The sequence below is a fragment of the Pelobates fuscus genome, chromosome 7 (genome assembly GCF_036172605.1).
Source record: "Pelobates fuscus isolate aPelFus1 chromosome 7, aPelFus1.pri, whole genome shotgun sequence".
NCBI lineage: Eukaryota > Metazoa > Chordata > Amphibia > Anura > Pelobatidae > Pelobates > Pelobates fuscus.
The window spans coordinates 19,226,863-19,285,398 of NC_086323.1; the positions used below are offsets into that span (position 1 = coordinate 19,226,863).

At 40.3% G+C, this 58,536-nt stretch overlaps 1 protein-coding gene across 3 annotated transcripts; it reads right to left on the minus strand.

Moving 5' to 3' along the window:
• Positions 1-15,630: 15,630 nt before the first annotated feature.
• On the minus strand, positions 15,631-51,494 carry LOC134568984 (vitamin D3 hydroxylase-associated protein-like). 3 transcript variants are annotated; one of them, XM_063427752.1, is made up of 15 exons: positions 51,195-51,494; positions 35,530-35,643; positions 34,692-34,835; positions 33,239-33,372; positions 32,074-32,280; positions 29,221-29,261; positions 28,470-28,594; positions 27,197-27,322; positions 25,629-25,726; positions 24,205-24,304; positions 23,450-23,493; positions 22,977-23,016; positions 21,791-21,899; positions 18,242-18,387; positions 15,631-16,329 (listed from the first exon to the last, which is right to left on the minus strand). In XM_063427752.1, the coding sequence occupies exons 1-15, from the start codon at positions 51,399-51,401 to the stop codon at positions 16,204-16,206; spliced, it is 1,761 nt and encodes a 586-aa protein (XP_063283822.1). In that variant the 5' UTR covers positions 51,402-51,494; the 3' UTR covers positions 15,631-16,203. The 3 variants fall into 3 exon arrangements, with proteins under 3 accessions (XP_063283822.1, XP_063283824.1, XP_063283823.1); XM_063427754.1 differs by lacking the exon at positions 51,195-51,494 and adding an exon at positions 48,638-49,179; XM_063427753.1 differs by lacking the exon at positions 51,195-51,494 and adding an exon at positions 37,579-37,814.
• Positions 51,495-58,536: the final 7,042 nt, after the last annotated feature.

A 58,536-nucleotide genomic window follows, 5' to 3' on the forward strand; every position in this document is an offset into this window, starting at 1 on the left:
GGGACATCCCACAGGGAGGGACAACATGTACAGTAAAAACATAAAACACACCCAGCACAAACATATAATTCCCTCCCCTACAACTGGAGATAATCAAGTCTGATAAAGTAATACCTTGATTAGCTCCAGGCAGAAAAATCACTATTTTCCCCACTATCTGGAACACCCCTTTATACATGGAGTACTTCTGAATGTCCGAATTGCCGAGGTCCCGAAGTTCAGAAATTACCGAATTTCCGAAGTGTCGAAGTGTCGAAGTGCCGAAGTGCCGAAGTGCCGAAGTGCCGAAGTGCTGAAATTTCGAAGTTGCCGAAGTTCTGAAGTGTCAAAGTGCCCATGTGCCGAAGTTCCGAAGCACAGTATTGCCTAAGTACTAATATAATTACCCAGTGAAAGAAGAAGAATGTTACAATCAAGTAACATACATTCATATAAAATGTAAGTTACTTGGCCAGTCAGTGTAATGACAGGAATGAATAAGTAGATAACTCCCTAATTCCCACCGGAAAAAAAAGGTCCCCCTTCCCGATCCCCTACCCGTGCTTTTAAACTAAAGGGGGGACCAATTGCCCCCTCCGGCCCCCACCCCTGAGCGGTGAGTGGGTGCCCTAATGTAAAATAATGGGGGGGACCTATTGTCCTCCCCCGGGTCCCCACCCCTGATAGGCGGGGGGGCCCTAAATCAGAATAGGGAGGTCTAATGTCCTCCCCCCTGGCTCCCACCCCTGAGCAGTGGGGGCCCTAAATTATAATAAGGGGGGGACCTAATGTCCTCCCTCCTGGCCCCCACCCCTGAGGGGTGGGTGGGGGCCCTAAATACTAAAAAGGGGGGGACCTAATGTCCTCCCCATGGCACCCACCCCTGAGCGGTGGGTGGGGGCCCTACAGTAAAATAAGGGGGGGACCTAATGTCCTCCCCCTGGCCCCCACCCCTGAGCGGTGGATGGGGGCCCTAAATACCAATAGGGGGGCGGGCCTATTGTCCTCCCCCACTGACCCCTAAAAAAATGTTAACGCCCCCTCCCAGGTGACTAGGGGTCCCCAAATCCCTAGTCACCCCCCAAAAAAAAATAATTAACCCCCTACCTACCCCCCTCACCTTAAAAATAATAAGGGGGGGGGGGTTTAACTAAGTACCTGTAAAAAAAATTAAACTTACTATTCGATGTTTTCTTTCTTCTAAAATCTTATTTTTTCAGCCCCTAAAAAGGCCAAATAAAAAGCCATAGTAACCGACGCACTTAAAAAAAAAAAAAAAAACGAGCGCAAAACAAAATAATCCTTCTTCACCCATGGATGGCTCCGCGCAGACTGAGCTCTGCAGGGTGGGGGAAGGCTTATAAAGCCTTGCTCCGCCCTGCAATTAGGCTCAGAGCACTCTGATTGGTGGGTTTAAGCCATCCAATCAGAGTGCTCTGACAGGTAAATGAAGAGACTGACCGGTAAGTCTCTACATTTACCTGTCACAGCACTCTGATTGGTTGGTTTGAAATCCACCAATCAGAGTGCTCTGTGTCATTTTACACAGCGTGGGAAAATTCTTTGGAATTTTCCCACGCTGTGTAATTGTCATACCTTGTGTCCCGTGCCGTCCCGGTCCCCCCGTCCGTCCTCTCCTGTCGGACGGTGTGGATCGCTGGCGGGCGTTGCGTGCGCACACCTCCAGGGGCGCAGCGCGTCTGGGAGAACGTGCGCGGACGTGCGCACGCGCACAAGGTAACCGGCAGGGGTAGCATTTAAAGATCTCTTAAAGAGATTGTAGCCAATTGCTACTACCTATTTTATACCTCCCTCAATTCTGTCCCTGCCTATCAGTATTTACCTTACCCTTTATATACCTCCTTCTGACATCACTTCCTTGCCCTGTCGTGGTTTATTATAGCCCGAGAGTGCGTTCTGAATAGTTGTCTTTTCTTTGGTTCCTGACTTCGGCTTGTTTATCGGTTATTCTCGTTTTTGGCTCCCTGACCTTGGCTCTGTCTATTCGCTTTCCCGTATCTCTGTGTTCCTGACCTTGGCGTGTTTGACTATTCTTCTCTCTCGTTCCTATGTTAAGCCCGGCCACCTTAAGGTCCGGTAATACGTCTATCTGTGTTCGCCTTTATTGTTCTCTGGTTTGCGTGTTGGGGAGTATTAACCTTGACATTACGACAGGGCCATGGACCCTGCAAACCTGGGACAACAAATGGCAGCATATGAAAATAGAATAGAGGGGTTAGACCATAGAATGGATCAGTTTGCCCAAGCCTTACAAACTATCCTCGCTAGAACTGCGTGTCTTCAGCCAGAGGCAGAGGACAGTAGTTCTCAAGGCGCTGTCGCTCTAACCCTTGCAACTCACTTCACTCCATCTGTTCGTCTAACTCCTCCTCCTCGTTATTCAGGGGATCCATCGTTATGCCGGGGATTTTTGAACCAGGTGGGAGTACATTGATTCATTCCCTACTGATAGGTCCAAGATTGCGTTCATTATGAACTTATTAGAAGGCAGAGCCCTGGCTTGGATAAATCCCTTGTGGGAGAATGATGATGTGATTGTCTTTAATCTTGAACTATTCCTCAGGACCTTCCATAATGTGTTCAATCCCCCAGGCAGAAAGAGACTAGCAGCCAGAGCATTGTTAAAAATCAAACAAGGATCTAGATCAGTGGCCGACTATGCTATCGAATTTCGTACCTTGGCCTCTGAGCTGACTTGGAATAACAGTGCTCTGACAGCTTTTTGAGGGTCTTAATGAGTCCTTACAGGAGGAGGTGGCAGCCAGGCATTTACCAGAACTCCTAGAAGACCTTATACAATACATGTCGGATATTGATATCAGGGCATCTGCATCTTGATAGACAAAGGAGGGCTTTAGGGAGAACCACTCCTCGTCCAATGATAACCGGATTACCCGCTTTGAAATCCCCGGAATCTGATTCCGAACCCATGCAACTAGGTAACACAAGACTCTCTGAGGCTGAGAAATCTTACAGAAGGAGGGAAGGGTTGTGCCTACACTGCAGTCGTAAGGGGCATTTGCGTAACAACTGCCCATCACGTCCGGAAAACTTTACCGCCTAAGCTCGTTCAGGGGACCGGCCTTGGGTGTAATGTCTCTGTCCCCTAAAACTAATTCTTACAGGTGTGTTTTGCATGTAACCCTATTATGGGAAAGTGTTAGTCCTCTCACTATGGCCCTCATTGACTCTGGATCTGCAGGTCTTTGGACAGGTTTTGGCCCATTCTACTAAATGATATACACCTCAAGAATGTCTTAGGCTCACATATCGATATCACGGCCAGAAGAGGGCGTAATATCCGGGACATGTTGGTACCCAGTCACTTTTCTACCATGCCACATCCACGGGCCACTTGGTTGGGCACTCCGCCCTGTGGCTCATATGGCTGTGGAAGGTGTGTAGCCTGTAGATATATATCCAGAGGGTCCAAAACTGTGAGTGACAGTGCAGGACAAGGTTCAATCGAGATAAAGAACTTCTTTAATTGCAACACCAAGGGCCTTGTGTACCTGCTGTCATGTTCCTGTGGAGTAAAATACGTGGGCAAGACTTTTAGGGCATTCAAGGAGAGAATCATGGAACATGTACGGTCTCCAAGAAATCGCCTTGAAACACCTGTCTCGAGACACCTGAAAGAACACCATCATGGTGACTCCAATAACCTTAGGTTCTGTGGCTTGGAATTAGTTAAAAGGAACCTAAGACGTGGAGATTTCGATAGGGTCCTGAGACAGAGAGAGTCGAAATGGATATATAGACTAAAGACACTTTGCCCCATTTATTTGACCTCACTACTATTTTTTGAGTGTCTTACTTTGGGCTATCTAGCTCTATTCAATTTAATTAATTTATTTTATCTATTTTTGCCCTTAGTTTGTTATGTTTTCGTTTATATGAGGGTCCTGCTTACTACTTTTTTGAGCCAGGCTTGTGTTCTACGATATGTACTATACCACTCTGTTCTTAATCTATTGATCTGCTATTTTTTCTGACTGATGAAACATTTATTTATTGTTATTCATTTTATTTAGAAACATAGAAACATAGAAACATAGAATGTGACGGCAGATAAGAACCATTCGGCCCATCTAGTCTGCCCAGTTTTCTAAATACTTTCATTAGTCCCTGGCATTATCTTATAGTTAGGATAGCCTTATGCCTATCCCACGCATGCTTAAACTCCTTTACTGTGTTAACCTCTACCACTTCAGCTGGAAGGTTATTCCATGCATCCACTACCCTCTCAGTAAAGTAATACTTCCTGATATTATTTTTAAACCTTTGTCCTTCTAATTTTAGACTATGTCCTCTGGTTGTGGTAGTTTTTCTTCTTTTAAATATAGTCTCCTCTTTTACTGTGTTGATTCCCTTTATGTATTTAAATGTTTCTATCATATCCCCCCTGTCTCGTCTTTCCACCAAGCTATACATGTTAAGATCCTTTAACCTTTCCTGGTAAGTTTTATCCTGCAATCCATGAACCAGTTTAGTAGCCCTTCTTTGAACTCTCTCTAAGGTATCAATATCCTTCTGAAGATATGGTCTCCAGTACTGTGTACAGTACTCCAAGTGAGGTCTCACCAGTGTTCTGTACAATGGCATGAGCACTTCCCTCTTTCTACTGCTAATACCTCTCCCTATACAACCAAGCATTCTGCTAGCATTTCCTGCTGCTCTATTACATTGTCTGCCTACCTTTAAGTCCTCAGAAATAATCACCCCTAAATCCCTTTCCTCAGATGTTGAGGTTAGGACTCTATCAAATATTCTGTACTCTGCCCTTGGGTTTTTACGTCCAAGATGCATTATCTTGCACTTATCCACATTAAATGTCAGTTGCCACAACTCTGACCATTTTTCTAGTTTACCTAAATCATTTGCCATTTGGCTTATCCCTCCTGGAACATCAACCCTGTTACATATCTTAGTATCATCCGCAAAAAGACACACCTTACCATCAAGACCTTCTGCAATATCACTAATAAAAATATTAAAGAGAATGGGTCCAAGTACAGATCCCTGAGGTACTCCACTGGTGACAAGCCCAAGCTTCGAATATACTCCATTGACTACAACCCTCTGTTGCCTGTCACTCAGCCACTGCCTTACCCATTCAACAATATAGGAATCCAAACTCAAAGATTGCAGTTTATTGATAAGCCTTCTATGTGCAACAGTGTCAAAAGCCTTACTGAAATCTAGGTAAGCAATGTCTACTGCACCACCCTGATCTATAATTTTAGTTACCCAATCAAAAAAATCAATAAGATTAGTTTGGCATGATCTCCCTGAAGTAAACCCATGTTGTCTCTGATCTTGAAATCCATGTGTTTTTAGATGTTTAACAATCCTATCCTTTAACATGGTTTCCATCACTTTCCCCACTACTGAAGTAAGGCTTACTGGCCTATAGTTGCCCGACTCCTCCCTATTACCTTTCTTGTGAATGGGCACAACATTTGCTAACTTCCAATCTTCTGGGACTACTCCTGTTAACAATGATTGGTTAAATAAATCTGTTAATGGTTTTGCTAGTACACCACTAAGCTCTTTTAATAGCTTTGGGTGTATTCCATCAGGTCCCATTGACTTATTTGTCTTTACTTTTGACAGTTGAAATAGAACCTCTTCCTCTGTAAACTCACGTGTAATAAATGACTCATTTATCCTTTTTTTTAACAGAGGTCCCTTTCCTTCATTATCAGCTGTAAATACCGAACAAAAATATTCATTGAGGCAGTCAGCTAGACCTTTATCCTCATCTACATACCTTCCTTCTTTTGTTTTTAATCTAACTAATCCTTGTTTTACTTTTCTTTTCTCATTTATGTATCTAAAAAAAGTTTTGTCCCCCTTTTTTACTGACTGTGCTATTTTCTCTTCTGTGTGTGATTTGGAAGCTCTTATAAATTGCTTAGCCTCTTTCTGCCTAATCTTATAGGTCATTCTGTCTTCCTCACTCTGGGTTTTTTTATAATTACTAAATGCTAACTTTTAGTTTTTTACTGTTTTGGCCACATCTGCGGAGTACCACAGTGGTTTCTTGAATTTTTTGCTTTTACTGACAAGCCTAATGCAATTTTCTGTTGCCTTCAGTAGTGCAGCTTTTAAATAATCCCATTTATTTTGGACTCCATTTAAGTTGCTCCAGTCTGATAATGACTCCTTTACACATATTCTAATTTTAGAAAAGTCTGTTTTTCTAAATTTTAAAACTTTTGTTTTTGTGTGGTGTGACTCAGTCACTGTTCTTATATTAAACCACACTGACTGATGATCACTGGATCCTAAACTTTCACCTACAGTAATATCTGATACCAAATCTCCATTTGTTAACACTAAATCTAGTATGGCCTCTTTACGAGTTGGCTCCTCAACGACTTGTTTTAGAGACAATCCCAGTAGGGAGTTTAGAATTTGTGTGCTTCTGGCACAAGTAGCTATTTTTGTTTTCCAATTCACATCAGGAAGATTAAAGTCACCCATGGTGATAACTTCCCCCTTCATTGTCATTTTAGCTATTTCTTCAACTAGTAGATTATCTAACTCTTCAATTTGTCCTGGGGGCCTATAAATCACACCTACACGAACTACTGTGTGATTACCAAATTCTAACGTAACCCAAATGGACTCTATGTTCGTCTCACTAACCTTTATTAGGCTAGATTTTATGCTATCCTTCACATACAGGGCCACCCCTCCCCCCTTATTTTTCTCTGTTGTTAATTCTCTTTACTTCTATTAACCCTCCTTTCTCCTCCCACATGTGTGGATATGCCACTAACAGAAATTTCTATGGACAGTATAAAATGGACTTTCCCCCCCCCCCCACCCCCCACACACCAATACCATTTATGGATAGTGTGGATGGGAGTATAATTATATTACATATATACAGTGGCCCCTCATATTAAAATGGATGAGGGATAATTCCCTCTAGCAATATACCTATGGATGGAGGCATCTGTGTATATAGGTTTTCGCACTGTAAAGGGGGTTTTGTATATATACATATATAACTGTCTACAAGAATTCTATTTGTAACTTGTGCTGTAACTTATTCTATCTTGTATGTAAGACTCATTTTTGAGTCAATTACAGAGTTAAGTATCCTTTTACATTTATAAATTTATGTCTCTTTAAATTTCCAGGTAGATTGAGGCCATCCTACTTAAATAGATGCAGGCTATACATATATATCTATACGTATCTGGTTAGGAAGGTCTACTATATACTGAACCTTCTTGAGAGAAATTTTTTCAAGAGGAGAATTTACGTCCCGAACTGTATTAAAGCACAAATTCTAAGTGCTTGCGCATGCGCTCGCAATCTGATGCGGTCATGCGCACTTCACTTGCGGGCGGTGATTACACTCCTCGCACATCTGTGACCAGCCGTCTGACGGATTCAATTGAACCCCTCCTCCCGTGGACAGGTAGGAGGGACGTTTATTATGTGGATATATAAGGAGCTAAGGGAGGCTGTCACACTGCCAGTTACCTGCCCTTGAGAAAGGCGGTTAGACCGCCGAAACGCGCGTTGGGCGACCTGTGCAGGACGACCTGAGTTTATCGACTGAGACTACAGCCTGCAGGATACCCCCTAAAGAGATCCTCAACTTTGTGTTATATCGTAGGGATTTATGACATATGTTAGTGTGGTGATAGAGTCCGTTTTTTCTACACTGGACCCTGCTTAGACAGCACTTTCTCTAACCAATTTGTTTCCTCTATCTCTCATCTCCCTATCCTTTCGATTTAACTTCTGCTAGATTAACTGAATATAAGGAGTGTTTTTTTTTTTTTTTTTACTGCTGGAAGCTAATATTCAATAAGGGATTTGTTGGAAGAGTGTATTTGAGTTCATTTTTTTCCCTATTTTCGATCCATACAAAGGGGTGACTTCCTGCTATATATTGCATTTAACTACTAACAGGCTGAATTCCCTTGGTATACAATCTTTGTCAGTGTGCTCAATTGTCTCATTTCAATTATACAAGAGCTGTACTGCTCTGATACATTGTGACATATTCGCACTGAGCTGCACTGTTTTGATATATTGTGACTTATCTGCTTATACAAGGAAAACGCCTGAACATCCTACCAGTCAGGTGTATAGTCTCTAGTCTTTGTTTTAATTTTTCACTATTTAAGGTGTATGAGGGTGTGTGTTGTGGTTTTTGTTCGTGAGTGTGTTGGAGATTTATATTATTATTATTGTGATTATTTTTCTGTTTCAATAAAGGTTGTCAGTTTTTAGCCAGTACGATTGGATATCTATCAGGGGGTAGTAGTGGTGAGGTGGAGCACCCCGGTTACACGAGGAGCTCTCCTCATCACTTTTTCTGTTTGATGGAGGAATATGTACAAGAATCACTAAGTAAGGGATTTATCAGACATTCTTCTTCCCCTGCAGGGGCTGGTTTCTTTTTCGTTGCCAAAAAGGAGGGGGATTTGCGTCCATGCATTGATTATAGGGGTTTAAATAAAATCACTCTAAAAAATGAGTATCCTATACCACTGATAACAGAGCTCTTTGACAGGCTTCGTGGTTCTAAAATCTTTACCAAATTAGACCTTAGAGGAGCTTACAATCTAGTTCGCATTAAAGAGGGAGACGAATGGATGACTGCATTTAATACTCGAAGCGGTCATTATGAGTATACTGTAATGCCCTTTGGTCTATGTAATGCCCCGGCAGTCTTCCAAGATTTTATCAATGATGTCTTACAAAATTATTTGCATTCTTGCGCTATTGTGTATCTTGATGACATTCTTATTCATTCTCCTAATATTCAGATACATCACCAGCAAGTTAGAAATATTTTACAAACCCTTCTTTCTGATGGCTTGTATTGCAAACTTGAGAAATGTCTGTTTGATCAGACTTCTATCCAGTTTTTAGGGTATATTATTTCTACTGACGGATTTCAAATGGACCCTAAAAAACTATTGTCTATTCTTGAATGGCCCTTATATGCTTACACGGAATGCCAGACGTCATTGTGTCTGATAGGGGTTCACAATTTGTTTTGAAGTTTTGGAGGGGCTTTTGTAAGGACATGGGCATTGAGCTTGCCTTCTTCTTGGCCTATCATCCTCAAACGAATGGTGCTGCTGAAAGGACTAATCAAAGCCTTGAACAATACCTCCGTTGTTTTACGTCTCAACTCCAGGACAACTGGGCTGACCTTCTTCCTTGGGCTGAATTCGCCAGGAATAACGCTACCCACTCTGCTTCTGGTCACAGTCCCTTCTTTGTCACGTATGGTCGTCATCCTAATTTACTTCCGGCTTCGTTTTCTCACATGGGTATGCCGGCTCTGGACGAACACTTATCCACTGTACGCGACACTTGGAGAAAGGTTCATGCCATCTTGGAGAAAAAATTTGTGTACTCAGAAAGCCTTTGCTGATAGGCACCGTAGGGCGGCACCTTCTTATGTTGCTGGTGCTAGAGTTTGGTTATCTACTCGGAACTTGCGCTTACGCATTCCCTCTATGAAGTTGGCTCCTAAGCTCATTGGTCCTTACAAGGTCTTGCGACAGATCAATCCTGTTTCCTATGCCCTGAACTTGCCCAAAAACCTCTGTGTACCCAACGTCTTTCATACGTCCCTCCTGAAACCGCTTGTTTGCAATAGTGATTCCCGTTTCCAGCCTTGTCCTCCTCCTGTTTTGGTTCAGGGTCAAGAGGAGTATGAGATTCAACATGTTGTCGACTCCCGCATCTCCCATGGTTCACTTCAGTACCTGGTTCATTGGAAAGGCTATGGTCCTGAGGAGCGCTCCTGGGTTCCTGCTTCTGAGGTCCATGCGCCCCAACTCCTTAGGGCGTTCCATGCTAGGTTTCCTTCTCGCCCTTCTGGTGTTCCTCCAGTAGGCTTTCCTTCGGGGGGGGTTCTGTCATACCTTGTGTCCTGGCCGTCCCGGTCCCGCCGTCTGTCCTCTCCTGTTGGACGGTGTGGATCGCTGACGGGCGTTGCGCGCGCACACCTCCAGGGGCGCGCGCGCATCTGGGAGAACGTGCGCGGGTGTGCGCGCGCGCACACGGTAACCGGCAGGGGTAGTATTTAAAGATCTCTTAAATAGATCGTAGCCAATTGCTACTTCCTATTTTATACCTCCCTCAATTCTGTCCCTGCCTATCAGTATTCACCTTACCCTATATATACCTCCTTCTGACATCAATTCCTTTCCCTGTCGTGGTTTATTATAGCCCGAGAGTGCGTTCTGAATAGTTGTCTTTTCTTTGGTTCCTGACTTCTGCTTGTTTATCGGTTATTCTTGTTTCTGCCTGACCTTTACTCTGTCTATTCACTTTCCCGTATCTCTGTGTTCCTGACCTTGGCGTGTTTGACTATTCTTCTCTCTCGTTCCTACGTTAAGCCCACCTTAAGGTCCGGTAATACGTCTATCTGTGTTCGCCTTTATTGTTCTCTGGTTTGCGTGTTGGGGAGTATTAACCTTGACAGTAATTTGACTCATAACTCTCTGATTGGTTACTTAATCCACCAATCAGAGAGATATGAGTCAAATTACACAGCGTGGGAAAATTCCAAAGAACTTTCCCACGCTGTGTAAAATGACACAGGCTGCTCACTGTTTACTAGGCATGCCCCTACTCGCGGTATAGCGAGTAGGGGCAAAAGTTACTAATACAAAGTCATTTTTACTTAATGATAATGATAGCAAAAAAATATGATGAAAATTGGGGAATTTAAAAATTTGGGGGATTTTAAAATATATAAAAAACAAGTATCCATAATAAAATCCTAAAAGATGAATGAAACATAATACTCTGGGCTAGAGGTTTTCATCATATTTTTTTGCTATCATTATAGTTCTTGAAATGACATATTTTTCAATAAATGCTGCTATGGAGATCTTGGAAGTACCACAAGAGCACTTTAAAAGAAAAATGTTTGCACTATTTCTATATTGTAGAATTATTGATATAATGCTAACACATCAATCTGGTGACAGATAAAGAATCTTCCATATATATGCAGAGTTTATTTGTGTATGTACATGAATATGTGGAAATAGTCTTTTGCGTTAGAAATATAAGTTAAATGAATTGAGAAGATGAGAAACGCCAGAATATGATGTCATTGGAACGCACGCTGCGTTCCAACCAGCCGAGAACAAAACCCGGAAGTGACGCAATAGGAAGTGACATCGCTGGAACACAAAATGCGTTCCAACTAGGCAGAAACCGGAACCTGGAGGTAAAAATGAGCGGACTTTTAAAAAGAGAGGAAGGATCAAACAGAGGATAATATAGCCAACTGAGGAAGCCTGTTGTAACAGGCGAAACGCGTTTTGGCGATTTTTTAAAGGACTATATGGCCCTATTAACATTTGAATTGTTATATTTTAGTTTATTACTTTTTATCCAAGTTTTTTAATTTGAAAATAAAGCACCATCCTTTTGGAAACACACCGCTGACCTGGCATTTCTTGTCTGTGAGCTGGTTAAAGGTGACAACAAACAGAATCCTGTATGAAAGAAGGATATGGACATCCTGTAATGGTTCAAGGGCGCATACCATCCGAGTCATATGAGATTATGACTCCAGGCTTGTGAGTGATATTTTATTGTGTGTATATCCCTTATTTTATTTACATTACTGTATTGCACTATGGTATACATTCTATTTTACAGAATATCTGTTATACTGCCATTTTAAGAAGCTCCATCTTGTTTATGTACGTATATAGGACGACAATAAGCCGTATGCTCCATAGAGTTGAGCTATATGCCATCGTGGCCAGAAGAAAGCCATTACTTTCAGCAAAAAACAAAATGGCACTTTTGAGTTTGTGAAAAGACATGTGGGAGACTCCCAAAATGTATGGAGGAAGGTGCTCTGGTCTGATGAGACTAAAATGGAACTTTTCGGCCATCAAAGAAAACGCTATGTCTGGCGCAAACCCAACACATCACCCAAAGAACACCATCCCCACAGTGAAACATGGTGGTGGCAGCATCATGCTGTGGGGATGTTTTTCAGCAGCCGGGACTGGGAAACTGGTCAGAGTTGAGGGAAAGATGGATGGTGCTAAATGCAGGGATATTCTTGAGCAAAACCTGTACCACTCTGTGTGTGATTTGAGGCTAGGACAGAGGTTCACGTTCCAGCAGGACAATGACCCCAAACAAACTGCTAAAGAAACACTTGAGTGGTTTAAGGATGAAACATGTAAATGTGTTGGAATGGCCTAGTCAAAGCCCAGACCTCAATCCAATAGAAAATCTGTGGTCAGACTTAAAGATTGCTGTTCACAAGCGCAAACCATCCAACTTGAAGGAGCTGGAGCAGTTTTGCAAGGAGGAATGGGCAAAAATACCAGTGGTAAGATGTGGCAAGCTCATAGAGACTTATCCAAAGTGACTTGGAGTTGTGATTGCCGCAAAATGTGTCTCTACAATGTATTGACTTTAGGGGGGTGAATAGTTATGCACATTTACTATCTCTGTTATTTTGTCCTATTTGTTGTTTGCTTCAAATAAAAAATAAAAAATAAAACATCTTCAAAGTTGTGGGCATGTTCTGTAAATTAAATTATGTAAATCCTCAAACAATCCATGTTAATTCCAGGTTGTGAGGCCACAAAACACGAAAAATGCCAAGGGGGTGAATACTTTTGCAAGGCACTGTATGTGTGGTTTAAAATGTATGGGTATTCAAAAGGTATCTCCCCACTGGAGTCTAAATCAATTTTATTATTTCAAATTTATGCGAAGATTAATATGAACATTTTACACAGAATCTTTCTAATTTGCATATTTACATTTTTTGAATTAATTTTATTTCAATTTATGTGCTTTTTTAAGGGTATCAACTGTATGATTATATGGCTATTGATGTGTTCTGTTTCAAGTCCGCTTATACTACTCTATTTAAATGGTATATTCATCCAAAGTTAATTTGGTTAATTGGTCTGAATTAGGTCTGCTGCTATAAACAGACTAGTGAGGGGTGTATACTCCCAGCCTCTGATGAAGTGACCCTCTTGAGTCACGAAAAGCGTAAGGCAAGGAGTACATTCTTGTGAATCTGCGGACACATTGCGCAGCTGTCAGGATGTTAAATCCACTCCTTCACGCACCCTGGTCTTGGAGCTTTTACTAACTACTTTTGGGCTGACTACCTCCCCCGTGTTTTCGGCCGATCCGGAAGAGGAATACTACCTGAGACTACATGTGAGAAGGGACAGCATTCCCTGACAGGCGCTTCTACATTGGAAAATTGTGAGTGTTTTTAATCTACGTCAATAAATGATTTTTACTAGTGGAATACGCTATATTCGTTTCTTCTTTTGAGTTTGCTGATGTTATTTGAAGAATACCGAACTTTCTGGCTAATCACTACACCTCTTTTAATGGTTTAACGTGGGGATAGTGCCGATGAGATTGAGTGAACCCTTACATTTAAAAGTGGCCGGGTACTACACTATCTGCATTTGATGTGAGATTTTCTGTTGCAGTCTTTTCATTCAGAAAATTCACATCTACTTGCTACATAAGGTACATTGTTAAATATACTCCTGGACACTAGGAGTTTACCGTCACGTATAATTTTACATTTGATCCACGGATTTTGATCTGGACATATATACAGGATTTTAAATATTCTGTTCTGTTTAAGATATTGCTCTTGTTTTTTTTTAATAGTTGCATCTATTCATCTTTGTTAATTAAGGCTAATGTGTCCATAGAGGGGGGACACAACCCTTCTTTGATGTGGAAGCAGATGGTAGTTTGGAGCCCAAAGGAGGATTTGCAGGTTGGTAAATGTAATAAAATGAAAAACAGTATAGTAAAATAAATACAATATAAAATGGTTCTCAGGTGCTCCGTCCAACTTCCAAGCTTGCGTTTTGCTGTGACATCAACTTTTTCAATCGGTTTAATATGCTTTTGATGTTGTGTCCTATTTGAATTGTCGGTTGTCGATCTGATTGGTTATTGTGCTCGCAATTTTTCCTATCACAAGCGCCATAAGATGAGGAGTTGGTTTCTTGAAATGACGTGAGATTGAGTCACCTCACAGTGGTTGTGGTGCCAAGAATGCCTTACCTCCCCTAATTTAAGTAGTCAATTTGCTAATAGTTTGACTTGTTACCTTGGGTCATCTTGGCAGCACTCCCTGCTTCTTTCCTAGTGGTGCTTCATACCCCCAAACATTGGCTTCCTGAGAAGTGGGATGCGGGTGGGATGTCTTAAATATTGGCAATAAATGAAACACACGCAGACTTTCAATTTATTTATGTTCTATCTGTCAACCTTAACATTGAGTCAAATATGGAGAAATGTCTGAACACCATGTGGTCAAATCAGACATATTTTATTTTCTATCAACATCCTTTGTACAAGCAGACATAGCCAAGACTGACATGACACTGCTAAACATGGGTTAAAACAAATGTTCTTCGATTTTTTTTTGTGTAATTACCAGCATGTTTACAGGCCAGACATTTTGTGTCCACTTAGCAATTTAAAGAGAAATATTAGGGAATTTTTATCTGTTTATTATGAAAATTCTGGTTCTGACGGAATGCTTGCCATTAACCCACTAGGTTATCAGATTCACCAGAACCTAATCAAACATAGCACCTTGCATTGCATGAAAAGTGCTTACTCACACTGTAGAAATAGTATGTTACTTAAAGGGACACCACGTGGACCCAGACCACTTTATCTCAATGAAATGGTCTGGGTGCCATGTTCCCCTGTTTTAAATTAAAACCGTTCTGTTATGACGAATGGCAATATTTTCATTGCAGGGTTTAAATGCCTCTAGTGGCCCAGTGCTGCCTTTTGCCACGCATGCGCACCAACCTCCCTATGCTTTCCTATGGGAAAGTATTGGATTGGCTGAGATCATCGATCTCGATGATCTCAGCCAAGCAGGCATAACAGCAGTGTGGCATCCTGTGCAAGGGAGGAAAGGTAAGTAAACTACATTTTTTTTTACTCCCTACTGGTGGGAGCTAGGGATCCACTATAGCGTCAGGAATACACATTTATATTTCTATAGCTAAACATAATTATTTACTAAACTGTGAATTCAAAGTGAATTTCAAATTTAAGGTTAAATTAGTCTAAATTGGAAAAATTCTCCGTCAGCTAGGATTTCAGTTCAACTACTCTGGCCAGAAATTTGGAATTCACTTTGAAAGGTAAGCCAGGAGATGGGCTGTTTACTTATAATTGCATTACAAAATAAAATAATAATAGAAATAATGAAAGATTTATTTTAATTTACCTGAAATGCCATTCAGCATGTTGAAGTGGTAATTGTTTGGAAAAACATTTGGCCATTTTAAACCTGCTGTTATTGGAAAAGTGTTTTGGTTTGGAACACAGTATATAGAGTGTGTGATATCGGCTATTCTGGGATTTCGAGGTGAGAATATATCTAACATCCAATCAGTAAATAGGCTTTTCTTATATGACTGCGTTGTGTTGCATTGCGTTACGATTCCATGTTTGAGACGCTCTGTTTTGACAGCAAATGTTTTCAATGCAAGCTGTGACTTTATTAATTGTATGTTCTAGATATCAAAAAGCATGTGTGATTTCTAGATCTGTGTTTAGCATTGTAACGAAATATCAGAATTTTAGCTTTGCTCTTATTGGCTGTTTGTATTTTATTTCTATAAGTAAAATGTAGGACTTAACAAAGCACCAAAAAGGTAACACAGAAAATTAGAATCTGTAACTTATTACATTGAATGGGGTGGCAATTCTACCATATAAATATAATTTTTTTCCATCATTCCTTTTCGTGAATGCCTTTTGTATATAACTATATTTAAATATAATGCTTGAATCTTAATACAATCTTATATTTTTTTAACTCGCCAATCCCAATTTAAGAAAAAATAATTCTAGCTTTTTTTATTTTATTCTGAGGATAACATTTCTCCCATGTGTGGATGTTACAAAGCACCATTCTAATAACATTTCAAATGTGGTTTAAATGATAATATATACCAGAGGGCTAGTATTGTCCTGGGATGGCCAGGTGTTATATAAGAGCATTCTGGCAGACATTCCAATAAACGTGACAGCCAGATCTCTAACGGATTATATTTTCTCCCAGTAATACGTTAGAATTAGAAATAGAATTTATTTGAATATTAGGGTCATCCAGCTGCCAAGCCTGGAACCATTTCAGAAATAAATTCTTCATTTCTTTAGGTGGCCACGAGTCACGCTCTCCACCTCCTTCATCAGACGGAGGCATTGCTCTTCTTGCCACTTTAATGCCACACATTGAACAGACACGGGCAGTCCCACGCCATCTTCCATCCCCTGTGAGCAAAACAAATGTTTCTGTTACATTGTTGATCTATTCTACCTTTTATTATGCTCCTATTACGTTATGCAATGTGGAGTTTTCAAAAGTAAATAAATATTTTATATAAATAATTGCACTGTTCTCTCACTGGGCTATGCTAGCATTTAATTCCTTCCATGGATATAATTGTATGAAAAAAATTGTGTGTGCATAGATGTGTGTGTAGATATGGGGTGGTGTGTGTGTAGATATGGGGTGGTGTGTGCACGTCTCACGTTAGTGTCTAGCCGTGTATGTGAATCTATGCACACATGCTTTCACTATGTGTAAGTGTGCATGCACGAGTGTGTGTGAATATATAAGCAGGCATGCTGTTCAGTGAGCATATTGCTTTCTTTAGTGAGGGTCACTGTGTGTACATATACAGGTATCGGGGTGGGGTGCGCAGGCACAGCAAGGCCGCCATCACAAACTCATTATACGCGAAGAGTTTTGCTTGATATTTATTCAATTATATATATTTTACTCAAGTTTTGCATACTGCAATACGCTAGTATTTTGGCATCTAATTTACTCAATAAACAAATCATATTGTTCTGTGTTTGTGTGATTTGTCATGTTATAGGAATATCCTCTTCACACACTATTTGCTTACACATTTTAAAAACAAAAATTTGACACGGGGAGATTTATCATGCATTCTATGTCGTCTTCTGAAAAATGGTGCAATGTGCTAAAAGTTGGGCAATCACTATGGAAACCAGTAGATGCAGAAGGAAGATTCCATTTGTGACTCTTCCCCTTTCTCCACCTTTGCACCACTTTTTACAACACACCACAAAAATATCTCCAATTTGATTCATTCAGAGTAAAATCCCAGCTCTCATACCAGCTGTATTTGTTTTTTTCTGTTTTTTATTTAGTATTTTTTATTTAGTATTTTTGTTGTGCATGCTGAGTATAACATACAAGTTTGTGGTACCCCAATAGCAGTCCTCGAGCGCATTGTCATATCTAACAATAGGAGCATTAGATAAACAGGCAAATTTTTAAGTATATACGCAGATTCACAGAAGCATGTATATCATGGTGCTAAGTGTTTACAGGTTTTAAATGCATGAATGTAGGGTCGCTTAAGAATTGTTTGAGCTTCATGGTTGGGCTAAAAGCACCGGCTGCCACAGGCTCCAATGCGTAGTGTGTGGAACTATGTGGGAATGGTCTACTATAGCTCCCCAAGACAGGCATGGGATCGAGTGTGTCAGTTGCGGGGGTGTCTGCCAGAGTCTACGTGCAATTGTGCCGGCAATACGCGGTGGCACTGGTGGCATGAAGTTAGCTTCACCCAGTGCTCCTGTGAAGAGCCTTATTAAATCCTTTCGAAGGGGACATTAGATGAAATACCTTTTGTAATAAGGTCAACGGACAATACACAATGAACAACTTTCATGAAACTGATGTATTTTGATCCAAAGCAAGACCAAGCAATCGTAGATTGACCACACCAGCAGAAGACTAGTATATAGAACTCTTGCGACCCATTTTTTACTCTCATAGAACTAACACCATTACGGAATTTATCAATATTTCAGAATTCAAACCAGAACCAGACAAGTCTAATCCTAGTAAGGAAAAGACAACGGCCAATGTGTGATCTTCATGGCAGAGTATTGATCCCTAATTCACTTTAAACAGTCTGGGAGTTGTGTCACAGTACAAGATTGGAAAGATGTCCTGTTTACAGAGGATTCAAAATGTAAAAGTGTGTGTGTAAAACCTGCCATTAACTACAGTGTTGGAAATGGGGACATTGTGCCTATTCTGGAGCTGGTAATTTCAATCACATTAAAACTATTTTGAGAATTATCACTGTGTGAGAGAAAGTATTTTTTTACAAGGTATTTTTCCCGGCATAATAGAACCTACCTTAATAACCTCTTTGTCCCAGGGATCGTTATAATAACCTTTGTAATTTTTCAGCTCTTCCTCATCTTCGGAGGTAACCGTGGTCACAGGGACAATACCAGCAGGAAAATCCAATATATTAAATAGCATGGTGAAGCTAAAACCAGCTGGAAAACATTAATAAGATCAACGTCAGCTGTATAAGGAGTAGGTGAGAGCCTCATCATCATCATCATCATCATCAAGTAACAGGGAGATTTATCAAGGCAAACAGGTGCTATAATGGGTACAAACTGTTAAATGCTGAGAGACATTCTACTGGTTTCCAAGGTGATTGCTCACGCACACACACAGATACACACATACACACAGATAAACACTGTCACACAAATAGATACACACAACACATACACACACAGATAAACACGGTCACACAAATACACATTGCCATATACATAAACACACAGATGTACACTGCCACACATAGAGGTTGCATCTGCGACCGGGCTTGTCACTCCAGGGGGCCCAGCCGCCCTGTAGACCCCTGAGATTGTGGACACTGTGTAACTTGAGGGCTGGTGTATGGCCACACCAGCTCGGGGTGCATGGTCGTTGGGTGATTGGCAGGAAAGAAATGCACTGCACAGTTTTCCTCCTCCTATCTGTGGAAGTGCTCACTGAGAAAGCACTTCCTGTCAGACATTAAAACCGTGGTCCACTCGGCCACTCTACAATGAAGTGAGCAGGGGCATGGGGGAGACGCATGGAGGAGCTTGGGGTGTAGGAGAGACATAGAGGAACTGGGGGGGGGGGGGGGATGAGACACATGGAGGGGCTGGGATGAGAGAGTAAAAAACATGGAGAGGCCGGGGATCAATGAGACACATGGAGGGCCAGGGTGGTAATAAGACACATGGAGGGGAGGATGGGGATTGAGACATATGGGGACCCCAGGACAATTTTTACACTATGCTCAGTGGTTTCTAGTTATGCCTCTGGCCACACACTGCCACACACATAAACACTGTCACACACAAACACACAGATAAACACTGTCACACAGACAAGCACTGCCACACAGATAAACTCACTGATGCATATTGCCACACACAGGTACATACTGCCACACACAAACACAGATACAGACAGCCACATACATAAACACATCGATACATACTGACACACACACACACACAGGTACACACTGCCAAACACAAACACAGATACACACATAAACATAGAAACATAAAAATGTGACGGCAGATAATAACCATTCAGCCCATCTAGTCTGCCCAATATTTCTAAATACTTTTAATTAGTCCCTGGCCTTATCTCAAGTCTAGGATAGCCTTATGCTTATCGCATGCATGCTTAAACTCCTTTACTGTGTTAACCTCTACCACTTCAGCTGGAAGGCTATTCCATGCATCCACTACCCTCTCAGTAAAGTAATACTTCCTGATATTATTTTTAAACCTTTGCCCCTCTAATTGAAGACTATGTCCTCTTGTTGTGATAGTTTTTCTTCTTTTAAATATAGTCTCCTCCTTTACTGTGTTGATTCCCTTTATATATTTAAATGTTTCTATCATATCCCCCCTGTCTCGTCTTTCCTCCAAGCTATACATGTTAAGATCCTTTAACCTTTCCTGGTAAGTTTTATCCTGCAATCCATGAACCAGCCACACACATAAACACACAGATACACACAGCCACACACATGGTAAAGTACTATTACTTAAAAGTATTAATTGCACACCGGGCGACCGTAGATGGGCAGACCTAGAATCCGGCATGACAGGAGCCGACCTGCCCCAATTCTATATCTGGCTATCCAGAGAACACAGGGCCACCCTACGCACTAATTGCCCAGCCATTCTAAACGCCCTCCGGCTGTGGGACACTGCAGCCCTAAAACATAAACTAACCACGACACCCTCCCCAATGATGCCCCTGTTGAGAAACAGAGCTTTCCCACCAGGAATGAGGGCCCGGGATTTCAAAAATATAGAGGAGGCGGGACTACAGAGGGCGATACACTTGTATGAAGGGAATCAAATAGTGTCATTCGACAAGTTGACAGAAAGGACCAGACTAGGCCCCTCAGACTTCTTCAGATATGTCCAACTTAGAGACTTTGCACAACACAACCTAGCAAAAACGGCAGCAAAAACTATGCCTACAGGTTTCGAACGAATATGCCTCAAAGAAAACCCCCCAAAGGGACTTATCACAAATCTCTACGCACACATATGCACAAACGGCACCGACTGGGGCGACCTGCATTACACCACACAATGGGAAACCAACCTCAATGAGACCCTAGAGGGCACAGATTGGAGAGAAATATGGGACGCAAATAAAGCTCTCTCAGTATGCGTCACCCAACAAGAGCAGGCCTACAAGACCATGCTGAGATGGTATACAACCCCGGTTAAACTATACCGCATGCAAAAAACCCCAGACGATCTGTGCTGGAGAGGGTGTGGACATAAAGGGACTTACATCCATATGTGGTGGGAATGCCCAAAAGCACGGACCTTCTGGAGGGATATTGGGATCCTACTCGAAAAGGTATTCCATAGGCATATAAATGTGGATCCATGGATGTTCCTCCTCTCTAGATCGCTAGACGACTGGCCGAGGAAGGAACAGAAACTCTTACATAAAATTACGCTGGCGGCCAGACTTACAATGGCGCAGGCGTGGCTTAAACCAGTAATCCCCCAGGTAAACACGGTAATCCACAAAATAAAAGACATACAGGTTATGGACAACCTCACAGCACTAGTGAGAGGCAACATAAAAACCTACGAAAAAATATGGGAATTGTGGATGGCTGGCGATTGGGAGTTATAACACGAGACCATAACAGGCCCACCCCGCAGACCCAGCACTCCAAGCCGACAGAAAGAGCATCCCTCAACACGGCGCTCCGACCTCCACCATGAGGACCCCCTCCTTCCCCCCCCCCTCCCCCTCCTGTTACACCATAACTTTACGGATGGGGGACTGATCACCTCTATCCATTCACAACCAGGGGAGGTCATGTTCCTCACAAATCCGGCCACTCCGTAACGCTGGAAGGTGTATAAACCAGAGATCTGAACCTGGAGTAAGAATTTTTTTGACCAACCGACATGACCCTCCTAGCATGTTTTTTCTTACGTTTTATTGAGTTCCTTTTTTACTGTGTTCTTACTATGCTTTATCTATGAAATATACAAAAATGACACCAAAAAGCGAATGTATGCAAACCTAAGTAATCACACCCGAATGGCAGACGCAGCATATTCAAATACAAACCGAAACGTGAACTGTTTCCAAACCAATGTACATGACTGAATATGCCTTGTAACTAATGTCTTAACACAAGTGTGTATACCAATGTCATTCCAAAAATAAAGAATTAAAAAAAAAAAAAAAAAAGTATTAATTGCATTTTTGTTACATTTGTTACACTACTAATAAGCATCAACATTTTTGGAACATGATTGAAATCCTTTGCAATTGACAAAAATCAATAAGGATTAATGAGAAATTAATGCATAACGCTAAATATTTTTTTACCAAATAGTTTTCCAGGGCATCCAATGTTAAAAGCCGGTCCCAGTATAGGGCAAAGCAGAGCATCCAGGCCAAGCTTCCTCCATTCGGCAAGGTACTGACCGCGATATTCCTAGAAATACCACAATAAAACCACATAATAAGGGTAATCCTCCTCGTTCCATAAGTTCACTGTGGGGAATTTTCTATTATGATAGCTTAGGTATAACAAAGAAAAAAGAAATAACTAAAACTAGAATTTTACAAATTGGAATCTTTCTTAAACAGTTCCAGAGCTGGATAGGTAACTAATAAGTGCTTAAAGGGAACACTGACTGGAGAAGTTAAAGGAGCACTATAGGGCGAGGAACACAAACATGTATTCCTGACCCTATAGGGTTAAAACTACCATCTAGCCACCCTGGTCCCCTCAAGCCTCCCTAAATATAGAAAAATTTTACTTGTATTCAAGTCTGCCGCTGCTGGCTTTGCCCCTGTTTCCTTTAGACCTGCCCACTGCCTGCTGACATCAGCAGAAGTGGTAGCCTGATCCAATCAAAATGCTTCCCCATAAGATTGGCTGAGACTGACAAAGAGGCAGATCAGGGGCAGAACCAGCACAATTCAAACACAGCCCTGGCCAATCAGCATCTCCTCATAGAGATGAATTGAATCAATGAATCTCTATGAGGAAAGTTCAGTGTCTGCATGCAGAGGGAGGAGATACTGAATGTTTGGATACCTTTTAGGCAGCCATGACCCAGGAAGGTTCTCTGACAGCCATCTGAGGAGTGGCCAGTGAAGTTATCACTAGGCTGTAATGTAAACACTGCATTTTCTCAGCAAAAAGCCTAAAGGGAATGATTATACTCACCAGAACAAATACAATAAGCTGTAGTTGTTCTGGTGACTATAGTGTCCCTTTAAGCGCTAGAGTTCAGGATTGCACTGAATATGCTAAAAAGTGAATAATTGTCACAGGGTCTAATGTACATGTCACAAACATCTGTTTACTGTGTTTAAGTTCTAGTGGTGTCATCTGGCAAGTGAGAATTGTTGGGAAGCAAGTTTCAAATTTTAGGACAAAACAGAAAGATTGAAAACATATCCGACTGAGAATTTTTTCTGTTTCGAATATTTACTCTAAAATTGAATGCACTTGGAATGTTTTATCTTTAACAAAGTGTACAATAGAATGGACCCGTTTTACCTGTATTGCAGTGTTATGTTTCCATAGTTCTTTAACAGAACTAAAAAAATAAAAAAATAAAAATAAGGACAAAATATAGATATCAAGGTTTTTCTTATATAACAGGGAACATGAAAACGCAGCAAGCAGTAATGTAAACGTAATTAAGGGTTTTTAGGATTTTTTTCAAACCTGATATACGCTATTGTGCAGTCACACATGCACCTTTTGCAAATATGTATAAAAAGTGGGTTTTAATGTGTTAGTGTCTGTGTGTGATGTATGGAATGTGTAAGCTGTTTGGACCAGAAGAATGAATTTATGTAAAGAATCCTTATGAATTGTTCATACAAAAAAGTGCTAAACGAAAGACACTCACTCCCCATGTTTTAAGAAGGGACCCTTTAACTTTGAATTTACAGAAATTCATCCTTTGAATAATAATACTTATCCTCAAAACATAAAAATTGGGCAGAGAATAAAAAGCAACTTACCCCACGCCACAGTGTGCATTTATATGGTTTGCAATTCGTGGGAACTAAAGTAATACATTAAAATAGAAATTACAGTTAAAATTCATGAATGTGAAATTGCAGCAGCTTCAGATTCAGTCTGGAGTTATAGTAACAGACAAGCTCAAATAACTCGTACATCTCGAACGAAAACTCCGAACACAAAGCACCTCAGGTTTTGCAAAATATTTCATAATATAGTCCCTCAAAGAAAATACGCAAAAAAATGCATGCATGTTGGCTTTGTAGGCTTATCTACTAACTAGCGAGGATACAAAAATCAATGGAGGGTTCCTTAAAACAAGAAATTACAAATTCAAATTAAAAACTAAGTATTTAAAAGAAAGTGGGGAGAACATGCGCAATGACCTGAGATTTTACTGAAAACTCACAGATTTTTCTTTAAAGTCAAATGGCAGCGTCGAATGTCAGCTGAGCTACTGCTTCCTTTGTACTAGGAAAGGGCCGAGCATACATTATTTAAAATATAGGCCATGCCACGAGTCTTAGAATTTATATGGCCGTTGGGGCACACTCTTTAACTCTTCATTTTTGGAAGGTGGTGAATAGTAACTAAAATCACTATTCACACCATGATTGGGGGGCATGTTCTCACCTATATACAGCTGTTTTCTGTAGATACCAAACAATTCTTCCAACTAACAACCAAACGATAACCTGAATCTGAGATAAAGTTAAATAAAGACTTCTGAAGGAGGTTGCACACGGTTACTTACCACGGGCCGCATGAAAAAAGACATAATCTTCTTTGCCAGGGTAGGAATTTTGTACAATAGAATTTGCTGTTTTAAGTTGGGATCGACGATGTCTACTTTGCTGCAAAGCAAGAGATTACATAAAAGGGGGTTACAGGGAAGTGAGGTTACGGCAGTTTTTGTTAGAATGAAGATGAATGATACAGATTATCGAAGTGTCAGTCAAGGCCATAGAATTCCAGTACATCAGGATATTCACAAATATTAATTCTATTCGTGTCCTGGCGCTGACATTCTACCTGTGTGTAAGAGTGTATGCACAAGGCCTTTATTAACTGTGTAAGTCCAATAAGTTGCCAATTTTGGAGCCTTATTGGTTCCTTAAATGTTTGCTGTATCTGTATGTTGGTTTATAGCTCTAGAACACAGACAGTCCCACAGAGCGTCAGGTTCTTAAACGGAATGTCACACAGTCCCACAGAGCGTCAGGTTCTTAAACGGAATGTCACACAGTCCCACAGAGCGTCAGGTTCTTAAACGGAATGTCAGACAGTCCCATAGAACGTCAGGTTCTTAAACGGAATGTCAGACAGTCCCATAGAACGTCAGGTTCTTAAACAGAATGTCAGGGAATGTAAGACAGTCCCACAGAACATCAGGTTCTTAAACGGAATGTCAGACAGTCCCATAGAACGTCAGGTTCTTAAACGGAATGTCAGACAGTCCCATAGAGCGTCAGGTTCTTAAACGGAATGTCACACAGTCCCATAGAACGTCAGGTTCTAAAACAGATTGTTAGTCAGACCTGAAATTTAAGGGAACATGAGGTTCTAAAACAAAATGTCAGAAAGAACAGGAACGTAGCATTTTAAACTAGAGTGCCATACAGTCCTGGAACATTAGCTAGAATGGTGGACAGGCATGAAACACCACTCTGTTAACGGGAAAGGTATCCAGACAAGAATGTGTAAAGATGTAGAGCATAAATGCCAGGCTAGCCCAGATTATCAGTTTACAGCCTGGAATGATTCTGCTCGAACAGGCCTCAATAGAGCCATCTCCATAAAGGATGGCTAGGATTCACTGAAAACAAGTATTAACTTATATGCAATCATTGCGAAATAGCACACAGCAAGGCTATTACATCATATAATCTTTCATTTTCAGTAACAATACAAATGAGTAAATTACAAGTTTTCTTTAATCACACGTGCAGACCTTAAGTCGATCAAAATTGTCATTACTGAAAAGAACTTAATTTATTCTCTTTATGAAGTGCACACAGTCATTAAAAAACAACAACAAAAAAAACAGGGTTATTATTGGATACTAATCATGTAAGTGCAAGAAATAGGAGGATAACACAACCCTTACTGCGATGATTAATGCAAATACGTTTTTCAATAGAATTAGTGCATGCGCAACAGAGTTCCTTATATACTTACAATTTGTCTAAGAAGGTGGTCCCTCCATCAGCAAAGAACCCTCGAATGCACAGTTCATTGAGAGCATATTCCATCCGAGGAGGAGTGAATGGAACCAGCTGGCAAACGCATTGTGAGGTTAAAGAAAAACGTTAACGATGTGGGGCTTATTTATTGAATTGCGAAATTGTGCTGAATTGAAAAAGGAATTGCAACCGTTAAACCAAAATATTGAAGATAAAAAAAATTCTAAATCCCCTTAAAGATATCCCATTAAAATAACAGATTACAGAGTTATCTACTACATCTGAAAGATCAAAATGAAGAAGAGGGCTTATCTTAATATTGAACTTTCAGCAATTTAGCAGATAACTCTCTACATTGGTACTTTGTAACTTTGTGACAACACCCTTCATTCATTTATCAAAGGGAAAACAGAGATATTTTAATATTGTGGGGAATGACTTCCTCAAACATTAGCGTACCTGTCACACAAAATGACTTTTGAGAGAATAATGGAGAAAATTACGATTACATATCCAGTAAGTGCGTGAAGTCATTGTTAAATCCGATGCTTCTCACCACCACTTTTACTGGAGAAAACAGCCTTATGCCTAAAGTCAAGCAACCCTATCGGCATGTTTAAAGGATCATTCTAAGCACCATAACTAGGTGCAAATTACATCTTTCCCACATTCTTTATTTTTAAAAGGTTTTATTTCAAGATAAGTCCTTCTTTCCCCTCTTTGTAGGACCACCTCCCTAGGCTGTCAATCAGCTAACTCTAACACATTCTTCCTGGCTGGCAATAAACATTTTGTACAACTTTGTGTCTAGTGTCAGCTCACATGGTATGCTAACCCTAGAAACCTTGGGCAGGTTGCTGGGGGATTTACACACAGTGTCAAACCACCTCTGGGGTACCTTTTAGCTCTAGCTCCCTGATAAATATATAAAAAAACAAACAAAACAAAAAAACAAACACAAGTTGGCTCTGTGTTTTTACATCTGCCCTTGCAAGGTAAATAGGTTTAGAACAACAAAAGAACAAACATTCTATTGTGAATTTATGTCCAATCAAATTGCTTAAATGAAACCAAATAGCAGCCAGCTTCTCTAGGACACAAAAGGACAATGTCTCAATCAGCGCATACATTAAAAAAAAACTTTAAGGCTTTTCATGCTTTATTGGCACATCCTCCAAGACCATTAGCACCTCACCCAGTGCTCCCATATTTTAATCTTTAAATAAAGTGTATGATACAAATACATATAAAGATATAGTGTGCAAAATGCTACATTGTGTGTCTCTTTGCAGATGATTAATATTATTGATTACTTTTTTGCTTGTTTGTTGTTTTTTTTTCAGATTTATTAATTTGCGTGCCCTATTTTGGGACACAGAAAAGAGGATATTTTTTAAACAAAGTGGATTAATTCCACAAATGCTTTAGGAAGTGTGGGTTCAAGGTAGATCAGGCTATTAAAGTTAAGATAAGTAAGTGAGTAGTATCTAAACCCTTCTAATGACCAGCCATTCATACACCCATGTTGGGAACAGGATACAGAAGATACATTTGGGGACATACCTTATGACCCTTTTCCTCTAGAAGAGTTTTTGTTTCCTGAATTGCTCTTCTCATAGCAGGTGACGACATGAAGTAGCCATCGGTGTCATAAAATCCAATTGTCAAACGCTTTGAGCTGTTATAAACCTAAAACAATAAAAATATAACTGTTTGACCAAAATAACACAATACGATTTCTCTACTTATCAGTGATTTCCTAGGGTCTAGATGTTATTTGTAATCATTTTACCAACCACAGCGCTGAGTAAACATTATGCTAAAATGGCAATTACTAGTGTCCGTATCTAACCAGCTACGTAAACATAGACTATTCTCCTGGTGAGTAGAAAGAATCCCATAGAGAAATATAAAAATATTGTCAGGGAATGATATTTTGTAGATAGACTCAAGATTGGATTTCTGACAAGGCCTCGGGATGTCAAGCAGAAGACGATGGCATTTCTTGATGATGATGCTTATCGTTGGTGGTAGAGCAGAGTAGTGGGGTTACAAGAAGAATAGCTCTTTCCCCTTCTCGTTCAGTACCCACGGTGGCAGCTGAAGGAGTTACAGGAGAGCTTGTGGAGATCATAACCCAGCAGAAAACTCTTGCTGCCTGCTGTTACTGAGCAACCCCATCACCACTGGCCAGCAATCAGGTGAGAGCTTAGAGGTGGGTGACAAAATACCAGGGAAGGAAAAAGAAAAATGAAGTGAGACAATTTGTAAATCAGCAGGGAGAAATAAGGTGAGGGAAGGTCCGTTTAATGTGTTCATAGGCAGTGTATTCAGGTCCCTTAACTATATATATATATATGTATTTTTTTATTTTTTTTTAAATATAGATACAACAGATGCTGCAGCCCAGTTTCCCCCGCCACAAACAGACAACAGCCCAATTTGGCCTCCAACTCTTACACAACCGTCCATGTCACTTCCAAACACATACCCTACTGGCCCTGGATAGACATAACAATGTATGTGCCTAATTTGGATACATTTACACCATAAATCATACACCTGTCCTGGCGTGCCTTCCCACCTGTAGCTACTTTTTACAAGCAAATTGTTACTTGCTAAACTCCTGCCACTGCTTTTTGCAGGTAGTGTCTGTAGTTGATAACTCTATCATTATTACAATATTGCCAATTTCTGCTCTTAGGTGAGCACAGAAAAACATCTAATCAAGTGTGATGGGTTTCCTCTGGCTGAGCAAACTTTTCCCAGCCTCAAAAAAAAATCTTTTAATCTACAAGACTGGAGGATATGTCTGTTTAGGACTGGGAGTTCATACCTCGTCTTTGAATGGAAGTGGAGGTACATGGGGGTCCAACTGGAACATATCATCACACAAGACTGCTTTCATAAAGAGAGCTAGACTGTCCACATCCCGTGCCATGGGTCCTGGCATCATGATAGCTACATAAACAAAGATAAATAATGTTACATGCTTGTCTGATAATTGTATTGCTGTCTGTAAAAGACAACATTTAAAAAAAAACGGGGAAATGGAACCCATTGTAGTGAATTATGATGTTTTGGCAAATGAACCGCACAATTTGGGATAAAACAGCCAATATTAAAATTTAGCTATGGAGGGGAAGTTTCCAGATCAGCTGGCTTGGCCTACATTTTGCAAATTGCCTCTTGCGAATCTCTATTTAACCCCTTAAGGACCAAACTTCTGGAATAAAAGGGAATCATGACATGTCACACATGTCATGTGTCCTTAAGGGGTTAATGAATAATCCTACCAGTCCCAAAAACTTTTTGGAAGCAACATAGATTTCTTTTTTGTATTAATGAATGTTCAAATGTTCATTTGGAGGAATTACTACTTATGTTGACAATGATGACATTTGTGGGTCTTTATATTAAATGTTAAAAAAAAGCTGACAGTAATGCAAGAAAGTTTCCACATCACCTCTGTCCTACACTATTTTGTGTCCATTAGAACCATTGTTGGAAGGAGAGGTAGTTACTGCACAGTAAAAAAAAATTACATGCATAAAAATATAAGAAATAAATTAAAAAAGAAGACAAACCTGAGCTCATTCCACTAACTGGTGAAGAAAATCCTTGTGGGCTGTAAAAGAAAAATGTGTGACTTAATCCCATAACTGTGTGTATTTGTTTAATGGACAGGATGACGTCATACGATATGTTATAATACTGATCATTTTGTTTAGAAATTTCACAGATCTGCCCAAGAGAACCTAATCAGAACAACATAACCCTTTTTGGAAATGTGCTTCTCATTAATTGGGTAATTGTGAACAAAGTCTTCCATTTTCCATTAAAACATCCAGAAGAAATATCTGAATAATTAAATACTGCAGAGGGATGTAGAGAAACAAGGTGGTAAATGTTACTCTCAGATGATGGGCAGGAGCAGGGGTCTGCAATGTAATGCCTGGTTGTCTAAGGTGAAGAGTAATGATTTTGGTGTCCCTAGGGCTAAAACCCATTCTCCAGCTCCTTCCAGTGACTATGCCAGGGGTAGGCAACCTTTTAGCAGCACTGTGCCGATTTAGGATTGTGATGTCCCGTAGCGTGCTGGTCCTATTTTTTTTTTAAATGAGGTGTGTATGCTGCCGTATCCTGCTTGTGTTATTTTTACTGTAATTGCTTTGTATCGTTGTATTTGTGCATATATGCAGGGCCGTCTTTAATATTGACTGGACCCTGGGCAAAGCATTTTTTGGGGGCCCCCTGGACCCTGTCCCCCCTCCCCAGGCGTGCAATCACGTCCTCCACCTCAACGCAGTGGCGGACCTAAAGTAGAGAGGTGCAAGAATTTTTTTGGGCCTCCCTGTTGCACGAGTGATTAAAAGGTAGATCCCCATCTGTCGTGCAACTCCAGTAATGCATTGACAGCTGGGGCTCTACCATTTACCCATGTTTCCAGGTCTTAACACTAAGCGTTTTTTGTGTGTTCGAATGTAAACAGGTTTTTGTATGGAATATGTTTGTATGTGGTGTTGGTGTGACTGCAAGCATGTATTTGTGTAGTGTTGTTTTTTTAATTCAGGGGTGTATTTACATATAATTTTGGTGTGTAACACAGACATGTGTTTGTACGTAGTGTTGAAATTTGAATGTAGGGGTGTATTTGTGTGTAGTGTTAGTGTGTGAATGCTGAGATATATGCACATATACACGCACACAGAGATATATATACACACTGAAACACACACACAGACATACTGACATACTGACACACACACAGGTATACTGACACAGATTTACTGACACACACATACACACACACACACAGACATGCTGACACACACACACAGATATACTGACACACAAACATACTGACACACAGATATACTGACACACACACAGACAGACATACTGACACAGACATGCTGACACACACACACTGACATACTGACACACACTGACATACTGACACACACTGACACACACAGATATACTGACACACACAGACATACTAAGACACACACTGACAGACATACTGACACAGACATACACACACACAGATATACTGAAACACACACAAAAATTACACTTTTAAACCCACCCTCTAGTTTCCTACCTTTCCTGCTGGTGGCTGAAGGTGTTGGGAGTTGTGGTCTTGCTCTCTCGGCCAGCCCCCTTCCACTCTGCCTACTCTTCTTTCCCGCACGCTCCTCTCTTTGTGGGAGGAAGTGATGCACGGCCGTCACTTCCTACCAGCCTGTTGCCAAAAAGCAAGGGGCCTGCTTGCGCTGTTAAAGCGCCTCAGTGCGCCACCGGGACCCTGCTGACAGAAGCCCACCGGGTGGCCCTTTGTGCATGGGCCACTCGGTGGGCCTCCTTAGTGTGCGGATTACCGGCCGGGGGTTAGAAATAGTTGAGGCCAGCAGGGCTCACGGTGCAGCTGCCCAGTTTGACCCACGTTAAAGACGGCCCTGTGTATATTAGCTATTATATTGTATATGTTCATGAGTAGTTTATGGTATTGTGTATGATACATATGAATGTTGTGTATGGGGGCTGCTTGTGGAATTGTGTGAATGGATATGTCACATTGTGTGTTTGGTAGTGTGTGTGGGGGCTGTTTGAGGTATTGCATGTGAGAGACTGCATGTGGGGTTGTGTGCATGTATGTGGATTGTTAGTGGTGTTGCATTTGTGCAGATTATGTGTATGTTTGTGTGTGGGCTGTCCGTACTATGTGTATGAGGGATTACACAGTAATGCAGGATTCTGCATTCCTGTGTATATCTAGCAGTGTGGGTGGCTTCCCTGGGTTCCAGTGGGGACCAGACCGGCCAGGTACATGTCAAGGACAGGAGCTGCAACAGCAACTGCGAGCTGCTCTACTACAGTGTGGATTCCTACAAGTGCTGTGAGGAAGTGATCTGAGATCACTTCCTCTACGTGCTGCAATGCATAAATTGAGGATTGTCCTTCACCACCTTTTCGGATTAGCAGATATCTGAAGTTTTACTGGGACTCCTGATAGGCCAGAGCCTATTTGTCTCTAGCAGCCTTGAGTGCCGTGCAAAGACACCTCGAGTGCCGTGCATGGCACTAGTGCCGTAGGTTGCCTACCTCTGTCATAGAGAATCACTGGAGCATGGCCATTGGTGGACAGACATTGTGGGCGTGTCATTATTGATTCTCATAGAGAATCACTGGAGCATGGCCATTGGTGGACAGACATTGTGGGCGTGTCATTACGGATTCTCATAGAGAATGACTGGAGCATGGTGATTGGTGGACAGTCTGGCTGAAATACAGGAAGCAGGAAGAAAGCAAAGGTGTAAATGATGTGCTGAATCATCAAAAAATCTGATCAAAGTAAAGATTTAAACAGGTACTTTTAAAGCAAATGTTTACACTATTTAGGGAAAAAAAAGTCTTCCTAAGAGATGATTACAAACCTCAGCCTGTTCCCACTTGGTTTCAGGCCACAAACTCCACAGAAGCTGCATGGAATTCGAATACTGCCAAGCACATCACTGCCAACACCAAGGATGGCTCCTCCTGCTGCAATCAGAGCTCCCTCGCCGCCGCTAGAACCTCCGCAGGTCTTCTTGTGATTGTGCGGGTTCACAGTCTGTCCATAGATGGAGTTACTGCAATCAAAACTAAGAAAACAAAAAGGAAACATTTGTTCTGGCTTTTCAAGAACACAATAGTCTGATGACTGATTTTATAACTCTACTTTACTATGAGGGGTAATGCCCTAAAACAGGTACGGTCATCAATTCACAAAGGAGTTCCAAAATAAATAAAAAATACTGAGCTTGAGATTTATTTCACTTCACATTGGCCTAATATTTCCAATTCCTTGTCCATTTTACACAAGTTCTGCTATCCGGGGTGATTGGTAAAACGGTGACTTGTCAGGAAATTATCAGAATTTCACATTTGAGACCAGGAAGTGAGCTGAGAAAAAAAATGCAGAAATTTGCAAAAATGTATTTGCAAATTCCTAGTGGGTTCCTGATAGTTCAAGGGTTAGTGAATAGCACTCCTTGTGTCTATTCTGCGTGCAATCTATAACAAGCTGAATTTCAAGAACTATTTCTCTAAAGTGAAACAAAACAGTAAATGATCAAAAAAAGAAAGAGAAAAAAAAATTGAAAATTCATCTATTTCAGTCACTTTAAAATATAATTAAACAATCTGTTGCTGAATCTTTTGTTAGAATTGCCATACAAGCCCTGCCTAATAATGGCCAACAAGGATAGATTTTATGGAGATTTTATGGGTGTTGCATGGACAGTAGATAAACAACGGCTGTGATTATTTTCAAAAATTGCCTTGAGGTTGGTCAACAAGGGGGCCAACTGCTTTGTGTTCCTTATCGGAATTCCACTAACTAACTAACGTGACAATCTTTTTGATTATTTTTTTTTTTACCATAAAACATTTCTTTGTTTACACCTAGTTTGTTTCAGTTGAGTAATTTTAATTTCTTGAGTAATTTTAATTTCTATCCACAGGCAGGTTGACACCATTTTGTTAAAAATCAGTACCCACCGACAATGAGGAATTATACTTTTATATAGTAAAATGTAAGTAATACTAGGAGATAATTACTTTATCATGGACTGCGGAATGTTCGTTTTAACGAAAGGGATAGCCCCCTGTTTCTTTAACACCTTGACAATATTACTGTCTTCCTTCTCCAGTATCTCAAGAAAATGCACAAGTCCACAGTGAGAGCTATGACCCTGGAGAGACAAAAAGCCAATGTGAGTTTAGGAGCATATTAAAAAAAACAAAACGTAATCTGCAAGACTGGAGGTGAGTATGCACAGAGGATAAGGAAAAGTTATCGCATGATTTAACATGTTGTATATAGTGTAACTCTTTGACAATTAAATCAGTACTGATAAAGTTGCTATTATCAAGTCAAGTAATGCTGCAGTTGCGGAGTATGAGACATTGGAACATTTAGAACCCTTTGAGACAGACTAGACTGATACAAAGAAAAGTTATTATATTGTAAACAAGATTACGATATTAAACACAGTCAAAAGAAAACCTTTAGTTCAGGAGCTATCAGACTGGGTTGTTTTTTTAATATTGGGAAGAATATTTAGATGGGTACACAAGATAAGGAGAGGTAGCAAAGGGACAGCGTAGTTAGATGACCGGCTGACAATCAAACTATGGAGACTCAAGGACTGCATTTCAGGAGTTTGTGCAAAGTGGTGGTGGACGGTTGGATGTGAGAAGAGAGTCTTCAGTTTCTGGAGTGTACAATCGCTAAAACAAGAAGTAGCTCAGCCAAGCCTGATGCTTGCACAGTTTTCATGTGAAGGTTTATCTGAGCCATGTTTCAGTTGCAAACTATGAAATAAAACAATTTTGGCTTTTGGAGATGATGAGGCAATACAGGAGCAAGGAAAAAAGGCTTAGTCCACAAGTCTTAACCAACTTTTGCTACAGGATGTTCATGACATTTCTTGTCACGTGCCGTATGTTCGAAGAGGATTAGATCTAAAGAATTTTCATCACACTCTTTTATACATAAGCATTAATGCAAGAAATAAACTAAAGGAGGAATCCACAATCATATAGTGATCCTGGTGCTTCCAGACCTGGGGCTGGCTACCAATATTCAAATGATAAAACAGAAGTATGGTCCAGGCACTCAGGGTCTTTATTGGAAAACAGAATCAAAGTGCAGTAGTTCCACTTAAATCTTTTTCAAGGTCTTCAAACTCTTTTATACATAAGCATTGACCAATCAAAGTAGTAGGTATGGCAAGTGATAATGGTGGTACTACATTGGAAGCCAAAACAAAGAAGGAGTATGTGCAGATGGGGAAATGATGAGCCATGAAGCTGAATTGTGTGACATAAACCTCTCGATATGAATGTGCCATTTCCTACATCCAGGTTTTCTGGGTTTTTTTCTGGAGTATCTATTATAAGTGCTTGAAAAAGATGACCTTATTACACTTCCTAAATTCTTAAACTATTTAGCTGAATACCTGTATATAAAACTCAACAAATAAATGGAAGTGAACTTAATGCATGCAACCTTGTATCCAACGTGGTCTTTCAGGCTTATGGGAACGCCATAAAGCAATCCTTTCTCCGACTGTTTCTTTACTTCCTGGAGCTGAGCCTCGCATTCCGGCAGGAATTCTGTCAAACAGTTCAGCTCTTTGTTGACTTCTAGAGCCTTTAAGGGGAGGATAGATAAACAGACACAATCAGACAAAAGGACATGCCTTTCTACTATATATAATCTAATGTCTAGAATTCCCAGTGCTTTGATTCACTAAACTAGGAAAAGTGAAAAATTAGTGATGGTAGAGTTTAGGTCAAATTGCAAAACTGAGAAAAGCTGAACTAGAAGTCTGCCACATCTTCTAAACCTGTATAAAAATATAAAGACCCCCGTGTAATCTTACATTTAATTTATTTTTTTTTAGCACTGTGTGTTTAGCTGACATTAAATGTGATTGAATTGGATTTACATTTCCATAATGTCCTGGCAAAGCAATGCATTATGGGAATTGAATTATAGTTTTAAAGAGCTAGAACAATTGCTGGTGGCTCTACCCAACCATCGAACATCTCCTCTGCTGATCCAACTAGCCAATGAGGTCACTGGTGCTGCAGTTGACAATATCCAGTGTCCCGTCATATCTGATAACCTGGACCCTCTAACTTTGTTAGAGCAGAATCAATGGACAGAAAAAAGATCTGTACTGTCTGGGTCACAGACCATCTTCTTCACTCCACATGATAATAAAGAATTGCACCCCAGATATTAGTAAAGGGGGATTTCACCAGACAGGACCCCTTATTTTATTTATGTGGTGTAACCTGAATATTTGATTGACTACAGGTATATAAAGCATACATCTCACCTTTTCTATGTAGGCGTAAAGAGCGGTTTCTGGAGTTAGTGCTCCTTTCCTAAGCTGTTCCACTAACTCTGCCAGAGACAGTGAAAGTACACGAGCAACGTCGACATCAGCATTCTGAAAAAGAGAGGAAAACGGTAAAGTTTGGTGGTGGAAATCTTCACCTTCAAGAGTCTCAATCACCACTCTGACTAGATATTCATGTCACGAATCAAGGTATTCAGGAACCAGGAGAAACCTGTGCAGCCGATACTCCAATCATACACTAAATCACTCGGTTTTGTCATTGTCAACAATCGAAACATGAGTCTATGTCCAACATACCAACAACCAGTAGCAAATTTTAAACTTTAATTGCATTTGTCAAACTTTTACAAACCAGTCATTGCATTGACTTTAGATAAAGTTGAACCAAATCTACAAGCCTAATGTTTTGAACAGGAGTTACAGATTTGAATTGGTGCACTTACCAATGGAGCTATCTGGGTGACATACAGATATTAAGTTTAGCCAAACTGCTAAAAAGTTTTTGAATCTGCGCTCTGTAGAAAAATACAGCTTTAATACAACATAGGCTCTTTAATTAGTAATAGATTCAGGGAGCCTTCTCTCTATGGACAGGACAGGTTACTTCGTATCACATAAAAGTGTCTATGCATCATGTAATCTGCGACAGGAACAGGCTCTTGACTTAATCATCACAATTATAAATGATATCTGTCCCAGTGGGGGGATATAATGGCTGCTGCCCCAGAAGGGTTAATAACGGGATTTATTAAAGTATTCACATTGTCCTCGGGATCAAGCAATGTGTGTTGACAGCTGTTCAGCTATTTTCCTTGCATTCCCACACGTATTTAAACAAATGCATGGCGTTGACGATGGAAATATTGCAGTCATCAGTCTGCTATGGGAACAATATCACAAGTGACATTAACACATGGGAATCACCTGTTTATTGATCGACCCACCAGGTCTTTATCAATACAAATAGACTGCCGTTTTCTGATCCCCAAGGTGATATGGGTTCTAGCTGCATTGTCTGACCTCATCCAGAACCTAATTTGAATTCAGATTTGATTTAATACATTTAAATGAGGATTTTGTTTCTTGTGTCTCTCCTTGAGATATATATATTACCGCTTTCCCTAAAAGGAAGGGGTTTTCCCTACTAGTAACATTTGTATCAGTCAAATTCCATGATAATATGCTTGGGGAGAAGGATTATTTTATTTAAAATTATTTTTATTTTTTTCATTATAATACGGCACTATCCTCATGCACAGAAAATAAAGAGGGTGTATCACTTCTGAGCTTTTTGAACAGCCTGTTAGCTAATTAAACATGAGCTAAGGACTACGCCCTCTTTTCCAAACAAATATTTTTCTCCTGATTTTATTAAGATTTATATCACATATCAGACTTTCATGGAATTCAAGTTATAAAATACAGGGGTCACCCTACAATATTGTTTACATAATTGCAATTATTGATTACGAACATAGTGATGAAGTTATGTCGAAGTACATGCATGTTCTAAGATGTAGAAGATGTCACTGGTAATACAGAAGTGCATTGGTAAGTGTTCTTTATACTTACCTTTCCTGACCAGATCACCCCGTCAATTGCTTAAGTTACAGGAGTGAGCAAAAACAGAATTGTTTTTTTTTTCCTGAGGAACACCGAATTGGAGCAAATTTAAAATAAAAAGGGAAAAGTTAAGCAAAAATGGCAGATTTGGAAACAATTCTCCCGATGCTGCAGTAGTCACAGTTTGGATATTTTAAGATGAATTTTCAGTTTTCAATACACTACAGATGTTACCAACCGAAATATGAGATCTGCTTTTTAACAAGTGGAAAGGAAACCGGAATATTTATTATGGATTAAACTTTTTATACTCACTTCAAACCGTAAATATGAGCGAGTGCGTGGTTTCTTGCATGCTAGATTTATATATATATATATATATATATATATATATATATGTAGTATTTAAAGACTGTTGTAAGTAAAATAATTACCAATACCCCATCAAGGATTGGAACATACCTGCTTTTTGTACTGCATTACCGCATTCTCCATGAGACTCGTGGAATGCATTCGCTGCACTCTTGCATGTGTAATTTTGTGTTTTGAGTTTCTCCGATTCATCCATTTTAGTAGAAGGAACGTGACGACCACACAGCAAAGTGCGGAGATAATGTAATGATTTGCCACCACGTCTGGCAGGACGTCCTGCAGTGATTTCCAGACCATAGTGACGGTGAAGAATTTCACATCCAGAATAGGGGAGCTTTTCAGGATGCGTGCAATATAAGAGTGTGGACCAACCCATCTCAACAAAATATAACGCCCACCAGTAACGTCCATGCTCCATCGAAACGAGGATGGCGTTACCTGGCAGACATCCAAACTCTAAACGGCCGTGCATTTTTCCAACATATTTTAAAGGATATTAATAAGACCTGCATTGTCCAGTTACACTCTGTACCATGTCTGTTCTAGACGCTGTGTGCAGGTCGGTATCTGAAGCTCAGTGTAAATTGGATTCGTCAGTTATACAAAACCGGGAATATTAACTACTGCAAATATGGAGAATGCAGATATGTCTAGTGCCATATAACAGATTTATCAAAATTGGATTTTTAAACAAAATATTTGAGGATTTCCTGAATATTATTAAAATCTAGTAGTCTTAATTCTAATCTTAGTTTATTTTACCTTGTTTTTTTTTTTTTTTTTTTGTTGTGTGTAGTGTTTACTAGGTCCCCCTTGTTTATTTTTTATAAAACATATTTTAAAATAGCTACAAATGATCTTGTATTTAGCGCATGGGGTGCAAACTGGTAACTTGCCTAGGACTTTGTGGGATCTTAATCTTTTTCAGCCCTACATGAAAGATTGGTGGCAGCTGCTTTTTTGTCGCATAACTCTGACTAATCTCAGACAGACATTTATTTTATGTTCCTGCCCTGAGATTAGGGGGCCCCAACACTAAGCCCCAAAATCATGCAATATAAAACATACTTGGCCCAGAAGCTATTCAATCATATACAGGAGTGATATGTACGGACAAGGTAAGTATAGCATTCACCTCCCTAAAATTCCGTATTCCACACTACATTATTACTCTCTGAGAAATGCTTTATGCAAGAAGGTGCACATTACAAAACTTCCAGTGCAGTAGGCTTGCATGAGGTTTCCAGGGTCGGGAAATGTATTCATAAACGGAAGAAAGGAGATTTAGTATAAACAAAGAAAAAGGTTCTTTACAGTAAAAACAAGCAGAATGTGGAATTCTCTGCCTGAAGAGGTGATTTTATCAGAGTCTGTGCAGATATTTAAACAGCAACTGGATGAATACTTGTAAAAACATAATATTCAGGGATATAACATTTAATATTTGGGGTAACATCTCATTGATCCAAAGAGAGATCTGTGTACCATTCTGGGATCAGGAAGGATTTTTCAAAAAAAATTTTGCAAAATTATAAGCACATCAAACTGGTTTTTTTTTGCCTTTTTTTGGATCAACAACAAAAAAAATGTAAGAAAGGCTTAACTTGATGGACGTATGTTTCTTTTCAGTTTGTTCATCTGTGAGCTCAAGTGTACGGCATCACTGGCTTTTTTTTTTTTATTTGAAAAGTACCCGCTTGTTCTGCTACTAGGAAATACCATACATACTGTTACAATGAAAACCTAAAGGAATTAAAGATTTAAGGATTTAAAGGAATTAAGGATAAAAGATTTTTAGGGAGTGCCATTACACAATTTCACTTTTTACAGATATATTTTGAGTAACTCCTTTTTGTTATATGTAATTATAATAATGATTCACACTTCGTATTAAGTAACACAGTCTGTTACATAATGTTACATTTACACATCCTTGTGTGCAATTCCAAACTTGACCAGATGGTGTCACTGTTGCATTACATTCATTCTGATTTGATGTGAGCCTTTTGACTTTAGGTTCTGTATTCTTTTGAAAGAGTGACTATATTGTGAACTTCTGCTTGGACACAGGCAGGGCCAGATTGATGTCTCAGGTGCCTGTAAACATAGAATTCTAAAGAAGCCCCCCTTAAAGCAACCACATGCAAAAAAGCGAGTTTGAAGGGACACTGTGGGCACCATAACAACGTAATTGGAATTAAGCTGTTATGGTGCAAAGAGGCCCCGATGTGACAAGCCATTAACACTTCGTCTAAACCTCAAAAGTTTTAAATACTGTGCCGCTCAGCTCTGCTGACCAGCAAAGTATTTAAAACTTTTGGGGTTAAACGATGCCTTTAATGGTTTTAACGCATTGCACTGGGAGCCATTGATCAGTTGCCTGTCCGTAGCTCCCCGTTAACAATGTAGAGTGGGAAAAAATATGTACGTTTCTCTCTACATTTTGTGAAACGGGAGCTAATGATAGGCTGAGAGTGTCCCAGTCCAGGGTTTTCTAATTCAAGCCTCATTCTGCAGTGGACGTAGATGGGTTTGGGGTTAAACCATTCATAAACGATGAATGCAAAAATTAGACACTTTGACAATTAGGGGAAGAAACTTAGCCAGGGAGGTTTTCAACCTCTTCTATTAGTTTTAACAGACGTGGCAGTCTCACTAAGCTAGAGGACACCTGATTTCCTTTTTCCAGTGCTGTTGTTTTGAGATATGATATAAAAGTGGAAGACCCTCTCCAGTGGTCCTCCCGCACGGTACATGAAAGTAAGCAGGAGGAAAAGTGGAATACACCACACAGGAATGGTGGGGGGAATTGGAAAAGACCCACAAAAGGGGCTGGGAGGGGGAACAAACAGAAGGGCAGCAGGGGTGGAGTGACACAGAGGGCGGAGGAGGGGAAGAGGCCCGTAGACAGGGTTGGATTTACATGTCCGGTGCCTGTAGACACAAAAGTTTAAGGTGCCCCCTGCTCGGATAAGTTAAGAATTGGTGTTCAGGAGGTGTTTAGATTTTAGAGTTAAACATAGGATTAAGGTAAAGGGTTAATTTTCAGGTTTAGGCTGTGAGTGCTGGAATTTGGAGGCTTATTTGTGAAGTGCTCACCTCCCTATGTCTCCTGTAGCCCAGTCAGATTGATGATATTAGACTGCAGGAGCCGTTATACAGTGTGCATCACTCAGTGCTGTCCGTGATTATACAGTGTGCATCACTCAGTGCTGTCCGTGATTATACAGTGTGCATCACTCAGTGCTGTCTGTGATTATACAGTGTGCATCACTCAGTGCTGTCCGTGATTATACAGTGTGCATCACTCAGTGCTGTCCGTGATTATACAGTGTGCATCACTCAGTGCTGTCTGTGATTATACAGTGTGCATCACTCAGTGCTGTCTGTGATTATACAGTGTGCATCACTCAGTGCTGTCCGTGATTATACAGTGTGCATCACTCAGTGCTGTCTGTGATTATACAGTGTGCATCACTCAGTGCTGTCCGTGATTATACAGTGTGCATCACTCAGTGCTGTCTGTGATTATACAGTGTGCATCACTCAGTGCTGTCCGTGATTATACAGTGTGCATCACTCAGTGCTGTCTGTGATTATACAGTGTGCATCACTCAGTGCTGTCTGTGATTATACAGTGTGCATCACTCAGTGCTGTCCGTGATTATACAGTGTGCATCACTCAGTGCTGTCTGTGATTATACAGTGTGCATCACTCAGTGCTGTCTGTGATTATACAGTGTGCATCACTCAGTGCTGTCCTTGATTATACAGTGTGTATCACTCAGTGCTGTCTGTCATTATACAGTGTGCATCACTCAGTGCTGTCCGTGATTATACAGTGTGCATCACTCAGTGCTGTCTGTGATTATACAGTGTGCATCACTCAGTGCTGTCCTTGATTATACAGTGTGCGTCACTCAATGTTGTCTGTGATTATACAGTGTGCATCACTCAGTGCTGTCCTTGATTATACAGTGTGCATCACTCAGTGCTGTCTGTCATTATACAGTGTGCATCACTCAGTGCCTTTTCCATCTGAAAGAGAGAAGGTGGGATTTATTTTCTCCCTATTCAAAGATGAAGCCCTGGCTTGGTGCTCCCCTTTTCTGGAACAGGACAGTCCAGTCTTGGGAAATTTAAAAGACTTTCTTGAGGCCATGTGCCTAGTTTTTGATGACCCCAATCGCTGTGCTACAGCAGAAGCCACTCTCCTTCATTTACATCAAGGGAGGCGCTCTGTGGCTGAATATGCTGCTGAATTCAGACAGTGGGTTGCTGATACTACTTGGAACCAATCAGCCCAGAGGTTCCACTTCAGAAGGGGTCTCTCAGAAGCTATAAAAGATGAGCTAGCTCGTGTTGATCTTCCTGTTGAGTTTGATGCATTTGTGCGGTTGGCTATCCGTATTGATCGGAGACTTTCAGAAAGAAGATTGGAAAGACAGGGCTCTTTTAAACCAAGTGCTACTCCTACTTTCTATTCAAGAATTTCTACTCCGACCCCACAAACACCTACAGAATCTGAACCTGAGGCTATGCAGGTAGATCTAATAAGAGGGTCATTATCCAATGAAGAAAAACAGTGGCGACGCACTCACAATTTATGCCTGTATTGTGGTAATGCAGGGCATTATGCCATCAATTGCCCTAGCAAGTCTAAAAGAACAATAGCTATGACTGCTGAGGGTGCACAGATTCAACACCAATCCCAGATTTCAGACCAACTGGATTCTGTCACACAACCCTTGTTTTCTCTGGCTCAGGGTGAAGAGGGTATGATGACTCAACATCCTCATTTGGTGGTGCCTATCACTTTGCAATATGGTGATAATAAAATTTCAACTACAGCTATGATAGATTCTGGAGCAGGCGGAAACTTTATGGATATCAAATTTGCAGCAGGAAATAAAATTCAGTCTATCCCTAAATCTTCACCTGTGTTAATGGAAACAGTAGACGGTTCTCCACTTACGTCAGGCCCGGTTACACATGAGACTGTGCCCTTAAAATTGATTCTGGAAGTGAATCACCATGAGTCTATACCTTTCCACCTAATTTCCTCAACACAGTTTCCAGTGATTTTGGATATACCCTGGCTTGCTCTGCATAACCCACAGATTGATTGGAAGACTAGAACTTTGTCCTTTCCTTCAGAACACTGCTTAATGAATTGTCAACCCTCTAAGGCAACACCTGATGCCACAACAATTAATGAAATGGTTGATACAAACTTAACTAAGCTTCCTCTACAATATCGGGATTTTGCAGATGTCTGTGATAAGAAGAATGCTGATCAGCTTCCACCTCACAGGCCTTATGATTGCCCCATAGAGCTGCTACCTGGAGCTGCTATCCCATTTGGCCGTATATACTCCCTTTCTGAGCCTGAATTGAAAGCACTTCGTGAATACATACAAGAAAATCTTGCCAAAGGCTTTATTCGACCATCTACTTCTCCAGCAGGAGCTCCTATATTCTTTGTAGAAAAGAAAGATGGCAGTCTACGGCCATGTGTCGATTACAGGGACATTAATAAAATCACTGTTAAAAACCGCTATTCCTTGCCTCTCATTCCTGAACTTCTGGAGAGACTTCGTTCAGCTAAAATATTTACGAAGCTTGATCTACGGGGGGCATATAATCTGGTTCGCATAAGACCAAATGATGAATGGAAAACAGCTTTCAGAACCAGGTACGGACATTACGAATATCTAGTAATGCCATTTGGGCTTTGTAATGCCCCTGCAACTTTTCAGCATCTAATCAATGATGTACTACGGGATCTCCTGGATCAGTTTGTTGTGGCATATTTGGATGATATCCTGATATTTTCTGATAATCTTGAAAATCACAGAAAACAGGTCTGCATTGTTCTTGAGCGCCTTCGTACCCACCACCTATACATTAAACTGGAAAAATGTGAGTTTGAAAAAACAGAAATTCAATTCCTGGGATATGTAATAACTCCTAAAGGTTTAAGTATGGACGCAAGTAAAATGAAAGCTGTGCTGGACTGGCCCATCCCCAAGAATGAAAAAGATATTCAGAGATTTGTGGGGTTTGCCAATTTTTACAGGCGTTTCATTAAGAATTTCTCTGCCGTTATTACACCGATCACTGAACTTACACGTAAAGGGACTCCTTTTCAGTGGTCCAATAAGGCTGACACTGCATTTTCCAGATTAAAGACTCTGTTTACATCTGCCCCTATCCTGGTACATCCTCAGACAGAATTGCCATTTACTGTAGAGGTAGATGCTTCTGATTCAGCTGTTGGGGCTATACTGTCTCAAAGGACTGGACCTAAGATGTTGTTACATCCATGTGCCTTCTATTCCCGCCAGATGTTACCAGCAGAAAGAAATTATGATATAGGGAATAAAGAACTTTTGGCTATAAAAGCTGCCTTTGCCGAATGGAGACATCTCTTGGAGGGAGCCACCCATCCAATTACTGTCCTCACAGATCACAAAAATCTGGAATGTATTCAATCAGCTAAGAGACTGTCAGCCAGACAAGCGCGCTGGTCCCTATTTTTCTCAAGGTTTAATTTTTTGATTTCATCCCGCCCTGGTTCCAGAAATGGCAAGGCAGATGCCTTGTCTAGGATAGCTGACCCCCTCCATACTACAGTAACCAAAGCCACCATCTTGCCTGAGAGTAGATTTTTAGGAGTTACCTTTCCTTCTGATCTAATGTCTCGCATTAAAAAGGGCTACGCTGATGATCCAGTTTTTCGTGATCCTCCTCGTGATCTTCATATGACCATGCTTAATGGGTTTTGGATTTTTCAACAACGTCTGTTTGTTCCAGAATCAGTGCGACTGGACGTTTTACGTCTCTACCATGACTCAAAACCAGCAGGTCATCCAGGAATCCGAAAGACACAAGAACTACTTACCCGATCCTTTTGGTGGCCTAAATATTATGAGGATGTTAAGAAGTATGTGTCCTCTTGTGATGTATGTGCCAGACATAAGACTCCTCGCTCATCCCCTGTTGGCATGCTTCAGCCTCTTCCTATTCCTCATCGTCCCTGGGGATCTATATCCATGGACTTTATTGTGGAACTACCTCCCTCTAAGGAACACACTACCATTCTTGTTGTTGTGGACCGGTTAACTAAGATGAGTCATTTCATACCAGCTCGTGGTCTCCCTTCAGCTAAACAGACTGCTGACCTAGTTATTCGGGAAATATTTCGCTTGCATGGAGTGCCTGATGAAGTAATTTCTGACAGGGGAGTGCAGTTTACATCTCATTTTTGGAAATATTTTTGTTCTATTCTAGGTATTAATGTAAATCTGTCGTCAGCTTTTCATCCACAAAGTAATGGGCAGACTGAGCGAACCAACCAGACGTTAGAACAATATTTGCGGTGCTATATTAGTTACCTGCAGGATGACTGGCTGGATTTTCTACCCACGGCAGAATTTGCCTATAACAATGCCCAACACTGCTCCACTTCTCTGAGCCCATTTTTTGCTAATTATGGTTACCATCCAACCTTTCTAGTGAGTCTCCCAATTACTACTTCCATTCCTGCAGTCACTGACCGGCTAACCGCCTTACGAGATTCCCAAGAACTGTTGAAGAAGACTCTTTCGGAGGCTCAGGAATGTTACAAAAGAGCTGCTGATAGGCATAGAAAGGAGGCCCCAGTTTATCATGTTGGTGACAAGGTTTGGCTGTCAACAAAGAATCTTAAGCTTAGGATTCCTTCTCATAAATTGGGTCAAAAGTTCATGGGACCTTTTGAGATCATCGCTCAGATCAAGGCTGTCACCTTCCGTCTGCAACTTCCAGATTCCATGAAAATACATCCGGTGTTTCACGTTGCACTGCTTAAACCTTTTCATGAAAATACTTTCCCTGGTCGAGCCCTGCCTGCCCCACCACCAGTCCTCGTGGATGGTGAAGATGAATACGAGGTGGAAAAAATTCTTGACTCCAGGATATTCCGCAACAAGCTTCAATATTTGGTTCTTTGGAAAGGCTATGGTGAAGAGGATAGATCATGGGAACCAGTGGACAATATTCATGCTCCTGATCTTCTTCAGTCTTTCCATGCACAGTACCCTGCTAAACCAGGAAATAGGGCCTCCAGAGGCTGCGCCTGTAGAGGTGGGAGTAATGTGATGAACTGACTCTGCTAGGTTTCGAACCCTGGTTTAGATGCTGCTAAACCTCTTCCTTACCACTACACCAGCCTGCCTTTTGCAAATGTACCTGAGATCTGGTAACCTTGACTCTATAAGCATTGGTATCAGTGACAAGTCTCTTCAGCTGTGTCTGGTCATGTGTCTGGTTCTTGGCCTATAAAAGCCACTTCCTGTCTCTGTACCTTTGCCAGATTATTGTGGTTCCTGTACTCTCTAATCAAGCTTGTTCCTGTTTCTCCTACCTGTTGCTGATTTTGGACCGTTTTGACGTTGCTGCTTCTCCTTCTCACTGACCTCGGCTTGCCTCACTACGATTATCATCTCTCTGTTCCAGTCTCCCATCTCTGCTTAAGACCAGAAGGCCACTCAAGGCTCAGGGGCTCAACCTCCTGGGTAACGAGTGGCTACCTCTGGCAGAAAACATTGCTGATCTGGCTACTGGACTCCAAAACTTTGTAACATCAATATCATTACAGTATCACTCAGTGCTGTCTGTCATTATACAGTGTGCATCACTCAGTGCTGTCTGTCATTATACAGTGTGCATCACTCAGTGCTGTCTGTCATTATACAGTGTGCATCACTCAGTGCTGTCTGTCATTATACAGTGTGCATCACTCAGTGCTGTCTGTCATTATATAGTGTGCATCACTCAGTGCTGTCTGTGATTATACAGTGTGTATCACTCAGTGCTGTCTGTGATTATACAGTGTGTATCACTCAGTGCTGTCTGTCATTTATACAGTGTGTATCACTCAGTGCTGTCTGTCATTTATACAGTGTGTATCAGATAAAGATTCCCCTGCTCCTCCTGCAAGGCATTTCCTGTGTGAGAGGCTGTTAGTTGGCCTATGGGAAGTGATCCCTTCCACTTCCTGTCCAGCCTCACATGCAGACACTGGAGGTGATTGTGCAACATCACTGGCAATTATCCAATCAATCTCAGATACATTGTGTACCAGAGAATATTGAGAGGAGCAGTACAAGTAGAACAGGCACCACTGTAAGGGCACCTGGTAAGTAATCACTCCACATCCATTGATGCCCACATAATAATATATATACATATCACACTTTCAGGGTTATTCAATAAACTGGGATTTAATTGTTGGTATAAGATTAGAGAATTTCACATTTTAAGATAACAGCTGGAAAAGCTGCTTACATTTTTTTTTTTTTTTTATTCTGCTTATTTATGATAACATGTAAATATCCCGGTTAATTTCACAATAAATCTTGGTTTAAAAAATCTAAGTGTCACCTAGATCATTCACAAACAGAACACAAAACTCAAGAGAAAAATAATAATTTATAACCCTTACAAACACCGAGCTGATAGCGAGAGAGCCTGCCCCCTAGCGACACCCAGTGTTGTAAAACAGAGTAGGCAGCCCAATAGCCACTCTTTGTTGGAATGTAGAGAGGATCCCGCAATTAGCTCTACAATATTCAGGTAGCAATAATAATATAAACGTTACTTTATCCAGTTACTCCGTGCATTAGGAATCAGATGGATTGGTAATTGTACGAACACTTGCAAGTAGAAAGGGAATCAAAATGTAGAAGTAAAATTGTCACACTAACAGCACAATTCACTAATGAGCGCACATTGAATCAATGCTTTCCTATTGAGGGTTTTCAAGACAGTAGGCATCCTCATGCACAGCGTGAGTATGTCCAGCATCGTTTCATTGAGTCAATCTCCGTATGAATGCAGGAAGCGCCTCTAGTGGCGGTCTGGTAGTCTTAACCCTGCACCCAGACTACTTCAATGAGATGATGTGCTCTGCATACCTATAGTGTCCCTTTAACACACACCTGCATGATGGTAACCAATAGCAGACTAGAAGCCATCATTATAGTCTGATCATTGGAAACAGCCTTATATGCCAAAAAGCTTGCATTTCAATAGTCGATGGCTTTTTTCATAGATTGTACGTAACTTGAAAACATTGCAAGAACAAATCACAGGCTCCAGACATTTAAGAAAGTCATGTTTGCAGTATGTTTCATCTCTTTTATGACAAGCCATACATTGTAGACTATTGTTTAAGAGACCTCATTGTCGGGTATGACATTCCCTGTCTGGTATGTCCATTCTGAAGATACTACATAAAAAAAAACCATTGTAATTGGTCGATCACTGTAGACAGACCCAAGCACAACATTTTAAAGCCATATGTTGATTGGTTGGGGGTATTTTTGACTATGTCCTCCAGAATTCTGTAAATTCCAAATTACAGCGTGAGGAGCTTGTAATAATGCGGCCATATGAATTAATATTGTTAATCGCTACGGAATCTGTTGGCGCTATATAAATGGCAATAATAATAGTAATAATAATATGAATGCCAGGAGATTTATACTTCAAGCACAATAATTGGGTAATGTAAGTATGACAAAACAATCTACAAAGTGTGTATGTGGGGAGGAAGGGGAGTGAATACAAAGCCCATGATGCTTTACCAACAACAAGAACTACAACTCATAGGACTTCCTTCTGCTGGGAGTCCCTGCTCTATGGAATGTCATGAATATTGTAAAGGTCACAAGTCCACCGCTGAGAAACCGAGTTATCTGGTGAAAGAACCGATTTCCATACCGATGTTTCCTCATTTCCTCACCCTCCCAACATGCATGTGTGATTATTCTCTAAAGAAGCATTTGCAAATTTTAAACAAAAGTAGCAGAACTTGAAAGATGCTCAAACTTGGGTATCTATTTATATATATATATTTTTGTTCCAAAATTCCCTTTGTTCATCTCTTCACAATTCCAAGTGAACTTCGTAGACCACCTCCGTCCATGAAGTGAGTTTGGGAAGGCAACAGTTGTGAATAGAGAAAAATGATTACTTCCCAGTTTATCCTATTTTAACCACTATTCACATAACTTCGACTGCACAGCGCTCAAAATATATTGGGGTTTTTACATTGTATTAGCTGAACAGAAATATAAATATACATCACTCACATGTAACCTACCTCCTTCTTAAAATTTGAACTGATTTTCTCCATGAGCTGTAGAGATTGTTCTCTTTCTTTCTGAGCTGTGTCTAGTTTCATCCTCGTACGAATGTGGTCCAGACATTTTACAATCAGGGTAGAAATAACCAGGCAACAAAAAGTGAAAATGAACAAATGGTTTAAAGTAAACTCGAGCAGAGTCCAGATCATTCTGTCGTCCCCGAGTAATGTCACAAACAAGAACCGAGCTCCTTTCTTGCCCTTTGAAACTTCTCAAGACTGCCCTTTCTTACTTCTAGATCTGAGACGCTCAACTGTACTACTCAAACTGTGGACTGGACCTCCACGTTCTAGCAAGTTATTTGTTTTCCTACAGTTACAACAAATCACTGGCCAAAATTAATGAGTGAAATGAATTAAAAGCTATCTAGCTGTTGTAAAACCAAAAGAGCTAGTTAGGCAGCTGGTTAGGATTTGGATTTAATTGTAAGTCGACTTTATCCATGACGGCGTACTGTATATGGACATATCTACTGACTTTACTGGGACTGCCAAGTGATCAGAGTTTTTGAAAGCGGAGATGGTTTCTGACTTCAACTGGTATCCCAGGAGAGAGGAAGGGAGTGGAGGGGGGCGCATCTAACCCAAATATACCAAGCAAGATCATAGCATCATAAAAATAGCTATGGCTGACACAGGAAGGCAGAGATCCACTAAAGGTCTTAACCCATTTGCAACCGTTAGAATATAACAAAGCACAAAGGAAATGTCACACTGATTAGCCATTGGAATTATAGAAGAGAACAGCAGATAAAGATTGTTTTGCAACATTTAAACTGACACTCCAGGTGTCATGACTTTAACAGATTATTGTTAAGGATAAGGCCTGTGCTTTGGTTTTTGTCATAGTGAATTCAGATAGTTTGACCATAATCAGAGCATCTTTGGTACCCAGAGCCTATCAATTCTGCTGCTAGAGTGATTAGGTGAAAGTTCAATCTGTACAAATGCATCCATGTCGGAACAGCAGAGATAGGTACCGATTGATGGGCTTAGCGAGAGCTTGCAGTCTATCATTGCTGTCAAAAGTAAGAAGGACTACACCTACAGAGGTCTTGTACCATCATCACTGCAATAAGCTGTATTGCATTTATCTCCGATAGTCGCAGCTGATGTGACTGTATCCTTAAAATCACTGCCTAAGTAATTACAATGTATGTTTACAGTGTTTTCTACATATCTTTGGCTAGAATTCAATACAAGTTTGAGAATTCTTCCAAATCTGTTATTTCTGCCCAAAATCTTACATTAAAATTTCAGTTTTCTACAATTTGGGGTTAATTCAATAAATTCCAATACTCCCATTCGCAGCGTTGTTAGTTTGAAAAGATTACACATCACAATAGGTCATCCTTGGGTTTAAACATGTGCGCACTGTGTACAGAATATTAGATTATGTTTTATACTGGAACATTTTATCAGCACAGGAAAACAAGCCAAACAAGACAGCTTGTTTGGTTTCGGCTTTTTGTAATACATACACACATTTGAAATATATACATATAATAATATTATATAAAAATATAATAACATTATATCATTCATAGATTTATATATTCATGTATCTGGAATACATTTCTGAAAGTTAACACCAAAGAATGTTGGTGACATTAAACTCTTGTATTAATATTAAAGTGTACACAAACAGACTGTGTGGTTTATTCACTAAAAATCAAATTACATGGAATTGAAAGAAAGTGAAACGTAGACTAAGATAAAGAAGCAGTGACTATAGTGGAACATTTTTTTATTTTAGCTGAAATTTTGTGATTCAGGTTTTTATTTTTTGAGTTCAATACCATTTACTGTTAGGTGAATAACAGACCCCCTAAATCTAAACGATTACATGAGCTGGAAGTATTGAAGTTTTTTAATTTATACAACTTTGGCAACAACAAAAAAAAAGTTTTATGGATTTTAATTCTTTAGTTTTAACAAAGCTGCCTTTTCCTCGTTAACTCTATTTCTGCTGGCAGATGTTTTAAGACATCAGCAGATTTAGGGGGAGGAGGGTGGATACTTAAAAGTAGGTTTGGGGTGCAATATTCTCATTGTGAAGCTGTCACTATGGGAACCACAATAGGGCAATAGGGTCTCTATAACTTTGCCTCAAAATTACTTTTAGGATTATAAACTAAAGTGAGACGTGTCAACAATAGGGCAATAGGGTCTCTATAACTTTGCCTCAAAATTACTTTTAGGATTATAAACTAAAGTGAGACGTGTCAACAGCTCAAGTAAATTTAAGGCTAAAATAGATCAACTGGAAAAATACTCCAATCAGCTACGCTTTCAGTTCTGCTATTTTGGACTTCACTTTGAATTCTCAATTTAGTAAATAACACTGTGACTTTTTTTTCCCTCCTAATTATGTCTCATGTAAAACGAATAATCCTGTCTGTATACAGAACCCTATTGCCTACACTTTTAGGTGAGAAAAGAGGAGTGGGGAGGCCAGTAGACATTGTAAGCAGTCATTGATATTTCTAAGATCTCCAACTCTCGCTCGCTATACCTGGGGCTTGTGACGATTTCTCAGTTTTTCCATCATCCCCAGACCATTGTCTCGCAATGTCTGTGCTCGCTCGATTCTCATTGTGGTCCTTCTGTCGCTCATCCATCGCACAATGAATATGGCACCAATTGAGGCCAAAAGCAAAGTCACAAAAAAAAGATCAGCGACAAATTCGGGGAGGAAATGGCCAAGTAATTTCAGGATCATGGTGGGATAGCTAAGGATTCTGTAGGAGCTCTGTTTCAGGCTCCTGCGTCTTGTGGCATATAACACTCAAGTCATCTGCACACGGGTCTGTGTGCCAAGGAGAGGAAGACAAAATCTGGACTGGATCCCTTGGGACGGAGCCTCAGAACCTAGCTCGTACGAGCTGAGATCAAATCAGTGATGCAGGCACAGAATACTCATTTTTGAAATGCTAAGTCAATTTCAATTTTAGACCAAACTAGCCAAATCAGATAAATGAAAAAAAACAAAAACTAAAATCAGCCAAATATTTCTGTTCAGTTAATTTTCATTACAATAAATAAATTAACTGGAAATATTTATCAAGTCAGCTTGTTTGACTAGTTTGGCCTAAATTTAAAATTCACTGTAAGGGTTATCCACTAAAGTGAGAATTCAAGGTGAAATCAAAGTACCGTATATACTCGAGTATATATCGACGCGAATATAAGCCTAATTTTACTCCAAAAAACTGGGAAAAATGATTGACTCGAGTATAAGACTAGGGTGGGTAATGCAGCAGCTACTGGTAAATCTCTAAATAAAATTAGATCCTAAAAAAAATTATATTAATTGTTTATTTACAGTGTGTGTATATAATGAATGCAGTGTGTGTGTGTGTGTATGAGTGCAGTGTGTGTGTGTGTGTGTGTGTGTATGAGTGAGTGAGTGAGTGTGTGTTGCAGAGCCTTGGTGGGGGTGGGCATTTTTATTATTATTATTTTTTTAATTATTTTTTTTGTTGTATTATTATTTTTTATTTTATTATTATTTTATTTTATTATTATTTTATTTTATTATTAATATTTTATTATATATATATATTTTTTTTCCACCCCCCCCTCCCTGCTTGATACATGTAAGGGAGGGGAGCTCTCACTCCCTGGTGGTCCAGTGGCATTGGCAGTTCAGTGGAGGGGGGCTGGCAGAGAGCGCTTACCTCTCCTGCAGCTCCCTTCTCCTCCGCGCCGGTCCGGTCAGCTCCCTCTGCAAGTCCCAGTGTAAGTCTCACGAGAGCCGCACTATGACCCCGCGGCTCCCGCGAGACTTACACTGGGACTTGCAGAGGGTGCTGACAGGACCGGCGCTCGGGAGAAGGGAGCTGACAGGGGCTGCAGGAGAGGTAAGCGCTATCTGCCAGCCCCCCTCCTACACAGCCCCCAGTCTGTATTATGGCAATGTAAATTGCCATAATACAGACATTGACTCGAGTATAAGTCGAGTTGGGGTTTTTCAGCACAAAAAATGTGCTGAAAAACTCGACTTATACTCGAGTATATACAGTAAATTTCAAAATTAAAGTCAAAATAGCCAATCTGAAAACATTGTCTAAGTCAGCTATGCTGCCCATTCGGCTGCTCTGGTCTTAAAATTTAAATACACTTTGAATGCTCAATTTAGTAAATATTCCTGTTTGAATTCATGATAATTCTATCTTCAGTGAATAACCTCTCGCAAATATATAATTCCATTAGCGAGAGACCCCAGAAAGTCGTGTAATGTGGATTATTAACCCCTTAAGGACCAAACTTCTGGAATAAAAGGGAATCATGACATGTCACACATGTCATGTGTCCTTAAGGGGTTAAACAGGCTGCAAGGTGAGAAAACTGTGACATCTTAAAGGGACACTATAGTCACCAAAAAAACTTTAGCTTAATGAAGCAGTTTTTGTGTATAGATAATGCCCTTGGAGTTTCGCTGTTCAATTCACTGCCGTATAGGAGTTAAATCACTTTTGTTTGTTTATGCAGTCCTAGTCACACCTTCCCCTGGCTGTTACTGACACAGCCTGCATGAGAACAAAATGGTTTAATTTTCAATCAGATGCTTCAAAAGTTTTTTGTTTTTTTATCTCCTGTAATTTGAACTTTAACTACATACAATAGGCTCTTGTAGGGTCTAGCAAACATTTTAAATTAAACGGAATTTGAAATAAATAAAGTGTAAACATTAGGTGTCTCTTTACAGGAAGTGTTTAGGAAGGCTGTGTAAGTCACATGCAGGAAGGTGTGCCTAAGGCTGCATAAACAAAGTGGATTAACTCCTAAATGACAGTGAATTGTGTGGGACATGATCTATACACTATAACCGCTTCATTAAGATAAAGTTGTTTTGGTGACTATAGTGTCACTAATATAGGAGGCATGCTAAATAAGTTTTGGCTACAACATGACTGAATCCTTTGTTTTTTTAATTACAGAAACTATTTTCCCTAACGTGGTAGAGTCTAGCTTGTTTCATATACATTATATGTATTGTATGCACAATGTTACTTGAATTTTGGTAATATCACAAGCAGTCCAACATGAGCTTCTTCAGGTGCGTGGCTTGAACACTCTTTAGGGACATTCCAGATTAGATTTGACTTGTTTACTTGTAATGCATTATACTGTTGTATAATATACATTAAAAAAATTGAAGTAAGAAAAAAAATATATATATTTTAATTAGCTGTGCTTTCTGCAAACCCCAAAGCTTTGTAGGATTTGAGTGAACGCTCACCAAACCAGGACGATAGTTGTAGCAGAGCCCTAGTCCTAGCAGGGATTCTTCTCAATATCCCACCACCTCCACAACAACTGGATGACACACAGGTCTGGGAGTACAAATGGTTTTATTCCTGCCACACACGGCTTTTATACATTGCCCCTAGCATGGGGTTTCTTAGTCAAAATGACAGGTCTTTTCTTCCCAGGATCCTCTGTGCCTGAGAGATAATTGCGTGAGAAAAAGTTATAACTTAATCTACAATATTTTAAAAAACCCCAAAATACATTTTAATAACGTCAGAACCCTACGAAAGTCATATCACTGAATAGCTTGGATCTGAGCGCCCACTTTGCCAAAATATCGCTCAGATTCCTTCATTGGTTCGGGAACGCCATACGAATGAAGTTTTGACCGGTTGGCCATGAGGAGATTCCCCAAAATAGTTCAAGAGAAAATGACCGGTCATCCAAGGAGGTTCAAAAGCAATGACCGGTCATTCGGAGATTTTCACACAAACACTGATGATTCCATCCCCTGGCTGTTAGGGTACGAATGCTCCCCCTGTTCGGTAGTTTATGCCTCCCGAACAGTGTTCGGGAAGTTGGATGGGCAGCGGTACCAGTTTTCCGAGTGTTCGCAGGGTAGCGTATCCGAAAACAGTTCCACACTGTCGACGACCATGCACTGCTGCCCGTGTTCGGGAAAATGGGCGCCAATTGTTTGAATACGTGCGCTCTGTTATATAAACAGAAGTCACACAGGGAAAGTACTTGAATTAATAACCAATTTGTGGTTAACATCCAAGGGTGGTCGGTAATTAAAAGGTGTGAACAAGGGGCCACACAGTGAGGGGGATCGGTAAACGAATGGGGGCATACGAACAAAAGGGAATAAAAGTATATTTGAGTTCTCCATTCTGCTACAATAGTGATGATCACATTTTCTATAGCTGCACTGAGCTTATCCCATAAAATGTTTTAATAGTACATCAAGGATTTTTGGGAGTTGTAGTTCGGTTTTCAGCTTTCTGCTGTAGAACATTAGCAGCTGAATTACAACTCCCAGGATCCCAAGTCATGACAGGTCTGGTAGCATTTTGGAGGGGTAAATAAGGAAACAACATTTTTAAGGAAAACATTTTTATGAAGGACAGCCAAAAGCATTCAGGGTGTTTAGTTCTCTTTACAAAAAGTACATGTAATCACTGATAAAATATATATATTTTGAAAGCTACACTTAGAGCAGCCATCAAGCACCAAATATATGATACATGATATTAACCCATACAATCCCAATTATACACCGGCTAACACAGGATTCTCCCTACACACAGACGTTTTTACATTCTGGGGACCTTTTTAGGACACTGCATTCCAAGAAATGCGATTACGCTTGTTACAAACACTCACAAGTAGGGTATTTGTAATTCTATGCTTAAAATTCGAGCCCTGTCTGAAATATTGGAAGGAAAGGTATGCTACACAGTCTATAAAATGTTTCTCGTCCAAATCTTCTTGTATAGTATAAAATTTCACAATGAAACATTTACCTAACGTGAACATTTTTAGCAATCCTGGAACAACAATAAGGATGTGGACTTCTCTGCCTGAAGAAGTGGTTTTATCAAAGTCTGTACAGATGTTTAAACAACTGGATGCATACTTTCAAAAACATAATATTCAAGGATATAATTTTTAGATTGTGGAGCAATAGCTTCTTGATCCAAGGATATATCTGACTGCCATTCTGGGGTATAACTATATAGATTGTGGTGTTATACTATGCTAGCTATGTAACTTATGTTTATATAAATAATATGGTGATCTTTATATGTATGGCACTGAAGGCGTTAGCTATTTAAGTGCTAGAGGAGACAGGACGCTTCTTACCTGGCTGATTATGGAATGGATTACTTGGCTTCAGTCCATTACTAGAGTGGGCCTGTATCCTGTATACAATGCCCGCAGGGATCAGCCTCTCATACGCCATCAAGCGCATATGTATAACGAGGCCAACTAAACTTGGTCCTAAGTCTGTATATTTACAGGAATTCATAGACATTTTCAGATTTTGGTTTAAAACATTGTTACAGTTACTGATGTATTTGCGAATTACCTGTTGCAACATACAAATCATATTCTTTGGTTCTATGAGTGGTAATAATGTTTCCCTTGAGGGGGACATTCTGTCTGCTATTTAGGAAGATGACATAATGGTACTGGGATGTGAGGGTTCTAGCATTTAAGAGTGTTTGTATATTGTATCAGGGTGATTTAAGAATTCTGGTGATTTGGGTTATTATAAAGGATCACTATAGTGTCAGGAAAACAAAGCGGTTTTCCTGACACTATAGTGCCCTGAGGGTGACTCCACCCTCAGAGTCCCCCTCCTGTGGCGTTAAAACCCCTTCAGCAGCTTACCTTATTCCAGCGCTGGGCTCCCTCGGTGCTGGTTACATCTCCTCCCCTGCCAACGTCAGCGGAACCGAATGCGCATGCGCAAAGTGTCCTATGGACGCTCTGCACGATGGAGGCATGATATGCCTCCAGCATCTGTCCGGAAGACATATAAAAAACAGGTGGATGTCAATGGATTTTTGCATTCCACTAGTGGTCATCATCCTACGTGGATTAATAATATCCCGTTTAGCCAGTTCACCAGGCTCCGACGCAATTGTTCCTTTTTGGAGAATTTTGAAGAGGAGTCGTTGGACCTCTGCCAGCGATTTCTGGACAAAAATTATGATCCCAACATCATTGGTCGGGCGTACCAGAAGGCTAGAGGGCTCAATAGAGATTCCCTCATCAATCAGCGGAAAATTGGAATGGACGGAAAAAACTCCACGATTATCCCTGGGTTTGCAGCTGATACATCGATTTCACCACCCCCCCCTCAGTCAAACATAGGGAGATTCTATCTTTACTGGAGAATCATCCGATAAAAAGGAGACCGAAATCAAGGAATGACTTTCACATCAGTACTAGAGAGGTGGGTCAGAATAAAGGTCCCATTCTCTCGACTACGTACAATAGGGCGTATAATCAGATCATTCAAATTTTAAATAATCACTGGTCAATTCTGCGTTTGGATCCATGGCTTCGATTTAGTATCCCTGAAGTACCCAGAGTAACATTCCGTAAAAATAGGAATTTAAAGAACCTATTGGCCCCTTCCAAATTTCCGACTGCAAAAACTAATAAAACATCGATATTATGTGAAGCAGGAAATTTCAAATGTGGTGCTACTCGATGCCTAACGTGTCAATACATATGTCACGGAAGGAAGAATTTTTCCCCATCCTCTAAAGATGAGAACTTCCATGTAACCACTAGAATCTCGTGCAATACCTCATTTGTTGTATATCTGCTGATATGTACTTGTGACTTACTATATGTAGGTCAGACCTCGAGACCATTAAAAGCTAGGTTCAGGGAACACAGACGAGCCATCAGCAACCGTGATAAAAAATCCTCGGTAGCCAGACACTTTCAAATGGCCCATGACAGTAATCCTTCACATCTAATAGTAATGGGCATTGAGCATATTGCAGAGAATACACTTAATAGAAAATTAGCTTTAATTACAGCGGAAACCAAATGGATCTTCAGACTCAATACACTTACCCCCAATGGGTTAAATGAAGAAGTGGAATGTAACATTTAAGATTTGGAAGATATACTTTTTGTCCCTGTCAGTGGAGGATTTTTCACTGTTTCTATATGTGGGAGAGAATGAATTGGGAACCACATATATATATATTGTGATTCACCATAGACCCCATGGTCACTATAACACTTATATGAATCTCACATGAGTGCTCAGCATCTATTTCAATGTTCTTTTTCTTAATTAAATAAAAGATTTTTATGATTCATAAAATAATTCAACTGTATTATTATTATTATTTTTTATTTTTAAAAAGGCTAGCAAACTAAGATTGACTAATATTATCAAGCTCTGTTAAATTGGAGATTGAATTATTTTATTAGTATAAAATATTTTTTAAGCTTTATTTTATTTCTACATATATGCATTTTTCGATGTTAATAATATGACATTGTCCCAATAATGATAAACGTTTTCATTTATTATAGTTGGTGTTGCTTTATCCACTTGCAGCATTCTTTATTTAGATTTGTAATGATCTCAGTATATCAATTAACAATCATGACCATTTTATGAAACAATTAAGAGTGGGTATATATACCCGGCCCTTAGACAGCATACATTGTCTTGAAAAAGTCCTCCAGCTAGGACGAAACGCGTAGACGTGCTGTCTGCTGCCTCACCACACCGCCGACGGATTTGAACTTTCCAGCCGGTCCGTCCTTTACGACCCGTCATTGATTTTCGGCAAGTGACCTGGCGAGAACGACAGATCCTGCAGCTCCCACGGTTTGGAGTTTATGTGCTCCCAGTATCTCATCCGAAGGTTGGACGAATAGGGTAAGTTGCCTTAGTGATATCCCCATAGTGTTCCATATCTGGTGGATGTGATTTCACCTTTGGGGCCATCCCTATCGCTTCCCCCTTAGTCTTGACCAGGGTGTTTGGCTGGTTTTCGAGCTCCCTCTCCGTGAGACGGCTCTTTCGTCTGGGCACTATCCGTCTACATACTTATTTT

What these genes read in the sequence shown, in the direction of transcription:
- LOC134568984 (XM_063427752.1), bottom strand. Translation starts at nt 51,401, where the DNA reads ATGATCCTGAAATTACTTGGCCATTTCCTCCCCGAATTTGTCGCTGAT. An exon ending in TAGAGGAAAAGGGTCATAAG is followed by an intron (nt 25,727 to 27,196) that starts GTATGTCCCCAA and finishes TGCGTTTGCCAG; the next exon opens with CTGGTTCCATTCACTCCTCC. An exon ending in ACCACCTTCTTAGACAAATT is followed by an intron (nt 24,305 to 25,628) that starts GTAAGTATATAA and finishes CTTGCTTTGCAG; the next exon opens with CAAAGTAGACATCGTCGATC.